The following is a 60,948-nucleotide window of genomic DNA, read 5'->3' on the forward strand; positions in this document are numbered from 1 at the left end:
GCTGACGCGATTCATCAGCCGGACCCCAATCACGTGACTCCTCCCATTGAGCAGCCTGATTAGAGCGCTTATCTGCCGTCCCACAATGTTGACGCTCGTGTGTACGGTTGGACGACCGATTGTTGCCAGTCGGACGCTGCGACGAGAGGACGTCCGTTAATTGGACAAGCCAACAAATTCCAATTTTCCACAGTAAAAATCGCTAACTCTCACTCAATCGAATAACTTCAACAAATTTGCCTCAATACAGCAAAGTGCAAGTGTGTGAAAAACGATTTGGTTCGCTCAGTGAGGACAAGAAGACATTTATGAGGAAAACACAAATTGAAAGTTCATTCAAGACTGAAGATTTTTGAATGCAAACGAATGCTGTCTGAATTGTAAGATTTGCTGCAGTTGGACTTCGGCACCGGCTCGACCTTCACACTCATTTCAACACTAATTGACAGCAAATGTCAACAAATTTGGACCTTGAGCCCATCCACTCCACAGGCGTATATTTTTGGATGTCCTTTTGCTTCCTTCACTTATCGTCAACATTTGAACATGTATGAACGTCTTATTACGCTTGCGAGTTCAAATGCAACTTTTCTTTCTATCAAGAAGAAAAGTCAAAAAGGGTCTCACCTTTCCAAAGCTTCCTTTTCCGATTGCTCGCAGGATCTGGAAATGGTCGAAATTGACTGCGTGAAAAGACAAGAAGGAGTAGAGTTCATTTCATGAATAGGATTTTTGCTTTGTTTTTTACACTGAATTGGCTTGTTTTTATGAAAGCGACCCTGCACACACACACACACACACACACACACACACCACTGTCGGCAGCTGCGAGCGAGCGCTGCCTGGGTGTTTGTTTCCGGTCACCATGGCAACAAAGGAAATGACATCCCCCCCCCCCTTTTAAGGACTGAGCTGCTGCCTGATGGACACTCGACGCGCTCGTCTGACCGTTGATGTTTTGTCGAGTTGCCGTTTGAAAGCGCTGCCTGGTCCCAAGTTGCGCTGGAGGCTGGACAGGAACGCTCGATGCTCATTTGCCGATTGTATTGAGATGACGACATCTCTCGAGCAGACCGTCTGCGAAAGTCAGTGTCACGTGTCATCATTCACACTCGACTCCACGATTTTGAGTCATCGTACATTTCATTCCATTTCATTGAGAGCGAATAGACTCCGTTTTGGAGTAGGCTAAGATTTACACTTGAAAGAGAGTCAAATAAAGAAAAAAAAGTCACTCAAGGGTTGAGGAACAAACTCAGGACCTTCAGCTTGGAAGACTGCCACTCTAGCACCTGAGCGATGCCACTCCTACTGTCTGCAAGTGGCCAAAGACATGGTTTTTGGTCTCTTGGAGTTCGGGAGATTCCAGTCGACTCCCAAACTGGAGGTTGTGAGTTCGTTCCTCAACCCTTGAAGGACTTTATTTCCCCCAATTCTTTATTTTCGTCTCTTCCAAGTGTAAACAGGACTCTAAAAGTACGTCTATTTTGTGCCACCCTTAATACACAATTGACGGTGTTGGGAGGAGGGGACGCTCGTGGACGGTTTGCCGGCTGGCCTTCCGCCTTGGAGGTATTGATTGGTACTGGAGGCCCAATCAGGAACTAGACATCAGAAAAGTGCCATTCAGTTCATGCAATGGGAAGGAAAAATTGTGCTCCGTCCAAAGAGCTGTTGGTATCGCATCACGCATCACGAGTTGAAGTCTGGTATCGAAAAAGTCACGTGGAACATTTGGAGCGTGACTTTGATCTCTTTTGAGCAAACATCTGCATGGAGAAAAACAAATGTGAATGACGGCAACATCTTCTATTCGGAGCAGCCGAAGCAGTCGGGAAGCAAACATAAGCCCGGTTCCTTCGACCTTGGCAACTTGGCAACAGAGCCCCGGGCTCGGGGGGGTTCGGGGGGGTCCAATGAAGTCCGATCAGCAGTCAACAAACCTTTTAAGCGCCGTCGTCGCCTGCTGACGCAAGCTGGAAAAAACAGGCGGTAGCGCAGAGGGAACGTCCTCAGGGGAGCCGGACGACGTGTCCTGGCACGTTGGCCGTCACGCACGCACGCGTCTCTCCGGATCAATTAATGGAGGCGAAGCGTTAGATTGGCCACGCCCCCATCTGATTCGCAACCAGACTTTTCCTCAACACAAACACTTGACGAGATGTGATTGCAAAAAGAAAAGCGGACTTGACTTTTGCCGGCTTCAGCGTAACATTGTTTGCTTTCACTAAACACAGAAATGTTTCAAATTTGAGCACATTTGTGCCTTTAGTGCACCCTTGCGGATAGAAGTCATCGTTTTAAAAAATAATCTTTTGAAACGCCGTCCAGGACACTCAAGGTCGCTGTAGAAAACGTTCGAAAAGCACAAAACCAAATAAAATCGATAAAACAAGGTAAAAAGGTGTACGTGAGAAAAGATGAGCGGAACCAAACAACTGAGTCCAGTTGGGTCTGAGTCCAGAGGAAGCGGACTTTGTCTTTCACCTTTAACCACCTTCACTTTTTTTCTGCCATGGAAAGCCTGTAAGACGACTTCTCCCCCCCCCCCCTTTGGAATTTTTAAGACGAAACGTTCTCCATCAAAGTCCACTTCAGTTCCGTCTGTGACGATCGCATCACAGCATTTTATTTTATTTTTTTTTATTTACAAGATTTGAGGCAGATAAATGCATGAAGATGCTTTTTAGGGGCTCTTGAACGTTACGACTCACCCTCGTCAGTGTCGCCGGTGACGGGAGACTTGCTGGACTGTCCGAGCCCCATGACGAGTCCTCGGTCAGCGTCCGTTCAGCCTCCGTTCAGCCTCCGTTCAGCCTCCGTTCAGCCTCCGGTCAGCCTCCGTTCAGCCTCCGTTCAGCCTCCGTTCAGCTCCCGCCGCTCAACTCAGCATCCGAAAGCGCCACGCGCGCTCAACCTTGACGCACACGCATGCAAGTCTGCATCTTTATGGGGAGCGTTGAGTCACCCCCCCTTGGAGAATTGCTGTCCTGCCTTGCGGGGGAGTGCGACGGAGGGACGGACGGACGGAGGGACGGACGGACGGACGGATGTCTCCGGCAGTCCTGGGAGGAGAGTTGCTGGTGCGGCGGTGGCGGCTGACTCTCTGCTGACTGTTGAACCTGTGCAAGGAGAACATGACACCGTCAGCGGTGGAGGAGGAGGAGCCAGTAGAGCCGGAGGCGGGGCCCAAATGAAGCAAACAGCCGTGGAGAATAAGGAAAGAAAAGTGTCTGACAAATTGAGCAGCTGTCCAATTGTCTCACTGCATTAGCAAACTTGTCTTACAACACGCAAGTGCTTTTGGGACGCTTCCAGGCGTGCAAAACCCGCCCCTAACCCCCCGCCCGCCCGACTGGTTGCTGAAATATGCAAAAAATGCCGTTCAGACACACTGAAGTAAGACGTCGTGCGCCAAGAAAGAAACAAAAACAACTTTGACGCCATCTTTTTCTGGCCTAAAAGAAGCAAGATGACCCGAGTGGCAAGCCAACGCTCGGTTTTGGTTTTGGATTTTAAAAAAAGAGTCAAGCATGAAGCAGGCCAACACGCTGACGAGTCATCTCATGTGAAAACGTGCACGTTGACAAGCGGCGACTTTGTTGGGTGCGAGTACAGCAGCTTGAAGGTGAAAAGTTTCCGTTTTGTGCTGAAGATGCGGCGCAAGCCCTCGTCACGCCGTTGGTTCAAAACACGAATCAAAACGGTTTGTCATCGACTGCTTGCTTGTTTTATCTCGTTTTCTTTGCGTCTTTCGCTCCCTCCTGCGGAATTGATCATGACAATTGCTTGTATTTGTTATTTCAAGTTTTGAAGTCCTAAAATAATCAAAGGTCAGATTGGAACCCAGATGGATTGTGTGAAAAGAGGAGCCTGTTCGTGTCAGAAGTACTGGAAGGCAAAAAACAAAACGCCTCCAGATGGCCCGGTCCGGTCCGGGACGGGCCCGCTACTTGCTGTCAATATATCGCAGGTGGAATCCTCGTTTGCCTCCATTTTTGGTCTCCTTCGGGACACATCAGCAATATGTTCGGTAACAACAAGTCTGCCATTGCTCAAGTGGTCGAGTGACTTCCATGCTCAACGTTGTGGGAGTGACTTCCATGCTCAACGTTGTGGGATCGTTCCTCAAGTTTTTTCTTGTGTGTGTGTTTTGTTTGAGTTCTGCATTTTACTGTCTTCCAGGTGTAAGAGTTCACTCAGTTTAGAGACTGAATTTAGTCTTTTTAGAGTCAAATTGACTGCGTAGCGTTGATCTTTTGTAGCCGCAACACTTTTTTGCATTAGACATATATATATATATATACATATATATATTTACATATCCTATATCCTCTAAGAGCAGTTTAAGAAAAGCGTGGTCGCGGGAAGCTTTTCTTTTCTCTTTTTTTCATGCAATGTCACTCACAGGCTGCGTGACAAGATTCTCCCCAAACTGCTGCGGGGAGCCGCAATGCCGAGCTCCCCGCAAAGGCACCCCTGCGCGGTTCACGACGATGAAGATGATGATGATGATGATGGGTGAAGATGCACCGTCACCCCCTCACCCCCTCAGCCCCACGCGTGACAAGTGCACAACACGTCACGTACCTTTTTTCCGCTGGTGGAGCTTTTGAGCTGCATCTCCGCTCGCTCGCCTTGCAAGACAGCAACAGTACTGCCCGGGAAAACACTCACTTATGTGTGCGCGTGCGCACGCACAGACGCACGCACGCGGACGCCACTCGAGACAAGACGTGTGTGGGGGGGATACAAAAATGAAGACAAAAAAGAATGTCCGGGGACAGAGTTGCTGTGTTTGTCACAGGAGGGAGCGATCGCGTGACCTCCATCCACATTGGCGCCTGCGTGTGCGCGCGCACGCGCATCCTCGTCCTCGTGGGGCTGTGACGAAGGCTTCACCTTCTCACCTTCTCACCTTCTCGTGGCTTGCCCCCTCAAGTGGACTGCATGCGTGGAGACCAACAATTTGCATCGTCGGTGTCACGAGAGATTGCGGAGGCAAATGGAAGGGAAGCACGTACGCGTCTAGACGGGTATGGAAGTAAACGTGACCAAGACAAGGAGGGGTGACTTGACTGCACTGGATGGGACTTGATGTGGCTCGGCTTGGCTTGGCCTGGCTGGCTGTGGTTTTGGCTTGGGCTTGGGTCAGGTCGAACCTGCCTCTTGCTTGCGCTGCTGGCCATGAAAACGGAGCGCGGCGTCTCAACAGCAAAAGTGACGACACGAGAATGCAAATTGGACACGACGAAATGCAATTCTGATCTTTGCTAACTGATGAATTCGACATCAACATCAAGTATTATGAATGGTGTCGCCTGTGAGCCAGTCCAAGGTCAACAATGGGATGCTGTCCCACACCGGCTCATAGTCGTCCGTCCAAAACAGCCAATGAGGGACAAGACGTCCATCTTTAGGTGGACGTCCAGCCATCAATACCAGGCCAGCCTCTCCGCGGACATTTAGAAATGAGAACACACGGACAAGGACGTTTTTTGTATGATCTCACCTGGAGAGAGACCGAGGCAGGCAACTGGGCTGGCCACGCCCACTTTCAATCGGTATTTGTACCCTGCAAGTGAAGGAAAGGGGAGGCTCGGTCACAGTTCAAATCTTGATTGGATTAGGAGGACTTTTTTTTTCCAGAGCATCAGCAAAGTGCTGACAAATGGACTCTGAGAAAATGGCTCCCCCTAGTGGCGGGATCGCGATACATTATGGGGGCGTTGAAAGTCATGAATCGAAATGTGCAATTTCCTCTTCTAACGAGCTCCTACTTTTCTAGTGGTTGCAAGTTGAGCACTGCTAAACTCTTGGGACATCAATAAACATGTGAGGAGGACAAACAACCAATCAGAGACAGAAGGCTTGACGAAAGAGGCGCATGTCCCTCAAACTTCGCTCTGACCTGGAGCATAATATCTGGAATGTACTCTTCTTTTTAATTTTTTTTTTAAAGCCCATCTCTTGTTTGACAAATGGGTGTGAGTCTGCCAAAGCGTCACAAGACCTCCAGCAAGCAGAATTCAGAAACGAGAAGGAATTAGCAAGACAGATACATTGAGCACCTTTTTTTTTTTAATGAGTTTTAAATGGACATTCAACAAAAAAAGACATTTTGTATGAACACTACAAAAGAGTAGCGCCGTCTTAGTAGCCACGACTAACATTGGTCTGGTTACAGCGCTTTTGCTGAAGTGGGAAAGCGTTCCTTTGTGACCACCAGCACATCTTGACCGATTTCCTTATTAGTCGTCATATTTGAGCAGGATGGACGTGGAAACAAAATGAAATCCAGTGATGCAGCTTCTTCAGTCTTGATATTTAATCAACATGTACAGTATCGTACTCAATGATACATTCCAAAAAAGGCAAGGCAGACAAGAAAAGACTATTTGAGATCCATTTGGATGGACGGGAAGGCGGCGTACATCTTCCCTTTGGGCGACACCATCAAGGCTTCTCCGTTCTTGCTCTCGTCCGTCACCAGCTCCAGAAGACACTCGGCCACCTCCGACGCACTGGGAAGGGGAAATGCATTGTGGGAAATGGTGCGCTTTTCCCCCCACAAACAACAACAGAGGCATTTGCTCCCAATTCAAAACAATTCCCAGCACACAACATTTTTCAGGTTTAAAAAAAAAAAAAAAAAAAAAAAAAAAAAAGGCAAAATTGAGAACATTTGCCTACAGACGCATTTTCAGAAATATCATAAAAGCTCTGCTGAACTTTTGTCAACAATACTCAAAAAAAAAAAAAAAAAAAAAAAGTTGACTTGCTCGTTTAATTTCACACGTGATGGCAGAACATCATGAACAAAAAAAAAAAACACTCCAGTCACTCACCTTAACACGCCGTGCTTGTCCATGAGTTGTCGGGTGGCCTCCTCCAGGATGGTGAATTGTCCCAATTTGGCGCTTAAACTGGCAAGCAGCTCCGTTTGGACCAACGCTGGGCAAAGAGCATTAAAGCGAATGCCGAAGCCCACCACGCTGGAGGCGCTCTGGTGTACGCACACGCACGCACGCACAAATGAAAAAAGGACACGTTTGCCGGACGGCGTTTTGTGCGGCTGAAAGGGGCTCACCGCCATGGCTCTGGAGAAGCCGATCACGGCACTTTTGGTGGCGCTGTAGACCGGGCAGCTCAGGAGCGGTTTGATGCCTACCGCAGACAAAAACACATAGTTTTGGCGAGGAAGCGCTTTTTTTTAGTAACAAAATAGTTGCAGTCTTAATATTGAGTCAGATGAGGGAGCAGAGGTCCTGGAGTCAGACAAAAGTAGTGCTTTGCCACCATGGTGTGGCCTTTTTGCTGCCAAGGAGCCACGTTGAGGTGATTTGGACAAAAGTAGTGCTTTGCCACCATGGTGTGGCATTGCATTTCTGGTCTCCACAAACTATTGTGAAGTGATTTCAAAAGCTGTCTTTAGCTCCAAGTAGTGCTTTGCCGCCCTCTTGTGGCAAAGGTGCCAAAGTAGTTTGACTCATGACGTCAGTAAAATGTCTAAATGATTGAATCATCAGCAATTATCCAAAATGGGGAAGAAAAAGGGAAAAACAAGTCAAATGGAGGCGTGGCTTCACCCGCCATGGACGCCGTGGTGACGACGACGCCTCCTTGACCGCCGTTCAACTTGCTCATGTGCTCCAGGGCAGCGTACGTCCCCTTGATCACGCCCACCTATGACAGCAAAGCCATGAAAGGGAAAAGCAGTTTTGATGACGACAAGGAATTTTTTTCTCGCATAAATTGGGACAGAAAAGCAAAAAGAGGAAGCCTGACGCGAGCTGTTGCTCATCTTGACGCACGTCACAAATGTGCTGGACATTCTTACGAGGTTGATGGCCACCGTCAGCTGCCAGTCGTCTTCGTTCAGGATGCCGGCGTTGTTGCACAGGATGTCGATTCCTCCAAACGTGTCGGCGGTGGTCTTGAAGGCAGCTTTGGACGCGCGTCGGAGACAAAAGACAACAACAACAACAAAATGGCTGCAGGAAGGAATTGACCTCAATGGAAAGTCTTCTCTGAAGAACAACAAAAAACCCATTTGAAAGTGAGGAGTTGCAGCAAAGATGCCAGGAAAGCTTGGAACCGTCGGGACGCTTCCTGATCAACTTTGATCAATCGCGTTCAATCTGCCTGGTTTATTGTGCTGGTCTTCTTGGAAGCTCTCGCCAACTTGAAGGCGTTTTTTGGTATTTTTCAGAAGCAGCTCAAGTTGATGAGAAAATGCTAACGGAGCAAAAAGTTGCTGATTTTCTCTCCGAATTCACACAGAGAAGAATCCCATTTCATCTTTTAAACGTCGTGTTCATTGATCTGACCAAAACAAGAATTGGGATTTTATTTCAAAAGTCCTGATTTGAACTTGAGGCCAGAAAACATCTGGTCTGCATTTTGTACTCGATTACGTGGACCGGAATGCACCCGCCAGTTGTTCACGCATAACAAAGCGCTCGGTTTTATTGCAAATGCTAAAAAGCTTCCTTCCTTCCTTCCCGTTTGTTATGTGCAAAGGTCGGCCGGCTCACTTTAGGGACGGAGGCTAAGTCACTAGCATCGACAAATGTAAACAGAATCTTGGGTATGTTAAGACAGTCGAGGGCAGGGTTGGACTGGCACGAAAAATTAAAAAAATTAAAGAAAAAAAAGAATCAGCCCTGGCATTTTGACGTACACCCGCCGGCCCAGGCTGATTCCTGACCATACCCGTCTAACGCTTTGTTCTGCCACCTTGCGGGTTCTTGTTGCCCATCGCTAATCGTCCACTCGCTTAAGATTGCGTGGTTGTCAAGTTTAGATTTCATTTGGCAAGCAGGTTTGAACAGGGCAAGAATGCAAACCAATGAAACCTTTCATTCCATTCCAACATCGACGTGTAAACTTGCGACTGCTGGTGGTTTTTCACGCCCGATGGCGCGTTTCTTGCCATTCAAAGCGAGCCCGCGTTACCTTTCAGCTGCTCTTCCGATTGAACGTCGCAGCTGAGGAAAAGCGCTCGCTCTTGTCCGTCCTCCTTGTTGAGCGCTTCCATCAAAGTCCTTCCCGCGTCTGCGTTCACATCCAGCAGGACCACCTGGAGGGTTTGCAAATGCGATTGGCTGGCGTGGCAACACTTTCCCATGACGTCGCGCGCCACGCTGGAGGTCAACGCATTGTTTATTGGCAGCAAGTATGGAATGATTTCAGTGAAGTGGCAGAACGTGGCTCGACTGAGTCAGCAAAGTCGCTTTCACTTCAGCCGGCAAGATGGCGACTATTCCGGGTCATTAAGGCAAACGGTCGGTTTGATTGCGCTCATGTGGAGTTAGCTGGTTGTTGGGATTGTGTTTATGACGGCCAATATTGCGTCTTTGGAACCACAGCCAAACCTTCCCCATGCGGTCTCATCAAAAGCGCTGGAAAATGGACAAGGTGGCAAATACAAACTGATCAAATCATCAAAAACGTAACCACGCCCTGAATTTCCACATACGCCAGCCCTTAAATCAAAACATTGTGCAAATCAAATCGAATGACGAAACCACATTTAATCCAAGTGTAACTATGAAATTTACTGCACTTGGCTTTAGCCACATTGATTTTTTACAGCTTTAATCCAAAATAAGCATAACAATCAGCCTTTGCTCAATACTTTGTTGACTCACTTTTGGCAGCCTCGAGTTTGTTATTTAAAAAAAACAAAGACCACAAGTTTGGCACATCTTTAGTCACTTTAGTCCATTAGTGCGTCTCGTGTGTAAACACGTGGCTGAGTAGAACATCCAATCGACTAAATTGACCATAGGTGCACTAATTATTATTATTATTATCTCAAGGCTGATTAGTGCAAACTGGAGGCAAGCGAGCCCAATTGCGCTTCAAAGTAAAAGCTGTGAATACTTTGGACATTTGGACTTTGAAATTGTCAGATATGGGGGGGGGGGTATGTTTAGTGTCTTCAGGAAGTTTTAAATGGTGTTGATCATTTAGTTGACCTTGTCTAAACGGTCATTTGGCTTATGACCGCGGGGAAGGGCTTGCATTTTTTGTTTTAATAAACTTCGACAAAGAAACGGCCCTTTTTCCCATCTTAGTTAAGAAGCTAAATAGAAGCGATCGTGTTGAAGCCGCCCAGTTGTAACACATGCTCGAGTGTCTCCATTCTTAAACAGTGCAGTTGAAAAAGTTGCTTTTTGAGTGCTTGCTTACCTTCGCTCCATTCCTGAAGAGAATCTCGCTGAAGGCTTTGCCGATTCCTGCTGCAGCTCCCGTCACCACCGCGACTTTTCCCTTCAGTGACATTCTGGCTGCTTCTGCTACAAACACTGGATGTCTTCTTGTCTGCCTCAAGAGGCGCGTGTGTGCGTGCGTGCGTGCGTGCGCGCGCGTAGTTATAGTAAGCACGCCAGGCACCACCCACAAGGCCAAACATGTTGGCAGGAAGATTGCTCAATCCGAAAATACTTTATTTTCCCCCCACTAATTACATGTTAAGCGGGTAGTAAATTTGACTGTTTTTAACAAAAGCGAATTTTGTGAGAATTTTGACAGCTGTGAAATATTTTTAAAATAATGTAATAATATAGATCCGTGTGGCGTACAGCATCAAAAAAGGCATATTTTTAAACGGAGTCTGGTTGGACCTGTGAGCTTCCACGAGCTGCCCCCTAGAGGGTGCTAGAGCGCCGCTAAACTGCTCCACATCATGCTGGACTGGACTAAACTGGACTGGACTGCGTTGCACTGCACTCAGTGGCGTGTAAACATGACCAGGGACCCTCTTAAAAAAAGAACAAAGATTCTCGTTCCTCAAGCCGGCACCTTTGCACAAAATGAATAAAACGACATCATAATGAATCTTTAATAACAAACACGCAGCATCTTCAAGATGAAATGAAAATGTATTGAATTCCAGAGATGGGAAATCAGGTCCAGGTCCAGAAAGTAAAACCTTGCCACAGTTTGGCTTTAGCTACCGGTGCTTGTACTCAACCAGCAGGTGAATGAGGTCATTAATGATGTCATTACGAGAAGCACCTGTGGTGTGACTAAAGCCAAACTCTGTTAGGGTCTCGACTTTCTGGACCTGGTTTTCCCATCTGCGTTGAATTCAAAGTGGGAAGTAACGGAGCTGTACTTGGGATGTGATTCTCTAGCATGCCACTAGAGGACCAGACTTTTCCGAAATGCCGGCCTATTATATTCATCCAGCAATTGTATGACCCTCACAAGGATCGCTCTTGTCTCCGACCAATCGATGTGAATGTGGTACATTTGGTACATTGATTGCAGTGAGGTCACGTCAGGGCTTGTGTGTGCTTATTTGCCTACATTTGTGAGTAGGGGGGTGTTGGACATGAACTCTTATCAGCTTCTATCAGGGAGGACACACCCAACAGCAAACTCCCTATGCAAGTGATGCGCGCACACACACAACATACTTTCCGTGTAGTCGAAGTCGCGTATGCTGCAGGTTCAAACAAGCCAGTCAAGTCGCTCGCCGCGCCAACCGCTTGGGAGCGCGGCCATCTTCTAGCACAGCTAACAGCGCCAATACGACAGGTCACGTTGGCTTGTGCTTTCATCAGAAGGCCAGCAACGCAACAAGCTCGCTAATCCCAATATTGATCGTCAGCAGGGTGTGACTTGTCATATATTGATGATTCGTTAGCGCAAGATTGTTTTATTGAAGACCACAAAAGATCCCAACAAGGCCTTCAAACCTTTACTGGGAATGCGTTGAAACGCTTGTAGAGGAATTTGTTTTCACTGTTTGAGTCATTTTCCAGGTCCAAATACGCTCAACAGCACATCGCCCTGAAAGCATTCATCGGAAAGAGACGTGAATGTTCAAACCGAGAAAAGAGTGGGCTAAAATCCTAATGCTATTTGTCTGGCCTTGGGGTTTTGTGGCTAAAAAGTACAGCGTGACGACCATCCATGCTTTGTGAACTGAATGGTGGGCCGGGGGCCGCATGTACATGACCCCCCCACTCCGAACTGGTCCTGCTTACGGGGCAAATGTGCCATTTAGCGGCTTTCAACTGTGACTTGCTGACCAGCTGCTGACTTGTTGTGTTTTCACTGGCGATTACGGCGCCAAAAAGGCGCGGCGGGGCGGACAATGGCACAGAGCTTTACGTGTCCCCCGAGCGCTCGCACACAAAGAGCGGAGAGCGCCGCCATTGAATCCCACGGCGACCTGTTTAGGCCTCGGCGGGAGAAGGAACACGCTGGAGCTGGAGCCTGCCTGCAACCGAAGAGTGATTATTGATTATTGGCGGGATGTCTTTGTTGTCCTCATGAGGTCATTTATTATGGGACACAACAATCATACGGGGTGTCAACAAAAACACTGCACATGTGCACGCATTGTGTTTGAAAAGAAAGGATCATTGACTTCTAAAATGCAATCGAACGTGCCAGCTAAGGAGAAAATGCTGCCGGTTCCTGGACTGTGGAGGACTGATATAGATGCTGTATGTGTGTTGGGGGGGGGGGTGTGTTGCCCCTCAGGTGCATGCCCGCCGACCCACCTTTGCTCACCCCTGGGTGAACTGAACTCTCGGACCACTGTAGTCCGCATAGCCCTGCTTGTATGGTGCTTAATGATCATTTGCAGTAATGACAAATCATGCTCTACATGAGGCATTTACGCACCCCACCCAGTTAGGGTGAACACCTCCCGAGCGGCATGCATTCAAGATTAAAGGTTAAAGTACCGCTGATGGTCACACCCACCTAAGTGGGGCGAAATTCATTCTCCGCATTTGAGCCATCCACTGAGGGAAGCGGTGAGGAGCAGCAGGGGCTTTTGCTCGGGAATCATTTGGTGATCTAGCCCCCCCCCCCATTTCCAACCCGTAATGCTGAGCGTCAAGCAGGGAGGCAAATGGGTTCCATTTTTAGAGTCTTTGGTATTCCCCGACCGGGGATTGAACCCACGACCTCCCAGTCTCAGAGTCAGGGCGGACACTCTACCTGAGCTGGTCTTGAATTTCATGATGCAAATGAGTGCACTTTTGCCTGCATGCATGTCAGACCGCTACCCTGTGTACATATTACATGACACATTCTATTACATAATCCCACTACATCTACTCACGAAATGATGCTTTTTGACACCGAGACTGTCTTCGACTGCATAGAACAGAGCATGACAGGAGTACTTTGTTGTCATCATATTACTGGTGATTACAAAGTAGAACATCAGAGCTAACATCGCGACAACAAAAATAAAATACAGTTACTTCGAGAGACGTGCGCACACGGCGTGGACACGTGCACGGGAGTGGACCAAAGAGGCGTTCAAGGACACACTACTTGAGACATGCCAGCTCGATCTGTACTTGTTTATTGAGTCAACAAAAGTTACGCATGTTCTCACTCTGTTGTGTCGGATGACTTTCTGCGGTTAAGTTTAAGTAGTTAAAGTGGTTTATGAAAAACGAAGGTTTGGTGCTGCGTTTAGGTCATAAGGGAACAAACAAATTCAAATAAACCACAATTGGTTTAACACGATTACGTATCAGTAGTTTCACGCTAATGGAAGTATGTACAATAATCAAAAACAAACTTTTTGTGAAAGCGTATTTGAAATTATAGACACGGCATTGATGCAAGTAGTTTCACATTGAAATCAAAACGCTTTGTAAAAATTAAAAGGCCGATATTCGAACTGGACAATACGTGTTCTTTTTAGGAACCTGAACGTAGCATTACTATGACGTACCTCGAAGCTTTGGTGGCGCGTTCAATATATCTGAAAAATCCCCGATCAAATAAACTTCGATTGGTTCAAGACGATTACGTGGCAGCAATTATAGGGTGCAAATTGCACTTTGAAACTAAAGATACGCTAGCTCTAAAACAGTTTCAAACTGGAATCACAATTCGGTATTAAAAGGGCTCTGATGTTCGAAATGAGAACTACGCGTTGGCTTTTTACCAGAAAACATGGAACGCAGCATTGTTATGACGTGTGACGGATGCGCGCTCCCGACTGTACGTGCCTACACCCCCTCGACGTCGTACGTGCGCGCCCCCTGGTATCGCGTGGTGGAGAGCGACCATATTGCTGCTAGTGGCGGAGATAGGGTTGTTCTCCCCCGTAAAGGCCCATCGGACGCGGTTCTCCCCCCACCCCATGTTTTAAATAATCGTGTACGTCTTCGCGTCTTGGACTGAAGCTCGGTTCGTCTGAGAGCGACAGAGGAGCGGCACACTCACGCCGAACAACTTTACTTTTCCCCTTCGAGCGAATTCGGACCTGGGGGGAGGAGGAGGGGGAGGAGGAGGACTGGTAATCCCGAAGGGGGTGGGAGAACGACGGCGGTTGCAAATGGCCACTCAGGTGGAGGCTCTCCTGCCGGGCAACCCTCTTATCAAAGCGGAGGAGCACGGCAAAGTGATTCGCGGCGAGTTGGAGCCGGAGCTGGAGCCGGAGCCGGAGCTGGAGCCGGAGGTCGACGGGGCCAAGCGGGGCCAGGCGGCGAGTGTCGCCGAGGAGGCGGAGCTGGAGCCCGGCAACGGCAACGGCAGCAGCCCCGGGCACGGGGAGAGCTCCGGGAACCCCACGCGGGACACGGGGTCGGAAGAGGGGGGCTGTGACAGTGAAGTCAAGGCCGACGAGGAGGGCGGTAAAAGCCGGAAGGAGTTTACCGAGGCTCCCCCGCCCAAGGTGAACCCGTGGACTAGGAAAATGAACGCGGTGACGGTGGTCAGCGTGAACGGACAAGCACATCACGGTGGGTACCTTCCTCCCCCTTCCCCTTCCCCTCATATCTGTCTCCCCGCCTGTCACTCGCGTGTCGGTGCGTCCCGTCCGGCAGCTGTCTGTCAGGTGGGCCAGGTAGCGTTGGTGTCGTCCAAATGTCAAGTCCTGCTGGATATATTTGGGGTCCGTGCATGCACCCGTGCACCCCTCCTCCACTCGGGGAGTCTATTCCTGGAATCCACGGTGGCAAAAGTGGAGCCACGGGGTATCTCGTTGCACAAGGGACGCCATCACGCACGCGCACCCTTTGAAATATGACTTTTTTTGTTTGTTTGCCTCAAAAGTTGCGATGCATGAAAATGCAACGTCACAACTGTGCACGGAAAATCGATAAAAGGCAGCCTCGAGTGGGCAAACTGGGCATTTTGGTTGTTAAACGCACGTGTCACGGGACTTTTTTTTTTTTTTAATCCCATTAAGTAGCTGACACACCTAGTGTACTAACAGAGGGCGTTAGTGCTGTTAGTCCTTTAAAAGAAGAAAAAAAAAGAGTGGAGACGCCCGCCCCGGCTAACAATAGCACGGGCCTAGCTCAGCCGCCCCGACCATTTGCTTTCGGTTCCACTCTCTATTTTAAAAAATAACAACAATGTGCCCCGCCTTAAACGAACTGAATTTGTTGGGTGTTTATCTTTTTGTGTATGTATGTTTAATCAGGTAAAAAATGCGAGCAGGTTTGTTTTGAGACGTCACGTGTTCACTCCACGTGTAGAAGGCATGGTAAGCTCAGCGAGCTAACCGGCTAATCATAACTCTGGTGCAACCACACTCGTTTTTATCGCTTGTGGCATTGATCGTTGCCCTTATTTATGAATTTGCCCGGTTGTCATGTCGCCCGTGCATCGCTAACTTCTCTTAAACTACCAGTTAGCCGTGGAAGCTAACGAGTCTGTGCAAGTCATCGTGAATTCGCTCATGAATGCGCCACATTGTGATTCGTAACGTGGTGCTTCTTTTGTCATTGGGAGTAACACGAAGAGCAAAATGTTGTGCTTATCCAGACAAGGCGTTTTTAAACCTCCCAACAGGGCCTGGTCAGCGAAAAGACAACGTGTCTCTCATCTATTTGTCCACCCCAACCCCCCCACGCACACACTGCCATGCTGCAGCTTGTATTGAAATTGCACAGCTGTTTGACGAAGCTTCTGGCAGGCCGGTGTACTTTAAAAAAAAAAAAAAAGTCAAATCGCAGCGGACTGGACTGCTGCAGCATCAGCAAGTAAATCAGACCTAGTCACTTAGTATATTCCACTGTAATAAACAGCTACAGTATTCGCTGACTGTATGGTTTGACACCTGCACCCCCTCTTTTCTTTGGCCACTGATTTTGTAACTGGTCACTCGGGACCCACAACTTTCCAAACACTTTGTCCTTAGGTCAAAATGTGTCCACAAACGCACTACGAAACATTTGATTAGATTGCCGCGTTAAAATGTAGTTGCTTTACAGAGACCCTATTGTAGTCATAAACTGAAGGTGGGAATCTTCCGGGGCATGGCAAAGACTCGGTTGAGACTACTGAAAAGCGGCCATCTTCCACCAAAAGTGATGACATAGAAATAATTCAAGATATGAACAGCGTTCTAGGAAATACCATGTTCATACGTCGGGTAGCATCTGTATATCTGCGTGTCTTCATATTGGGTTCAGTGTAGTAAATTAGTCACAACATATATGTGCACATTCTTTTAGCGCTCTTATTTGTGCGTGTGTAAGTTAGCTGTACTAACATGTTACAATTTAAAGGGCGTTTTTAAACTGTTCTAAAAGCAGCCGTAGCATACCTAGCATACCAGTGAGTCACGTCGAAGGAATACCAAGTCCATTTTTTGGCAAGTTTTAGTCACCAAGAAAGTCTTCAAATTGAACTTGAAGCAATAATGGCTAGCGCCAAATGCTTTTGGTGTCAAACTCGTTTGAAATGATGTCTTACAGCACCAACGAAAAGAAACGCGGTGCAGCGGCATATAAAGCGTCTCTCCTCGAGCCGGCCTCGTCAGATAGCGCCAAAGCAACAACAAATTGCTTTGATGCTTTTATAGCATAATCAATCAGGCTGATCAAACTTATTGTTGCACTCTTCATTATTCACGTCTTATTGATGTCCTGAAAAGAAAAGATCAGTGCAAAGACATTTGATTTCTTTGTACTGTATTTAATTTTACACATGCAGTTGTTTGTGGTCAGGTTTTTTGTGTTCTGAGTTGACTTTTTTTTTTTTTTTTTTTACAACATAATGTTTAAAATATACGCATTTTTAAAAGGTTATTGTTGAACGGTAAAACATTTTTACAGTAAGTTTACAAGAGTGGGGAAATGCGGGTCCTAGGCTATGGTGTGAATGCATTGATGTTAGAATGTTATTTTCCTCGTAATGGTAAGAATTAACCGCACATGAACGCACAATAACGTTCAGTCCTGATTGATTGTTGTTTTTCCCACCCCAGAGAGAAAAAAATCAAATGGGACATAAAAGCGATGACGTGGCAATATTGCATCAAAGCCTACGGCTGGCGTCCAATGGGTTGCTTCAGGTGTCACCGATTGACCCCTCTGAAAATGTTCATATTGATGATTGTGCAATAAGGAGACGCTGCCTTACATACTTCCTCAATTTAATCATCTGCTTCTTCTCTTTGTGGCTGTTCGCTTCTTCCCTGACAATCGTGAAAAAGCGTAAAAAAAACACACAAAAAACAATACAGTACTCGGAGAGTCTTTTCCCACCACAAATAGATGAAATGAGCAACCAAAGAGCCGACAAAACTTTTCTCGTCTACCACCTACTGCCAAAGCAAGTTTGAGGTTTTTGACGTTGCAAAAGGTTGAATTTATCTCTATCGGTTTAGTGTGTGTACTTAGTGTGTCCTTGGATGAGATACGAGCAGTCTAAAGAGTGGAAACGCATTTCAACATCCCAGCTGGCCTGTTTTTAACAATTGTGATGTCTGTGACCAACACTTACTTCAGCCGAGCGTTCTTATGTTGATGCGCCGCCGTCTGTTTTTACGCGACGGCCGTGCATCGTTAGCCGCCGTAGTTAGCATCGATTGAGGGAAGTGACTTTCTCTTGAGAAACGTGTAGCATTTGGAGTGGCTTGTGATTAAAATGTGACCCAGTTGAAGTGGCAGTACACTCGTGAGCCCTTGCGGGCCTTGACTCGACTTGTCAAAAGACTGTGAAATAAATGGCTCGAGTTGGAATGAAAAAAAAAACAAAAAACGTAACTATGAGACCAAGCAGCCCGGGGCAAAAAAATCTCTGTCGTGTTGTACGTGAGACCTCGAGTGACGTGTCGTCACAAAGGGCGGGTTTGTTTTTGCGTCGTCTGTGGTGCGGCGGCCATCGCTGGCAATGTTGACGAAGACTCACATGATGATGAAATGCCAATAAGGCCCTAATCAATAACGCAGTCATTTAATATTGTTTTTGCTGCCCTCGTGTCACAGATGTTGTACTGCAGTCCTAACATTGCTTTTATTTGCAAAGTACTCGCAATTTATTGAAGAATGTTATTGTGTGTGAATGACATCGTTCTGCATCCGCTCATGAACATGAAGACTTGTCGATATTTATACTGATAGATAATATTGATTTTCAAGCTTAGAGTGCATTATTAGTGTGTTGCTAACAAACTCTACATGTTTGCTAAGCCAAAAAAAAGGGTCGAAAATTAGCGCGGGCACACCCGACCGGTTCGTTCGTCGCCCCCATTTCTGTCTACTGTGCGAGTCTTCCCACCCGACCATCGTCTTCATCAGACACCCCAGGCCGTCTTGTTTTCTTTTTTGGGTGACGCGAGTGTCGTGAACCAGGAAGCTGTGTGGACGCACGACTGGGCAAAAAAGCAGCTGTAGCCAAATGGTTACGCACATGAGCTCAGCTGATTGGTCAGTTGTTGGGAATCAGACGTTGGACACCCCCCCCCCCCCCCCATCAGATCCACTTTCGACTGTTGTCGTTGTCATAGTTGAAGTGACACAATTGAGATTTTGTGGCTGCCACGTAGCACAAGGCAGACAGCCGTCAAGGCGGCAGATATCGAGAAGAAGATTTTGCTGTGTCGATTGGATTTACTCGACTTTACGCTGATCTCATCGAATGGAGCGGATGAGCAGATATTTTGCATTTCATGCAAAATTGGTCATTGGCTGTAATTTCATAATTTGCCAATTGATCAATGATGTCAATGATTGGATGCGCCAAATAAAATATGACTCCATTCACTCCAGTTTTGCAGCATATACAGTGAGATTTTTTTTTTCTATTCCTTTCCAATATATTTTTTGGGGGGGGGGGGGGTGTTATGGATTGTTATTCCTGTATTTCTTTCCCAGTGCATTTCAATGGGTGTCAGTTAAATGCAAATTGTGGCTATTTGTGGGCCAGGCCAGTCCAAATCCCCTGCAAATGGTGGGGGTCAACTGTGGAGTACATAAAGAAGCTGTTGTTTCCTGTTTGCGTAAATTCTGATTGGAGCGATGATTGGTTATGGTTTTTGAAACTCTGATCGGCTCCAAAATCCTGACGGTGTGTAAAGCCTAGTAAATGTACCGAGCCGAAACTGGAATTGGCCCGCGTTTGCTAATGTGTTAACTCCAAAGCCAAAGACGTAAATTCCATTTTGAAAATGCCATCCGGCTCCACACCCTCTCGCACCCTCTCCACGCACGCACACACACACGTTCTGACTATCAGCTTGAGCCGAGCTCTTGTCTGAAACCATCTCTGAAGCCGCTTTATCTGCCGCAGGCCGAGTCTGCGCTCGGTGATAGAGCTGGGCAGGGTGTGGACCGTTCGCACCGACGGCGTGTCCACTCGCCGCTGCGACGCACTTCCAAGAGCGTTTTTATTTTGCTTGTGATTGTGACGGCTCAGAAGTAGCACAAGTTTGCAACAGCAGGAGTTTGTCCTTTTTGGTCGACCTGCAAGCTGATTGGATTCGATTATGAGTCGATGTCAAGACGGTGAAATACTTGCTCGATGGCTTGCAGATTTTTGGGTGCTTCACTACAGCACACGTTTTGAAGTCAATGCGTTTATTGTATATGGAAATGTGACAGTGACATTTACTCAAATGCGTAATTAGCACTTCAAATGTATCTAAAATCGTTCATAACCGATAACATTTAGGAGAAACCAATGATTGAAGTACATGACCTATTTGTTCTACTAGCCCCGTTGCTCTTCTGACAAATAATGTGCCGTCTCATTTGAGTTTTGTAGGGCAAATGATGCCGTTTGAAATATCACGGCCATTTTGACAGCTCCAGTCACAGAAGCCTTGGAATTTTTTGAAAAGTTATTCCAAATGTATATGGGCTCTGGATAGTGGATTTTAACCTGGGTGCGTTTGTAAGGTTTTGTTTTGGATGCTCCACGTGCTGACCACGGCCTCCGTTTGGGTCCACGCGTCTTTGTGGCGTCCTCCATTTGGAAATGGCTAGCGTTGCCGTGGTGTCGCGGTGGACGCCCTGCAGCTCAAGCCATCGGCGACAGAGCCAGTTGGGATTTGTCTTGCGCCACCCCCGCAACCCCGCCTCCTACAAGGGATGGTTGCGCCACATTTGCATACAAAAGGGAGGCCCGAAGCGATGAGGCGATGTTGTCGCGTGGTATCGGGGCTCTGGCCAAGCGGTCTTTGGTAGCTCATTGACGCTTTCCTCCATATTTGGGTCTTGAAAGCCGGCGAGCCCGCGAGGTCACTCAGCGCTGCCGCTAACTGTGGTGCCGCCCCCTGCTGGCTTAAATGCAGTCTGACACCATTGCAAGGTAACTGATAACGTAAGATCTTCGTAAACATGGCTGGTGTTTCCAGTCCAGTCATTTAGGGGCCTTTTTCTACTCCTCTGATATTTTGGCCCTGACAATCACCTGAGCAAAGAGGGTTGCTTTGGAGGTCACCTGGGCAAGGACAGCGTGTTCCCGCATGATACGAAGTAGATGATGAATGGAAGGAATATTGAGATAGAGAAGCTGAATTGAAGTGGCGGGGGTTGGTCTGAGCAAATGTTAATGTTGGCCTCTGGCTGATGACAACTGGCTCTTCATGTGCTGCAAAGGCGCTGGTCCGGGTCCAGTTCATTTAAAGGCAACGCGAGGAAGAGGAGGGAGGGGGGGGGGGGGGGCAGCACATTCGAAAAGTAGCTTGTTGCTTTGTAGTGGAATTGTTCAAAAATGGAACCATATCATCTGATGAGATCCAATAAGAGCTGCATTCAAAGCTTTGGTCAGACAAGAACATTTACGGCTTTGATTTACAGGTTTGATCGACAATCGACGTGTATATCAAATCCGTTTCCCCCATTGAAATGCTAAGGAATCCTGTTTTTCAGCATGTTGCAGCCGTTTGAGCATTTTGACTGCGCCTTCAAGACCCTCAGAACACGTGCCAGGAAAAAATGTATTTTCTTTTCTTTAGTACAGCAATTTCTGGACTATAAGGCACACCAGGCGGCTATAAGCCGCGCTAGCTAAAGTTTGTTCCACATATAAGCCGCGCTAGCGAAAGTTTGTTCCACATATAAGCCGCGCTAGCTAAAGTTTGTTCCACATATAAGCCGCAGCCGACACTAAGCCGCCGTTTTTTTAAATGTTTTTCCATAATGAGGGTGCAAATTGTCTGGCTCTGGTTCTGTCTCTCCTCCTGTATTTGGGCTCCCTTGTTTTGTTTTGCGCTTCCTTCAAAGTGCCCACCCTTGTGATCGGATGGATTAGCTGCACTTTGGCAAGCCGTCGGGTCCAATGCAAGTGAAAAACGTGGCGTTTTATAGTCCAGAAATGGCTGTCATCGGCAGTAGAACACGGGTTGGTTAGTCAGAAGCACAAGTTTCGGACTAAAAAGTGGAGGAAACCAAGTTTTGGTCTAAAGATACAAAGCCGGGATTTTGATGCGACTATTTTTGATTTTGTTGACCCCTCAAACTGCGATTACGGCCCCCAAAAAATGATATCCCAATTTTCTCCCCAGTCATTCAGGACAATTGCAATTGTAATCAATTTTAATCCAATAAAAAGTTTCCTTTATTCCAAAACAATTCCTGTGTGAAATGTCCAGACAACAATAATGTATAATGATTCTAAATCACTTTGAACAGATTTATCATTCCTTAAATGCAACAAGTCTTACATTTTTTCCTCCCAATTAAAGTCAAATTGATTGTGATTGCTTTTCATTCTGGCAACTTTGTCACCGCTTTTTGTTTTGTCAATGTTCAGCCTCGCACGACTGAAAGATGTGCTGCAGGTGCAAGTGTCACCTGCGCTTGTTTTAAATAGTCGACGTTTACAACGGGGTTGGGTCGGATGAATCGACCCGGGCTTCGCAGCTCATTAACAGCCCGTCATCATGTTGCTCGTTTAAAAATAAATAAATAAATAAATCAAATAAAACGGGACTCGCAGGGTTGTGAGGAAACAAATAGCGCAGCCCAAGAGTGTGACTAAAAACAAGCATTTCATTAGTGAAGCATTTTTAAACCCAGTGGCCCGTTTCAATTTGAAATTGTGGCAAAAGTCCAAGAGAGTTAGTTGTGCGCAGCCGGAGCCAGTTTATTTGTTGGGGTTATGAAAAAGATCATTCCGGTGTTTGTAAGCCGAGACATGCAGGGATTTGGTGGGACAAAGCTCGGGTTTGTTAGCCGCCGTGTTGTGGAATGCGCGTTTGCTGCCAGCATAGCCGGCGTTTAGCGCTCAGCGCTGACGTCACCTTTTCCAGCATCGCCCTCTGCTTTTCTCATCTCACCTGTTGAACCAGCGACAAGAGCGCGCTCGCGGCACATACGCCGATGGCGTCGCTCAATAATTTGAGCCGCCTCCTGTGTGTGTGCGTTTTCCACTGAATGCGCAAGGAATCCCCCATCACGCGCCGCCGGGTTCTCGTTTGTCCGACGTCTTGGCCCGTCTGACCTTCTGAGCCTGCTGTCATCTGATCCGAGGGGCTGACGTCAGCGGAGTCTCGTCGCCGTCAGCGGAGTCTCGTCGCCGTCAGCGGAGTCTCGTCGCCGTCAGCGCAGTCTCGTCGCCGTCAGCGCAGTCTCGTCGCCGTCAGCGCAGTCTCGTCGCCGTCAGCGGAGTCTCGTCGCCGTCAGCGGAGTCTCGTCGCCGTCAGCGGAGTCTCGTCGCCGTCAGCGGAGTCTCGTCGCCGTCAGCGGAGTCTCGTCGCCGTCAGCGCAGTCTCGTCGCCGTCAGCGGAGTCTCGTCGCCGTCAGCGCAGTCTCGTCGCCGTCAGCGCAGTCTCGTCGCCGTCAGCGGAGTCTCGTCGCCGTCAGCGGAGTCTCGTCGCCGTCAGCGGAGTCTCGTCGCCGTCAGCGCAGTCTCGTCGCCGTCAGCGGAGTCTCGTCGCCGTCAGCGGAGTCTCGTCGCCGTCAGCGGAGTCTCGTCGCCGTCAGCGGAGTCTCGTCGCCGTCAGCGCAGTCTCGTCGCCGTCAGCGCAGTCTCGTCGCCGTCAGCGGAGTCTCGTCGCCCTCCAGCTCGTCAGATTAGTTTAACGATGCAGACGCTCAACGGGGCTGTGCACATCATTCATAATTAACGCTGTTCAGGTGCAGTCGGGTTCGAACCTATTTGCTTGAAACGACAACGGATTCATCATTTCACTGACTGTCTTTGAAAGGATGAGTGAATGGTACTTAAAAAAAAAAAAGTTCTGAGTCATGATGAAGGCGCATTCAGCCTCATTTTGAAAATCATTTGTTTTGGATTCTCCAAAGTGAATTTGTTAACTTCCGACTGGTTGCTTGAGTTCTCCTAGCAAAAGGATCCGTCCCGCCAGAGCTCGTAGTGCATACCGTCGTACAGTACAAGCATCTAAATTCGAGTCCTTGAGAGCTGCTATGCAGCCTGTTTTCCACGTCTCCCTCCTTCAGCACAGCTGAATCTAATGATCAGCTCATCAGCAAGCTTTGCAGAAGCCCGATGACGATCCTGATCATCAATCAAGTATGTTAGTGGAGAGAAAGAGGGAAAGCAGGCTGGCTTTCTGGATGGTGGCTCTTGGGGACCAGACTTGGCCACCCCTGGTTGATAGTGTTCTTTTGTTGTCTGGGCTGTTGTGTTGGTGGCATCCGTGACAGTAACGCAGCAACAACAGTTGGCCCACCTTTTTTTAAGATCTCCACGAGTGACTACTTTTCATCGTGTCAATTAAGTGTCATGAGTGCAGCGTTGTCCCGCCAAAAGATCTCATTAGCGAACGCTGTACTCACTTTAGTCACATACTGTTTATCATCATCGGGATACGAAATGACGTCTTGATTTATGCGGGTACAAAATTGTGTCCACACGGCACAGCGACATCCTGCTAATGTCCGTATGCAGTTGATGACTAGACTTCAAACTACCGGTAATCTGTCCTGGCGGTTTAAAAAGCGGGAGTTGCATGGAGTCGGTGAAGCGCAAATTGTCGTCGTTTGTTTTTCGACGAGTGAGAAAGCAACTTGATTCCATCTGTCGGGGCGGGACTCCACGAGAAACTGCTTTTCAGTTCCATTGACATTTGTGATGTCATGAGTGGCTTAGAGTCGCGACACCTTTCAGGAATCCACCGAGATAAGCGCGTGACCTTTGACCCAGTGCCTGCTAGATGCGTGATCACCTTCGATTTCAAGCAGAGTCGACGTTGAGCGATGCTCACGTGACCCGCGTTACTCGCGGCGTGCATAACAAAGCAGCTTTTCGCACCGCGTTTGCTTTTAGCCGCACGTCGCACCCTCCAACTCGGTTCCGGGTTTCTTGCGACCAAACTTTCCATGCACATTTGTCTCGTTGCTCTTTATGGAAATCCCAAAATGAGACTCGTGTGGTCTGAGAAGCTGCAAATGTTTGAAGTTGTTAAAAACACACTCGATGTCAAGCCGCTCTGCCCGTGACGCATTCTCCGTGTCAGGAAAAAGAGTTTCCTGTTCTTCTTCTTCTGCGGATTATTCAAACGGCAGCCGCAGCATCTTTAACCGGCCTTATTTCGGGTTTTGTCCTGGAATGTGAGGAATGATTGAGCCCGATAAGCTGATGAATTTACAACTCGGCTCCAAGATTACGCTTAAGACGGCAACGGTGCCGACGCGTGAGGAGGACGTTGAGGCAGTTGAAGGTGTTTGTGTACGTCAGCCTCCCAAAGACGAGCGCCTTTCTTGGCAAAAGTGGGTTTTTGAGAGCTGTTGGTCTTCTGCCAGTCAGTCACCGTCGTCGGAGCAGAAACCCACTTTGTCATTTTTTCTGCATTTTGGTTAGAGGGCGCCGTAGCGGGCGGATGTGTGGATGTCAGTGAGTAGAGGAAGAACGTAGGACGGAGAGAAAGAATCATTGGCCGTTTCTCAATATCCAGAACACAGAGGTCTTGGGTTCGATTCAAAGCATCCTGTCCCGGCATCCGTCTTCTACTGTTATCAACTGCTTTGTGGTCTTGACGCATGTCTCTTGTCCCCTCAGAGTCTTCTGGTCCCGCCAAGGTGGTGAGAGCAGGCAACCCTCCCAAGACCAGACGTGGAGGAAAGGTACACGTTCCCTTTGTTTTTCTTTTTCTTTTCCCCGGCGTGTTCACCACGCCGTACTCTGCAAGTAGGTGGTGCTGTAACTCTTAAATACACAATAAGAAGTAATAATAATACAGAAAACTTTTAATAGAGATTTTTTTTTTACTGAAAATGAAAAAAATAATAAAAATGGGGGGAAATCTGCCAATATGTGAATCTGCAGGTGCCAAACCACGAGTATGACGGGATCGACTGTCATTTGAATGCGTGCATTGTGGATGCTTCCGACTCGACATTAGGGATGCAGCAATAACGCCGTTTTACGAAGAACCGTGGTTTTTCAACGTCAGGATCAAATAGCCGTTCCACGGCACCGATTATTTCCAATGCGCCATGCGGCGGCATCCACTCGGCCCGTTTAGCGGGCGCGCAACAACGCAGGCTTAACGTTGAACGCCGCACGGGGAGAGTTGCGTACCCGACAGCTGTGTCGGGTTCCAAGGTGACCGGCGGGGAAGCGTCCCCGCACCAGCCGCTGCCCGGCCTGGACCAGGTTGGCAGGTTGAGCGGACGTGTGGAAAGGAGAGGCTGAACCGAGGCGGCTCGAGACGGTCATTGTTGTCCGGCCGCCGGTCCAATGTTTGCACTGGGTTATTTGATGGCTATTTATTTAGTGGGATTTTGCGCTTGACCAACTCTGCTTTACGGTTTCTGCTTTTCTGCTCCAAACGGACCTTCAATGTTCCCTTGTGACAATGACCAGAAATATTCAGAATCTCGTCGAACACGGGGCTTCGGGCCGCGGCTGGGCGGGGAACTCCAGCAGGCCCCCCCACATCCACAGCCGCGCACTGGATAGGCTGAAGGCGTTTGAAGCCACGGGGCCGCCATCTTGGGACTCGCGTTTGGCTGCAAAATGCCTTCATGCGTCGCCGTAAAATGCACAATTCATCAGTTTAAAGGCTGTGGACGAACGTTTCACCTGCAAGAAAGTTTTTTTTTTTTTATAAGATAAAAGAAAAAGAGGCTACATACTTGTTAAACATAGTACTCAGGCCCATACTTTATATTTTATTATTCTGTTATTTATTCTCACTTTGTTAAAATAAACCTAAAGTTAAAGCTAATTTGTGCTTTTCAAGTTCTGAAACTATATTTCTTTTTTGTACTTATTTTTGTGGTGTATTTGTTGCAAAAGGCAGCAACTTAAAAAAAAAAATATTTTCACGTTATTTATTGTTAAAAATAAACATTTTCAAGGAATGCTGATGTGATTTTTTTTTTTAATGGCTATAAGAATAAACGTAAAACTGCGTTGTTTTTTCCCAGACTATAATCGTACACCAAAATCTGAAACCGTCTCACCCCGACTAGACATAACTGACATATGCAAACATATAAAGGAGTGTGATGAACATAAAACTGTTGCTAATCATCTCCGATTCTGCTAGTTGTTAGCCCTTAGCATGGGACGGGCCCCCAAATATCAAATGAAGGTTCCTACTGGTTTTCTTAGTTCAGATTTGGGCTGCTTAACGGCGACGTAAGAATCGAAGGCTGAAAGTCAAATCATGGTTGTGGTTTGTACCGCATTTCAGCTTTCAATAAAAGTTGTGTTTGTGTTGATCAGTAAACATAAAAGTTCACCTGTTCTAAACTACACTTAACAGGCTGTGGACCAAATTGAAAAAGGTGCGATCTTTGGCACTTCTCCGCCTTGTTGTGCTTCATGAATGACTTATTCAGAGCTTGCTCGTCTGTGTTTGCTCAGGTTGGGGACTTCGGTGACACCAATAGCTGGCCCACCCCCGGGGAAATTGCAACCAAAGACATGCAGGTAGGTGCTTTCTTTCTTTCTTTCTTTCTTTCTTTGAAGGTGGCGTTGCGGAAAGGCGACCATTGGACTGACTTGTGCTTGATGGGTTTGATTGCCCCTCCCAAAACGTTGGTGGAACAACGGATTCAGATCTGTTCCAAGGATTCAGCCTTCGACCGCTCTTTACAACTCTGCATCAACATTTCATGCGCTTGAAGTTCGTTAATCACGTGTTTGGAATCTCGTCTTCCAAACAGTCGATTGCCAAAGATGTGGCGTTACAAAATTGTTGCCGCGGCGGCCGTGGCTGACGGTTTAGAGACGGTCGTCCAGTAACCGGAAGGTCGGCTGTTGGCTCCCCGGGTCCTGTGTCGTTGTGTCCTTGGGCAAGGCACTTGACACACCAACGTGTTGCTACTCACACTGGTGTAAGGAAGGTGCAAATGTTTGGCGGTGGTGGGCGAGGCCGTAGGTGCACACTGGCAGCCACGCTTCCGCCAGCCCAGGGAAGCTGTGGCTACTTAAGTAGCTCACCGCCACCAAATGTGCACCAATAATGTGTCCATTGCATTGGAAAGCGTCTTTGAGAAAAGTGCTCTATAAGTCGGATGCATTCTTCTTCTTATTATTATTATTATTACTATTATGGAGGAGTCTGGCAAGGCTGTACTTTGCTGAAAATGACATCATCGATTCATCGACTTTGACTGGACTTTGATCACATGATACGTAGTCTACTATGAAAATGTTGACTTGTGCTCCCAAAAGAGCTTGAGGCGGCTGAAGGCAGCAGCGCCCTTGAGCAAGTGCTTGCGTTGCATAACGACAGCGTAAAAGGGACAGCCAACAGCTGCCACCTCAAGCTGCTGGCCGACTTCAACCTGGCGTCCCCACACAGTGACTCCTCCCTTCGCCCAAGCGGCGGCGGCGGCGGCCCTCAGAGCTGTGGGCTATTTCTGATCCCTGGATCGAGTCGGCGCGTCGCCCGCCGGCCGTCCGGCAGCGCGGCCCCCTAATTCAGGCAACCGGATCCCAGCGAGCGCCGCGCAGCGCACGCGTTGCTCAGCAGGAAAATGTGGGTCAACGCCATCTGAGCCCGGAATAAACGGCAGTGCTTGGGAGGGCTGGACTTGAGTGCGCCGTAGCCCACGCCTGGGAAGGGATGTCCTTTTAGGGATTCCCTTTTGCTAACGGGCCCCGGATCCGCCGCGGCGCTGCTATTTTGGGGCATCATGTAATCGGAGTGTGCGCTCGCTGACACTTTGTGTCATTCGAAGGTTGATCTTAAGAGCACATCCTGACGCATGTTTAGCGCTTTGGGACCGGTGTGTTGTCTTTGTCGGGATTGTCCCAAGTTTGGTGATTGGCTCGTTTTCACCAAGTTCATATTGTTTCGCAACGACCAAAGAGTTCAGGGTCCCACTCCTTTTTTTGTTTTTCTGTTGACATCTGTTTCTCCGCCTTCCCACCGCATATGGACACACGTGCTCTACTTGCATCTTTACCCGTACATTCCTCATGTCATTTTTCTACCGGCCCAATTCAAAGGATGTCCCCTAACAGGCAGGCTTGGGTTTATTCCTCCCCATCTCATTTGTCTGTGAACAGCTTTGTTTTTTTTTTTTGTTTTTTTTGGGGGGGGGTGTCATCTGTGTCCACGTCATTGTCTCCTCTAAACTGCTCTTCCCTCCCTCCCTTTGTTCAGATGGAGGCAGTGACACGGACCGTGTCCTGCCCGCCGACTGTCAGGCAGGTCAAAGACTCGTGGAGATCCACTGTAAGTTTCAACCGGCAGCCTCGTAATACGCCGCGAGCTGCCACTCGCGCTAGACCATTAGAACGCCAATTAATAGGCTCAACCATTCCAAACGGCGTGCGGCAGTTGTGCACGATCAGAAGAGAAGCCGATGCTCGTATTCCAATTGAAGTGTCAAACTGTGGCCAAAATGCCTTTGCTAATTCACCTTTCTCTTTTCTGCATGTTGACGCTAATCTGTGAGCTAGCGACAAACGATGATCAAGATCCCATGAAAAGTCTCGTTCATTTTCGTAAGGCGTCCACACAACTTAAGCAGAAAAAGTTTGTTTAAAATAAATATTTTAGAGGTAAGCAAAGCTCCGGTCCTACATTACAATCAAATATTACCTGAAAAGTTAAAAGTTTAAAACGGTGCGTGCAAGCAGAGCTATTTGATTTAAAAGTTCAGATCCATTTTTGTAAAGATGGCGTCCAATAGCTAACGTTGGCAATTAGCAGGATGTTGCAAATGCCAACTCCGTCGCAGGCTAAAAGTTCAAAACGAAACTCAATACGTCGTTTGTTATGAAGTCCTTCCTAGCTAGCAAACCCCACATGACGCCAACACCTTTTTGCTTTTTGAACATGAAAGTCAGTTAGCATAGCTAGCTTGTTAGCAGTGCTGAATCGTTGAATAGACATCCGTCTTTGAGCAGCGTCGAACCCATTCACTGTTTCCACTCACCACCATTGCTTGCATTGACTGTAGCACATTCAAAGTCTGGACACTTGCAGCGACCTTAAGTGGATTACGTATCGTGGACACGTGCTGCACTTAATCTGTGTTTTGTTGGCAAATGAGAGCGCTAATCCTGCGGCGCCGTTTCCCCTGGAGGCCCCTCCCTTTTAGTGTCAATGTTGTTTGACGTGACGAAAATCAACTTTTTGTTTGTATGCTTGCGGATGCGGAAAGGGAAGTGCTTTCAAATTGTGCTTGAATTCAACTTGCCACAAGATATGATCTCATTTTTGGAGGTGTCTTAGAGTTGAGTTCTCGAATGCAGTGACTTGTGTGGGTGTTGATTGGCGTGAAATCCACTTGCTTTTTTTTTTTCTCTTTTCTTTTTTTCTGGAATCCACTTGCTAAGAACTCCTTGCATGGTTTTCCTATGCCAACAAGTCGGTGTCGTGTTTGTGGCGACACCGACTGTCGCTTTACTTGCGTCAATCTGCTTTCTTATATAAATGTCTGTTTTTGATCACTTAACCCTCCCGTTTCAAAATGTTCATGTTGCAGGACATTTTTACATGATAAAACAATTTGAAAAATGAGAGCAGAAATGCCTTTTGTGTGTGAAATAAGCCGTGTATGGCAAATATGGCGCGATACGGCTGCCACAATTTGTTGAATAATTCCACGACAAACTGGATCATTTTTTCCATACGTTCTAACCCACACACGCACACAACTTTGTGTAGAAATAATTTGGTGAGAGAGATGGCGGCGAGGCGAGCCAGCTCGGAAGAAAGATATTATTTCACATTTAAAGAATGTGAAGTTCGGTCTGTCAGCTGCAAAGCAGAATTGCCTTACACGATAGCATGTCTATAATCGCTGGCATAAGGTAACGTAAACATCGTTGCATTCATTTGCTGGCACCCACGTCACTCACCAGGGCCCCGCACACACAAAGCCACAGCTACTGCAGTGATGAATGTGCAGTTGGTGACCCCGAGTGGAAAGCGCACGTTTTCTTGTTAAATAATGCAAAGTCACTTTTCACCTAATGAGCCGATAGGATCATCGGTAGAATAATCAATTCTCTAAATATTTGATAGCTGCGGCCCAAGTGAGATGTTTTTCTCCTCCTCTTTTTTTTTTTTTTTTTTTAAAGCTCAACAAAACAGGAGGGTTCAACTGTTTTGGGGATTCTGTCAACTTACTAATGCAGCAGAACATGCAAACGTTTGATGACTAGCGCGCTAGGAGGCTAAAACGCATCTCTGCTAATACGAACGAATCGCCACATTAGGCCCACAGGAGGACGTCCGCCAAGAAGGAAACGAAGGAGAAGCGCGAGAGCAACGAGGAGAGCAAAGAGAACCTGAAGACCAACAAGTCGGACGACTCTGGAGAGGAGAAGAATGGAGACGACGACTCCCAGAAAAACGGGCAGAAGAAAAAAGGTAAGACCGCCTCGGTCACAGTTTTTGTGCTGGATGTGGAAGATGATTCCATAAGCAATCGTGAAGTTCTGATCAAATACATCATTCGCTCAGGCTGGCTTTCGCTTTTCTGTCCTTCCGTGGTTAGCCGCAGACATCCAGGCCAACTTCCTGCTCCGTTATGTCGTCCATCTTCCACTTGCTTCGCTTGCCCGCTCAATTTGTAGAAAATAAGAGATGGCCACGTCACTTGAAAGTGGCTGTGTGACTTCCCCTGGCGCCCTCTTCGGCTTGCTTGTCCTCCTGCTCTCCGCGCATCACAGCATCATCAGCACAGATCGCTTGCGCCGCCTGCTGGCCAGCACAGGGAATGCAGCGGCCTCAATGCTGTTTTCAATTATTTGCCTTCAATTTGGTCCCCCCCACCCTCAAATAAATGCTTTCATTATCCTTAAAAATGTCACGCAAGCCTTAAAACTGCTGCTCAAAGAACTTCAACTTCTTTGTTCAGCGGCATTGTGACATTTTGTAACTCACAGCCTTCCCCCTTTTTTTGCTTTGTCTTGCCAGCCAAAAATGCACTTGCAAGCGGGCTTCACATACGCCACCGTTTAAGTGAAATGTCAGGAAAAAAAAACGATGGCGACGCCCACCAATGCGCTTTCAGCCATTTATTGAACGGAACAAACCGACAAATGCAAAATGAAAACACTGAAAAGGGAGCGTGGGGGGAAATGCTCGTTCAAGAGCTTGAAATACGGTCTGAAAGACGTTGAGGTCGTTTTTTCTTTGTGCTGTCTTTTATGGTTTTAGATTTCAATTAAATTGAAAGATTTTTTTTGGGGGGGGGGCACTAGAACAGATGAATGGCTTGATTTGTTATGGAAAGAATTTAAGCTTGAAGCCAGTAATTGTGAATTTGTTCTTGGCCTCAGGAAACAAACAGAAGTGGGTTCCCCTGATGATCGAGGGCCCCCGGGAACGCTCGGCCTCCCGGAATAACAGCAGGCAGAACGAAAATCCTCGCCTGCTGCCCAACGCCAGGAACGACCTGCGAGGTAAGAAAGTTGAGCGCTCGATGTTTTTTTTTTGTTTTTTTTTTCATTTCCTCCCCTCTCATTGCTTTGATGCAGACTGGCACAGTCAGAAGTACGAGCGGGAGTGGCGCGACGACCACGACGAAGTGTCGAGCGTCAAGAGCGAGGGGGCGCCGTTCCGCGGCGGCTTCAGGGGGCGCGGGCGTGGCCGGGGACGAGGCCGGGGGCGAGGACGAGGTCGAGGTACGACTAACACAGATCCAAAGATAGAAATGGATTTCACAACAGCCACTTTGCTGACCTCCAACATTTTTTCTTTTCTTTGAATGTCGTCTAAAACAAATCGCTTTTTGTTCTCTTCATACCTCATTTTTATGTGCCGGAAACAAAAGGTTCGGTGCTGGAATGGTCTCTTGAAAAAGCAACTTTAACAATATAATGTTATCATGAATTTGGATGCAACAGAGGCCACGCAATGGACAAAAAATGTGCTGTAGACATGATGAGATGTTCATGTCTCTTCTCTGACAAAAAATAATGAAGACGACTTTCACAACTCTGATCTCAGCATTGAAGCTTCAACATCAAATGGAGGCAAACGTTGATAGCAAAAAGAGTTCCAATTGAAATCGATGTTGGAATGTAGTAAAGTGCAAATTTCATTGCAAAGGCTGCAATTATTTTTTTTTTTTGGCGGGCGGGGGGTCACGGTGGGAACAATGAGGCGCTCTAAACCGGCCACATGCTGGCTGTCAAGTAGGACATTCATTCATTGGATGTTTTTCTCCACTTAATTTGTCTGTTTTTGTGAAGTGACCTTTTGTAACGGCCCTTTTGTCCGCCCTCAGGCCACTACGACTACCACCAGGGCTACAAGTCGTACGACTTGAAGGACGGCCCGCACGGAGCCAAGTTCGGCAACGCCGTGACGTACTACTACGACAACATGAGCAGCAGCGACGTGTACTCGGTGGACCAGGACCTGCTCAAGGACTACATCAAGAGGCAGATGTGAGTTTGGAGCGAGCAAACGTCGACGCTTGCTCGCCGCAGAAGTGATGATGAGCTTTTCATGTCTCTTCTCTGAAGGAAACAAAATGGAGACGACGTGTTTATCTCTGATCTCAGCTTGACACTTTGAAAGGATGCGTTTCATGACGCGTTTCAACGTTGATGTTTGGCTGTGTGTGGTTTTGCAAATTTGTGTCTGATTGATTTGCGGCAGCGAGTACTACTTCAGCCTGGACAACTTGGAGCGCGACTTCTTCCTGCGCCGAAAGATGGACGAGGACGGCTTCCTGCCCATCGGACTGGTCGCCAGCTTCCACCGGGTTCAAGCCCTCACCACCGATGTCAACGTCATTCTGGAGGTACGGACGCGTTGCCGCCTCTCCTTTCCCTTTTTCTTTAAGACTTGTGGATTTTTTGCCTTCTGCTGCAGACGTGATGAGACGTTCATGTCTCTTCTCTGACCTCACTGGAGAGAACGTTCACAACTCTGATCTCAGCAACGGACAAAATTGATCATTGATCATTCTTCGCCATTTTATTTGCGCTTTGCAGACTTGTGACCTTCTGCTGGAAATCGTTCAAAAGGCCCGCTTGAAACCAAAAGGACTGACGTCCTGTGTGTCTTTTCACAACTTGATATTTATTAACAAATATTTATATGGATCATAATTCATGGTTAGTTTCATAAGCCAAAGATGTCGTTTCAGTTACTTTTTTTTTTAAAGCATTTTTGTTTGCATTTTATTCTGACATGGGTTCTTGACACTTTTTAATAATAATAATTATTATTATTATTAATAATAAAGTAATAAGTTGTCAAGTGGTTATTTGGCTTAAGAATAATGACGACGAAGTAAAGTAAACGATGTAACGGAATGTTGCGTGCGGCAAGCGCCGTCATTCCGCGTAACGCCTTCCGTGTCTCGCCGCCGGCAGGCTCTGAAGGACAGCAAGGAAGTGGAAGTGATGGACATGAAGATCCGTCGCAAGGTGGAGCCCGAGAAGTGGCCCCTGCCGGGCCTGACGGTGCCCAACCACACCGACTTCTCCCAACTCATCAACTGCCCCGAGTTCGTCCCCCGGCAGCCCACCGAGGAGCCCGCCGGTGAGGAGGCCTGCGTGTATTTCTTGATTGATGAGCGCTCTTGTTGTCAGGTCGTCACGGAGCTTGTTCTGGTAGACGGTCGCGTTCCAAACCCAATCCAGTCAAAAGGAATAAATCCTGCCGTCTTTCAGGGTCTCTCAGGGCCTCGAACCCGACGCAACGTCCTCCCAAGGCCCAATTGGACACGCCTTCCAACCTTAAGACGATGCCCAAGGGCCTCTCCGCCAGCCTCCCCGACCTGGACTCCGAGTCCTGGATCGAGGTCAAGAAGAGGCCCAGGCCGTCGCCGGCGAGACCCAAGGTTAGCCCGGAGAAGGTGACGTCATCATCATCATCATCATCATCATTCTTTCATTCCTATTTTGCGTTTGGCTTTTTGGACATGAATCTGTCTGGCATCCTCACCGACGCTGGTGTGCAACCGGCACCGACTTACCGCCCGCTGACAGCGTCTTCTGACACGAGGTCCGGTCCGGTGTTGGTCGAGACCAAAGTAGTCCGGCTAATGGAGTCGGTCTTTTTTCTAATGTGCAGTTTTGTGATGCAAAAGTATCCGTCTTATGAACACAAATAGTTTTTAGAAGAGAAAGGCTTTATTTGCGTGACCCCAGCCAACTTGCCGAAACCGGACCGGATCTCAAGTCACAGGACGCCGTCAGCGCTAAGTCGGTGCCGGTTGCACAAGTGTAGGTGAAGATGCCAGGCAGATTCAGGTCCAAAACCCCAAAGCATCCCTTTAACATGACCCATGATGCCATCGGTTTTATTTTGAACATTGCTCAACATTCCGTCACGGCGCCGTCACGGCGCCGTCACGGCGCCACCTCACCGTCATCCTCATCTTCCTCATCTTCCTCCTCCTGCTCCATTGCGGCGGCGCTCTAACGCAGACGCCCTCCTCGCAGCAGCAGAGGGAAAAAGACGACGCCGGCCGTTCGCCGCTGCCGCAGTCCGGCTCCTCGCCCACTCCCGGCGTTGCCGGAAACAAGGTGAAGATGCCGAACCCTCACCTAGCTTTGCGCTGTGCGGCGCTGCCAAAAAATGCGACCCGACTTTGTGCCGGTGTGCCCCACGTAGGAGGGCGGCGAGCAGGACGAGCCCGAGGAGCTGGACTTCATGTTCGACGAGGAGATGGCGCAGATGGACGGGCGGCGCAACACCTTCACCGACTGGTCGGACGAGGACACGGACGGCGAGATCGACGACCGGGACGTCAACAAGATCCTGATCGTGACGCAGACGCCGCCCTACCTGCGCAAGCACCCGGGCGGCGACCGCACGGGCCACCACACGTCGCGCGCCAAACTCTCGGGCGAGCTGGTCAAGGTGATCAACGACGGCCTCTTCTACTACGAGCAGGACCTGTGGGACGACACCTACGAGCCCGAGTACGCCACCATCAAGGTCAGATGGCATTTATGATACGGGGGGGGGGGTCCCTCAAGTGACGGCCCGCTTTCGTTCCTACGCTGGCGACGTCATTTTGACTGAAGTTTACAATGAAAATACTTTGTTTATTTTCAAAAAACACATTTGTGCGACTCGGAAGACACCGGAACCAATATTTAGTGTTTCCGCGCCGACAGACGGCCGAGCTTCAACACGGAAATGTGACGCGCCGAGCGGCTGATGGACGTCCGTAACAACGGCGCAACTTGGCAAAATGGCCCGATTACTTCGGGAAATGAACGGAAAAGAAGGTTGCCACCATCGAGCCGGGATCAGCGCAGCCTCCGCCCCCAAAGCCGCAAAGCAGGCACGAACCCTTTCAAGATTGGGTGCTCGCTTGTCGGCTTTGGCGCACAGACCCCCAAAAAGGTGGCAAGAGGGTCTTTCTTTGTCTAGTTGTTGGATCTCGGTCTAGAAGAAGTTGAAATGTATTTGCGAGCGCTTCCATGTTGCCGCCGCATTGGAGATGTTTCTGCCAAAGTCCAACAGCAGCGCAGAAAGATCCATTTCTGGATGCGACTTTTGTTTTGGGCCGCTCCCTTTTGTTGTGGGCCTCTTTTGTCACATGCTCGTCCAGCGGCGTGTGGAACCGTGAGTTGGAGTCAATAAAGCGCACGTCCGAGTCCCGTGCGGCACCGACGGGGGTTCAGCCAAAGATGGCCGCTCAACAAGCCCGAACGGCTTGCGGCCGAGCAACGGGCGTGAGTTTTTCCTGGCGTTTGTTTTTGTTGTGGTGGTTCTGGAAGGTTGACGTTTGTGTTGTGGATGCGCCGGCCGGCCAGTTTGCGGCAGTTTGCGGCAGTTTGCGGCAGTTTGCGGCAGGATCGCAAAGACGACAAGATGAAGGTGAAGCCAGCCTTTCTGGCAGCCATCTTATTTTGCTGCGTCTCCGTCTCCAAACTGCAGCAGATCAGGTCGGTTTGTGTTTTGGCGCGTTGCTCGATTGTCGTCATCGTCTTTCTTTTCTTTTTGCTCGTCTGAGACCGAAATTGGGAACGAAATGGCGCGTCATAAGCATTTGATTCACCAATCTGGAATTTGGTAGTTGTGATGGCAAAAGTAGGAAAAGGGATGATTGGGACATTTTCATTTCGGGGCGCGCTCACCTTTGTTGCAAATTGCCATCAATGCCTGCGTTTGAAGAGAGAAGTGCATTTTTTTTTCTGTTTGTTTTGTCCTATGAAAAGAGACCAAATATTTACAGGAGAAAAGCAAAGAAGAAAAAAAGAAAAAGCGGCACAGTCGAATTATTCACATCAATTTGTCAGCAAACTTGGAATGAAAGCTGGACTTGTTCTTTTTCAGCAAGAGGTGGAGAACTTCAAGAAGGTTCACCTGATCAGCCGCGAACAATTTGACTGCCTGACCCCAGAACCCCCCGTCGACCCCAACCAGGAAGTACCCCCGGGGCCTCCGCAACCTCAGCAAAGTAAGGACTCCTTTCTCTATCACTAATGCCATCTTTTTACAAATGGATTATTCCATCGATGGACACCTTGTGATCATCTTTTCACTTTTCCTGACTTTGATCAGGAAGGAAGAGAAATGATCGTCCTGTGGTTTTTCTTTTTTGAAGAGAAAAAAAAAAAGGTTGTGCTATAACTTGCCTCGTTTTGTCAACGACTTCCACCAAAGTCGCGACGTGTCTTATCAGCTGCCGTTCCTGAGCGCAGCCGGCGCTGCCACGTGCCGCTCCACAGCGTAGCCGGCGCTGTCACGTGACGCTCCACAGCGTAGCCGGCGCTGTCACGTGCCGCTCCACAGCGTAGCCGGCGCTGTCACGTGCCGCTCCACAGCGTAGCCGGCGCTGTCACGTGCCGCTCCACAGCGTAGCCGGCGCTGTCACGTGCCGCTCCACAGCGTAGCCGGCGCTGTCACGAGCCGCTCCACAGCGTACCTAACCCTCCATGACGATCTCCAGAGAAGTGGAATCGATCCCATGTGTGGCAAAGTTGAAAAGTTCCTTGGTCTGCGTTTTTAGTGTGTCCGGTCCCCGTTTCCTGATCGTTGGTGTTTTTGTTCCAATGATGCTTGCTTTTGTCCCAGTCCAAGATGTGCTTTTCTCCTTTGCTGTGATGTGAAATGGCAGATTTGAGGTTTTCTCGTGTGGGCCGCCCGCCCTTTTCTGCTCTCATAAAACCGACGTTGGGGAAACAGGAAGACAAAAGGAATGTGACAAACAAAGAGCAACACCAGAGCAGAAAAGGGCGGGCAAGAAAACACAAGAAAACCTCAAATCCACCAAATCCGATCCTCATCATTTGATGGATTGTCGGAGGTTCACACATTGCGCAAGACCTTTAGTTTTTCTTGTCGATCCTATTTATTTCCTGATGGACAACGGAATGTCCCCCTGCGGGGATGAATAAAGTATTGATCGATCTATCTGTAATTGATTACTTGTTTGTCCTCCCGCTCAACTGGACTGGCGTCCATTTTGTGGTTAGTCCCGACAGACGCCTTGGCCAACAAACTGTTCGGCGCCCCCGAGCCCTCGTCCATCGCGCGCTCGCTGCCGACGACCGTGCCCGAGTCGCCCAACTACCGCAGTACCCGCACGCCCCGCACGCCGCGCACCCCTCACCGGAAGGACGCCACCATGACGCCGCGCTTCTACCCGGTGGTCAAGGAAAGTCGGCCCGTTGACGCCAAGGTGAGAATGGCACCTGCTCCGTTGATTGATTGTGATGGATGGACGGATTGATTTCAACGGTGCCGGTCTGATGGCGTGGATTCCAGACCCCGAGGAAGCGCAAGACCCGGCACAGCTCCAACCCGCCCATGGAGTGCCACGTGGGCTGGGTGATGGATTCCCGGGAGCATCGTTCCAGAACGGCCTCCGTCAGGTGAGCCGCGCGCACTCGACGGACGGCGCCGCGCGCACGGGTCCCCGCTTGCCGCTAACTCTGGCCACTGGCCCCGCCTCCTCAGCTCCAACGCCAGCCCGTCGGAGGGCACCCCCGCCCTGGGCAACATGGGCTGCACGCCGCAGTCCCTCCCCAAGTTCCAGCATCCGTCCCACGAGCTGCTCAAGGAGAACGGCTTCACGCAACACGTCTACCACAAGTACCGCCGGCGATGCCTCAACGGTAAGCGCCACTGGCTTGGCGGGCTTGGCGGGCTTGGCGGGCGTGGCGGCGCGGCGGCGGGGGGCTCAGACTAACCGCCGGCATTCAATGGCAGAGCGGAAGCGGCTGGGGATCGGCCAGTCCCAGGAGATGAACACGCTCTTCCGCTTCTGGTCCTTCTTCCTGCGCGATCACTTCAACCGGAAGATGTACGAGGAATTCCGCCAGCTGGTGGTGGAAGACGGCAAAGAAGGATACAGGTGAGAGTCGGCGCGGGGGCGGCCCGGGACCGGCCCGGGACCGTTGCAGGACTTTGACTTTGGACTGCGTGTGCTCCAGGTACGGTTTGGAGTGCCTGTTCAGGTACTACAGCTACGGTTTGGAGAAGAAGTTCCGACCCGATATCTTCAAGGACTTCCAGGAGGAGACCATGAAAGACTACGAGGCCGGTGAGACAATTGGGCCGCAAAAGCGCTGCCGAGTCATTCCAGACCGCCGGTCCGAGTCCAAAAATGGAGTATGAATTCACGATCAAAGATTTGTAGAATCTTGATTTCCTGTTTATTAACCAGTGTTTATTTGGTACTTTGTATTTGTATAGTGATTCAAACAAATCAAATAATTATATGGGGGGCGGGGGGGGGGGGGGTTGATGTACTTTGTTAATGGTTTGGTCTCAATGTTGATATGCTGAAATCTGAGGATTTGGACCACTTTCAATTCAAAAATGGCTCCGAAAGATGACTCCATTATTAAAATAATTGTTGATTCATTTGATAATCAATGACTTGTTGACGAATCAATGAATTTTGACAGCTCGAGAGGATTTGTTAGCAAACAAGCAGCTGCTTTTTCAACGCCGGCGGCCGAAATGATGCGACGCAGACGACAGTCGCAAAGTCTGCTCGCTTTGAATGGTGGCGTTGAAGGTGACCTTTTTGGATTGGCAGGTCAACTGTACGGACTGGAGAAGTTCTGGGCCTTCCTGAAATATTCCAAAGCCAAAGCCTTGGAGATCGAACCCAAGCTGCAGGAGTGTCTGGGCAAGTTCAAGCGTCTGGAGGACTTTCGAATTGACGTGAGTCCGATATTACGCGACAGGTCTTCGATTCCGATTTCTGTTCTGTTCTTGTTTGAACTTGGATGAGGAAAAATATACGATTCCGATGTTTGGAAATTTGGGAAAATGACTAGACGACAAAAGTGAGCTATTTGGTTTTTAAAATTTCAAACTGGTCTGTTGATGAAGATTGGAAGGGAAACTATATTTTTAAAATCCTTAAAAGTTGCTTAAAAGTTTCAAAACGTTAAGATTTGGGGTTTTTTGTTTAGTTTTTATTTTTATTTTGATGACAAGATTTCCCTTTTGAGTGAAAATGAATATCAGTTATGATCGGTATCGGATCCTCAGCCTAGCGTCGTATTCCTCATTCCTGATGGTGGTCACGGAATGAAATTCCCTTTGAGGAAACGATTCCCAGTGCAGGAAGCGCCTTCATCGGATCCTCATTCTCGACCGCCGACACTATTTTGCGTTTGTTGTCATTTTTCCACCCACGGTTTGATGGCGTGAAGTTTGTCAAATGTCGGCGCTGTCGTCCGCAGCCGCCGATGGAGGAAGGAGGCCGCCGGAGACACTCGTCCAGCGGGGACGGCCGGCGCCGCCACCCCTCCCATCCCTCCAGTCGGCCCCCCAGCCAGAACAGCTCCGGCTCCAGCCCGGTGGGCGGGGCCGCCGCCAGGGACGAGGCCAAGACGCTCAAGTAAAAACGCAAGCGGGGCCCACACACGATATCCAGTCACAAAAGCGCCGGTTCTGCTGAGCCATAAGCTCTCCTTTCAACCATCACTATCCTTTTTTTTTTGGGGGGGGGGGGGGGCTTGAGGAAGGAGGAAGAAAATTGGCGTGCTTGACGCAAGTTAAGTTACGTTAAAGTTTTGACGACTTTTTTTTTTTTCATAACAAGGCAAGCAAGAAACGAGGTGTCAAACACGTTTTTCCTTTGCAGATTGTTGCCAGCCCACCAGGTGGATATTTTAATTAAATTTTTATTTTTTACGGTTATTTAAGCATCCGCTATGTTCCTTCCCTTTGGAGACTTTTTTGTTTTGGGTGTGGTGCCATCCGGACGCAATTTACCGATGAGCACGTGCGACGACGACATCCGAGCGGACCAAAGCGCCTTCAAAAAAATTCGATTTTTTGTTAGTTTTTGGACGAGGAGGAAAAAGCAGCAAACGCTTGAAAAGAACGCGAGAACGAGAACGAGACTTGATTGCGAGTTGCCTTATTGTCGCTGCTTTTGCCGTTTTTGTTTCTCGGCGCACGTCTTGCCACAAACTGCTTGAAGCGTCTTCCAAGTGTCATTCGGGTCCCGTTCCGAGTCCCACCTCGGCTTTTATCGTGTAGCTTTGTTGGTGTTTAAGCGCACTGGAAGAAATGGCCGAAACTTTGAGGGAGGGGGCGTGGCTTCCTGACCTTTGTTTTGTGCGTCCCATCCATCCGTCAAGGACTGGAAGAATCATCAGAATAATCCGGATTACTTGAAGAAGCAGGAAGTGGCGCAGGTGCTCTGGGTGGATGTTTTTGGGGGGGGTCGTGCCCCCTCCTACCCCCCTCCCACACACACACACACACACACACACACACACACACACACACACACACACACACACACACACACACACACACACACGCAGCTCCATGTCTGTGGTCAAGTTGTCTGGTCATGGACGTCCAAATGTGAACTTGACCGATGAAGAAGAGAACTTTTTGGCGGTCGGATTTTTGCCTTAGACGTGAACATCCTCGTTAACATGTCAACGCTTATTTCTTTTCTTCTTTTTTTTTTGCGCTATTGTTTGAGTGGCTTTGGCGGGATTTTTGTTTTTTCTGTTCGTTCTCCCTTTTTGACGTTTGGAACATCGAATGTGTATTTAAAGTGACAAAAGGGATCGATAAAAAAGCTCAAGCGAATCTTGTTTCATGTTGAAATTTGTTAAAGCTCCTCCCCCTTCCTTTTTTTCTCACTTTCATCGATAGCCACCGCCTCCGCAGTTGGATTATAAAAAAAAAAAATGGGGGGTGGGGGGGGATACACAGAGTCTTAAAACAAATTAGCCCACTTTTCTTTTCTTTTTGAAGTCTTCCTGTCACACGTTCAAAAAAAACCAACCTTTTTGCCTTCTGTTTTTTGTGGTCTTGTGTGGATGTCGCCCTAATTTGATCTCGTAATGCAAGCGGAGCTGGACTTTTTTTTTCTTTTTCTTTTTTCTTCTTCTTCTTGAGAGACACTTGGATCCATTTGGAGGTTGACGATGGATGCATCAATGTTTTGTGGAGGCTTGACTGCAAATGAGAGCCGCAAGAGCGACAAAAGAAAAAAAAACGGATATATCGATGGGAGGAAAGTGTGTACAAATTTGCTGACTCCTCCTCCACCTGTTGGAACATTTGGACGAGTTTCGGGGCCTTGTGGGAGTTGTCCCCCCCCCAACAAACTCTAGGGGGCGCCGCACCCTCCACACAAACTGTCCGCAAATGGCGGAGGGGTTTCGAAGATGCAAATCGGGGGAGAAAAAAAAAAGGAGCGCAGCAGCAGCGTGTGAGGATTATGATGTCTGCAGACTGAAAAGTACAAAAAAAAGTCATAAAGCCATATGAAATATAACAAAAAAACACACAAACTGTATATGAAGCGATGACGCGTTCACTGCATCACTCAAAAATATCTTTAGGCTTGTCATGAGGAAAAAATGTGAAAATGCCTGAAAAAAAAAGTACAAAATGGAAAAAAATGTAAACTACTTGAATGAGATCTTGTATTATAACATTTAATATTCACTATCCGCTTTGTAGGCTGATGTGATTGGCTATTATTAGTGTTATTTGTAATTTGTAGTAATTATGCTTTTTCCTTTAATAAAGAAAAAAAAAAGACAAAATGGACAAAAAAACCCTACAAAAAGCTTGTCTGCTGAGTCGTCATTTCCAAACATGGTGTCAAAATATACAGATTTATTTTGAGATTTCGTCACTACAAACAACTGGAGCAGCATGAGGACATAAATACACAAACGGTTCATTATTACAATTTCTAGTCTTTTTCCACCTCTTCCGAACAAAGTCGACAAAAGTTACGATTATCAGATGTCTCTAAAACATGATTGTTTTCGTTGGAACAGTTTTGTTCGTTTGCAGTCCGAGTCAACAAAGGCCTGAATATTCTCTGGAAGATGATCTTGAGCGATTATCTTGCGGTGCGGAGTATTTTGCCTCCCCAATCTCTTGTGAAAATGGTCAGGGTCAGCAATTGCAATTGTCACTTTTCCTTACCTTGGAATCAAAATTGGTTGTTTGATCGTCAAAAGCGATGATCTTGCGGTGTGTGATTATTCCTCTCTGAAATGCTTGGAAAACAATCGAGAAGTCAATTGACAACATTTTCCTTCTGATCAAATTCTACAGCTTATCGGATGTGTTTGGAAGATTATCCACTGGTGTGCAGTATGTAGAGATGTTTTCCTCCCGTGATCAGCTAAGAAAAGGGTTAGGCCCGATAATCATGAATGTTGGGCAAAGCCAAACATCCGCCTGACTATCGGCCGCCTCTGAAAGATGATCACAATTGTGTTAGGGGAGCCATTTCCTCAAAAAAGCGTTGAGCCTGACGATCGTAAAAGTTCTACTTGTTCAATAGCTACGATAAGCGTTTTCTGCTCTGTGGTTTTCCTGGGTCCCCTCACAGGTTAGTCTTGGTACTACAACATACTTTTAGTTTGGAGGGCAGACTTGGATTTGTGGTGTGCTGTGTAGATTCCCGTAAGTGCCATTTTTTTCCCCTTCGTGTTCTCACGGGTACGAGAGAGTACACTTGAAGGTTTAGTAAGCAGATTTGACGAGGAGTTACCAGAACCAAACTGTGAATGGACATCAGTCAGTAAAAGTAATCATAGTGCAAAAACAATGAAGTTCGAAAAAAACAACCGATCAACAGGTTTTACAAAAACAAAAAGTGACTCCAGATGTCTTGAAGGCACGCTGGGCGACCGCTCGCTGGGCGACCGCTCGCTGGGCGACCGCTCGCTGGGCGACCGCTCACTGGCCCTTCTTGGGGATGTCGGGGATGCTGAGGGTGAGCGGGGTGAGTCCGGTGAGCAAGGTGTGCCGTTCGTACTGCTTGGTCTGCCTGAATTTGGTGTCGGTGCCGTGCAGGCGGTCCAGCACGCCGAACACGCCAAAACACTGGTTGAACCTGGAAGAAAAACCGAATTGGAACCCGTTCGTTTGCGGCGTTCGACCGTTTGGACGACATCGAGACTGACCTGAGGTGGTGAAAGTCGTGGAACTCTGGCGAGGGCAGGAAGGGCAGGTGGTACCCGCAGTGGGAGATGGTGGTGCTGACCAGCGCCAGGCAGTACCACACGCACGTGCTGGACACGTGCGAGGCCAGCAGCACCGGCCCCATCACCACCGGCAGCAGGTTCGACACCTAACGGCACAAGAACAACAAGGAGCTGCAATGGATGCCACATTTGTAGCTGATGCCCGCCACTTGTTAAGACGCAAGAGGGGAGGAGTCACAGGAAGCGGCGGACGTGCGCATTTACCGCATGTTCCAGCGGGTGAGCGTAGGTGGCGACCACGCCGATGGGGGCGGTCCACTCGTGGTGCTGCTTGTGGAAGCGCTTGTAGAGGTTGGGATGATGGAACAATCTGAGGGAAGAAAAAAAAGAAGCCATTTTCCACATGGAGCGCCGACCGCGTCAGTGGAGCCAGCGGAACCGGGCTGCCGCTTCATCGGAACCGGGCTGCCGCTTCATCGGAACCGGGCTGCCGCTTCATCGGAACCGGGCTGGCGTTGGCAAACCTGTGCGAGTAGTAGAAGACAACTTCCTCCAAGATGGAGAAGAGGGTCAGCTCGGCGAGGGCCCAGTGGAAGGTGGGCAGCTCGGGTCCGCAGGGGTCTCTCCTCCAGCCGGTCAGGTGGTAGGCCAGCACCACCGCCGGCCCAGAGATCAAAAGCTGGTTGAGCAGCACCGTCCTCAAAGCGTGACGCAGCTTCTCCGGCTCCACCTGCCAACAGACAGTCGGCGTTCACTACGCAAAGAACGGACGGAATACCCGATCTTCGTCTTACTTCCTGGTTCTCACGCGTTGCTGTAACTGCGTACCACCTGACTAGATGCTATATAGTTATTAAAGAAGTATCATTTGAAATTATACATGGCATTTATCCAATTTAGGATTATATTGGGGGGGATTCTGGTAAGAAAACGATGTGAGTTGTAGGTTTTTATCTGATTCTCCTGAAATTGTGGTACATCTATAAAAAAAAACGTATTTTTGAATATGTATCATAATAATATAATATGTTGCATAACTGTAACGCTCAATTATGCTGGCTAAAAATAAAGTAGCCATGCAACTTTTGCATACTTTGCAGAGTGACTCATCAGTGACGGAGTGCGCTAATCAGGGGTGCGAGTTACAGAATCTCAACGCTTGCCAAATCTTTTCTCCATCTGATTCAAAGTGAAAAGCGCCAATAACGCTTGCAAGGGGTTTGACCATAAATAGTTTGAGACGAGACTTTGAAAGCCTCCGACTTGTGTCTGTCTGCCTGCGTCTCAATTATCGAGCAACCATTTTTCAAAAAATGACAGCAGGCGTCCTCATGTTAGCAACATTCGCATTTCCTGCACAGTGGAAGGAAGACGGCCAAGAAGATTTGTAAAATTGATCATGCAAAAGCAAATGGGCAGTTTCATATGCTTATGCGACTTTTGTTTCGCGTCATCGCTGTGTCGTTGTTCAGCAAACCGTTCATACGAGCTGGCAGTTGCTGCACTATTTTCAGTTCATGGCCGCTTGTTATTGTCTTTTCAAATGTGTATCTAATTATGAAATAATAATAATAATAATATCAAGAAAGTTGAGGTTGCAGTTTGTCATGTGGCCCTTTTGCCAAATGAACCCCCCCCCCCACCTACCGGGTTGTTCTTGTCGGCTTGGATGCGGTAGCGGGTGATGAAGGACGGCCTCCCGGTGGTGTCCACCAATAGCAGCAGACCGTTGAACGACCAGAACACCACCATGGGAACGAGCATCGTGCCTGTGGACATGATGCAAAAAAAAAAAAAAAAATCACCTCAATGAAAGTCTCAGTGCTCTCAAAACGAGATATCTTTGATGCAGATACATAAATATATATAATCCGCACTGTCCTGTTATTTATTGGGGTGATTTCTACTGGATTGAGGCAGAATCCTGGTGAATTGCGCCTAGCAACAAGCGCTCCAAGACATTCTATTGGTCAACGTAGCTGCACTGCTCTCAATCCATTTGCAAAGTGTTTGTTGAATTCAGAGCTACGTTTGATGAATAGAATAATCCTCATTGCGCTCTTATTGCTGTGAATGTGATTAGCGCCGGATTTAAGGTTGAATTTTCTCAATTCTGCTTAGCAACAAGTAGTCCGAGGCATTTCATTGGTCGACGTTGCTGCGTCGAGCTGGATAGTTCCAATGAGTTTCCACTGGTGATGTTTTATGATGAATCCCGAGAGTCTTTTTTAAAAAACCCGTCATAAAGTTAGAGATCCGATTGCATTGAAAACGTGCGCGTATTCGATGCCTCACCAGGTTCCTTTTCAACATAAAAAGGCACGTGGTTCATTTCAGCTGATTCCAACCCGTCGCTATCAAATTGTAATCTATTATGCAATGCAATCCAGAGCAATTCAATTTACGATCAGCACAAACACGACATCGTTACTTTTATGATGCCGATAATTTCTCCTCCATAGATAACATGTTGTTGTTTTTTTGCTTACCCACGTAGAATAAAGCCTCGTTGTGGCCCTCAAACATCACGTAGACTTTGGTCCACAAGTTCTGCCAAAAGTCTCCCGAAGCGCCCCAGAATTTCTGAAGATGCCTGAAACGCAACAAAAGAAAAGGCGGCTCACTCTTTATCGCTTGCTAACGACTCAACCAGTGATGGCAGAGACCCCCTTGGGAAAAAGGGTCCGACCCTGTTCTCAGTGTGTGGACGTACGAGCCCGCTCGGTTTGTGGAATCTGTTGGGTTTTGGATGTTTCCCTTCTCCAACACACCTGAAGCTCGTCAGCAAGCTCTGCATACACTGTGTCAATTGGAGCAGGGAATCATCCAAAACCTGCAGGACTCCGGGACCAACTTTGGACACCACTTTGACATGAAGTAGGAAGGTGGTCGCACCATGTCAGCGAATTACTGAACGCCGCCAAGAAGAGGATTCCGGATCCGATGACAACGGCGGCTTTCTTCACGGAATCCCACAGTCCTCCCGAGGCCTCCTGCGGGGACCAAAAACCAAAACCGCATTGCAAACATTGCTTCAATGAAGACGTATTTCTACGTTGTGGTGACGCGTCGTCGTCGTCATCCAAGTGCGCTGCCGACTGCATTTTGGCCTGTTTTTTTTTTTTAATGTTATTTTTATTGAGTAGCGTCTGCAAATGTTTCCCCTTCCACAAAGAGAATCAAATGCGGCGGAGAAACCCGACAAACCTGACAGTCCGCCACGTGATTGTGTGCGCGCGCGCACGTGCGCCAGTTTGTGTGCGACACGTTGTCAGAGCGTGTGAACAAGCGCTTACCTGCTTGCTGCTTGTTTGTGATCCCCTCATGTCTGTAAATCGGGGAAAAAAATCAATCATTAACAATGATCGATTATGGTGGCTAAAGGCTCGATATCACCAGTTGCTTTTCGTGCTTGACTGCACATTAAAAATGCTCCTTAAAAATATCAACCATTTATGACAGTATCCGCTAATGGAACAAACGACATACGTACATACTCGGAGAGATTCTAATAATCAATATGCTCGTTAATTGGGCGGAAGTTTCTCCCTTGCATCGCACCACGAGGTGTTTGCGATACTTTTCATCCAATCAATCGCACGCACATTTAAAGAGAAAACGATCACATTTCCACACACGCCGCTCAATATACTGTTCAGTTCTAGTCATTTCCCCAAAAGGTCTCTCTTGCAATTTGCTGACATCACACATCTAACTCATGAACACTTAATTATACTTTATTAAACCATTTTGGTGGGTGAAATTTATATTAATATGACATTTCGTTGAAATGACACTCGTAAGTCAAGGTTTCGTACGTTTATATACTGTATAAATATATATCCATAATATACATTTAAAACAATTAGTATTGTATGTAGCACAAACATTCCCATTACTGTAAATATATCGACTACGTTTAGATTACAGATGAACTTGATATGAAATTACAGTCACTTTTTTTTCTTTTTTATAGTCTGAGGATTTGACACGATCAACAATTGTATATTTCGCCAATTTAAATACAAAAAGTGCATCTGACATTCTCACACACGCACACAAAAAAGCGACATGGCACGCTTTGAAATCGTCGCTCACCTGAATCTCGTGCGTGCGTGCGTGCGTGCGTGCTTCTGTTGTGAGTTCTTGTGGGTCGAGCAAGCAGGCTTTTAACGCGTGTTGTTGACAGACAGATGATCGACACTGATTGGCTCGTTGCCAGTCAGCTGACCAGTGTGGTACCCGGAAGTAAAGGCCGCCTGTCTTGTAATCTTTCGATCAGGTTGTTTTCCTTCCTTGCCGCGATGTGTTTGTGAAGAAACGAAGTCACCAACAAACAATACATTACGCGTTTATCACTGCACGTGTAGTTGACTTTGCTTTAACGATCTCATTTAGGTAAATAAAGTAACGAAGTACAAATACTTTGTCCTGTTGGTACAGACATTATGCAGAGGGAAACTACTTTGGCATTCCTTTATCTACTGTGACGTTATCAAAATTGCTAAGTTCATATCTGACACTGAGAGATTATTATTATTATTATTATAAGATACCAGTCATGAACAACCAAAGAAGTCTCATGAGAAAGTTAGCTAACTCAATTTAAATGAGTTTGAATGTGATTGTAGTTGTTTACACACCATGTTCATCATTTATCAGGTGTGCACACTTTTGAAAACACATTATCTGTGTTTACTTTGATCTCCCCCCCCAAAAAAATTCCCCCAATCGAGTGGTATAGGTTAAATGTAAAAAAACAACAACAGCCAACAACTCTGAAACAATTAATGTTGGTCTTGTTTTTTTATGTCACAAAAACGGAATATTTAAACTGGTGTGTAGATTTTTTATATTCACAGTATCAATACTTGGATTGTGTGTACTTTTGTACTTTTGCCACCTGTGCTAATTAGAAGACATGGGCGGAGTACAATCTGTCATATATTATATCATGCATTATCATTATGTAAAAAAAAGAAGTCATGACTCATTTTGTGACAACATGCAAAGGAATGCTTTTGTATGGTTGGTGTCAAAGCTTCATGTTTGTTGTACGCCATTGAAAAAAGAAAGATGTGTCACAGCGAGCCACAGGAAAGACGAGTTAGCAACAATACGCTTCTTAACACATGAAGACATTCCAGTCATATGAGTCGATGACATTTTCTGCTTGCATGTGTGCTGTCATGTGATAACATACACGGAATAGACTGAACATCGTGTACTTTCAATGTTGACGCTGCGTTTAAATTAAAAAAAATATGTACCTATACTGTACAATAATTAAATTACAATGTATTGCACATAAAAGTAAAAAAAAAAATCTCTTTTTTTTTTAAATCAAATGTCATATTTTCTCTTTATTTTTTATTTTTTAATCTATGGCTTTCAATTGTGCATGTACAATATTTGGAACTCTTATTTACAACACAACATCCCCAATAACTAATTTCCATATCATGAGACCTGTTTTATCAAGAGTTAAAATCGACAATAATTTTATTTTAAGTCCATTCATTTTGTACATGCGGGTTTATGATAAAAATCAATGATATTTTTATTTTCAATGTTAGAACTCCTGATAAATGGTGGAAGGCTGCATTGTGCAGTCCCACCTCCTTCAAATGCTGTTATTTGACTTGACTTTGCACAGCAATGAAGTGTTATTTGCTTCCCAGTCTTCTCGTTTGACTTTTACTTGCCACAATTTGCTCTTTTGTGGCTCTCCGGTGAAGCGATGCATCATATATGATAGCGCTACCTGGTGGTTGTGAGCAACAAGGCATGATTGGACCATGAAAATGGAAACACCGATTGCAAAACACTGTAAAATCCCAGCGACGGGGTAGCAACATGGCGTCCGTGTGTCATGTGACCCGCAGTTGACCAATTACAGCGTAGTAGCTCTGAAACCGAGTTGGCCAATCTCTATTTACGGCTCTGTCGTCAACTGCTCAGGTCTGACCCACAGTGGTTGGTCATATGCTGACACTGCAGCCATGATTGGACTCCCCCCCCCCACCCCCGCCCCTCTTTCGAAATTTTAAACAGTTCGCAGGTGTTGTAATAAAACCCCTTTGACGTTATTCCATTAGAGTACAGTACACAAAGGATAAGCACGCTGTTCTTGATATCGATTTGTCACTTGGCTTTGTTGCCATGACAACCAAGAGAACTGCGACCAAGTGAGCCACTGCTCAGTGTTGACGAATCAGCCACTTTTGTCACTTACCTGGCTAACCGGATAGCGGATATAGCGCGTATGCTGCAATGGCTATTGTGTAGGTTGATGACATGATGCTTTGAATAAAAAAAAAAGGGAAAACCTTCACGTGAACAATGCTTAAAATGTCCGCTAAAATATTTGATGGTCACGTGAAGATTCCAATGCGAGCCCGAGCCGAGGGCACTTGTGACATTAATTTCAGTCAACAGCAGAGGGCAGTGTTGGCCGAAATGGCGGCTCCCTGAGATGGATGAAAAGTGACGAATTTATCTCTTGAATTCGTATTCCACCAACACAATAAATGGACCCATGCATACCCACCTTTCGACACCCACAGATGTGTGCTATATATTTATATTTAATATTTCTTTTGGTACTAAAAAATGTAGGTTATTATTTTATTTTTATTTTTATTTTTTTTTGGGGGGGGGGGTCTCTGCTTTGCTGTGTTGTTATTTTTTTGTGGAAAACGTCCCTGCAATTCAATATTTATTTATTAACACGAACAAAATGTGACTTTATTTAAAGGGGAATTGTAATCTTAACTAGCGATAACTAGAAAAAAATGCCATTATGCATCATATTATTTTTTCCCCAGTACTGTATGTACATTCTGATAATTGCCTTACAATTCATGTATTTGTGCTGTCCTATTCTTGTTTCGTGTGTTTTTGTTTTATGCACGTTGGTTGAAGAAGTAAACGGAAGCCATGAGGGCAGGTTGAGCCGGCTGCTCCCCCGCTGAGTGGCGTCGTTGGGCGGCCGGCAGCTCTCAGCTCGTCTCGCTGTGGATTGTGGGAGTCGACGAAGCCAGCGACAGCGAATCAGCCGAACCTTCCTTCACACACCGGGAGACGTTTGACGCCCTTGTCGTCGCCGCTGCTTTTTATTTCACGTAAGTAAGCCGCGGTTGTTACGAGTCGTCGTCAATGTCGTCGCGGTTGCTTGTATTGAACCCTCCCGCCCGTTTTTATTCATTATTTTATTTTTTTAAACCGATTGGAAGCCGAGAGAAGGCCGAGGTGTCGAGCTCTCGCGCGGGCAACGACGGCCAGCAAGACGCCGCCGCCACAACAACAACAGTCGCGGCCGCTTCGGCTGACATGTTGCGGAAATGTTTGGACGGGACCGCGCGTGTGTCACAATGTCAGAACCCGGTTCGGAAGCGGCCTATAGCCGAGCTCCGGAGGCGGAGGGCGGCCGGGCCGTAATCAGGCCACCGTCACCTCCACCTGGCGCCGAACGACGGCTGGCTGGAAAACATGCAAGCGAGCGAGCGAGCGAGCGTCTTGCTGAGCTTCCACTTTGCTTTCCCCGCTTCAAAATGGAGCCTTCATTAGCGTTCACACACGATTACATGTGCCAGAAAAGAACACCTTGTTATTATTATTATTATTATCATCCTTATTTAAGAGTCATACGCCAAAGCCATTTATGAGGAAACTTGTGACATTCAGACCTAATTTGAATATGAACTAATTACCGCATCAACGCGCTGAATATGAATATGAATGAATGGTGGCAGAAAACGACATGTTACAAGTCCGAGCATGCGTGGCTTTCTGGAAAAAGGACATCCAGTCTGGCCATTGAAATGAGAGTGAATACTAAGACACGTGTGCAATATTCATGAAGGTGCCATCGAATGACATCAACTGAACGAGCCTTCATACGGTTTGCTGAGAAAGTCACCTATTTATTGTTTGCGTTCAGAAATGGCGCCATCTGGAGGCATCTTCATGTCAAGGAAATGAGTTGAGGAGTTTCAATTGGATGGAAGCAGCGCTTTGCCCCTCTGAATTGTGGCAGCAGTTACAAACCTTTGAGGGGGAGTCGGTTAGCCATGGGTTTTCGTCGATAGTCATTAACCGTACATTCTGAAATACTTACATTGTCACAAATGTACTCTTTTAGTTTTATTTACACCAAGACATTCTGTGACTTTTTTTGCCTTTCATTCTGCGTTGCTGGTATTAGTCAGTAGTAAATAAAGGCTCATTTATGCACCAATTGAGAAACATTGAAACATTTCCTTTGGCAAGCCTGATGATTTCTGCCTGGTAAATAGCTGTGTGTGTGTGTGTGTGTGTGTGTGTGGGGGGGGGGGCATCTACCTCCACCACATATTTTGGTGTCATATTGCCCTTTAAAAGTTAAATGTTGTCTGACAAGGAGCTGAAGGGATTTTTGTTGTTGAAAACGTTCAAGTCCACACTGCAAAAATTGGAGTGTTCAAATGTTGGTGTTAAATGTTTCAGAGTTGATTTCAATCCCCAAAGTCGATTTTTAACACTGTCCGATTTAAATGGAGGTCAGTGTTGGCGTCATTTGACAGTTAATTTATTTAGTATTAAACCAACACTGCAGAGAGTTAATTAAAGTAAACCAAAACTATAATAAAGGTCATGAAAGCTCATTTATCTAGTGGGTGTTGTTGCAATGATTGCATTATTTAAAACACTTGTGGGAGTGAAACTAAGGAGGTTGTTAAAAGTATCTTCGCTATTCCCATATTTTTTTGTTCAGTAACTCTGGCAGTGTCAAACGTTCAACTATTTAGAAAGTGTTCATTCAACTCTGTCGAGTGCGGAGCTACGTGGAAAGTGTGTCGAAATGGACTCGTCATTTTAACACTCGGCCTTTTTCCGGTCACGTCTTTGCCTTTCTGTGACTCTTCCAGTCTTTCTGTGCACTTTTTTTTAACCCTGAAAAGTAAGTCAGACTTTCGCTGCAGATGAGTCATTTGGACTGCATTGCTTTAACTGTGCGTCCCCCCCCCCTTGCCCCGCAGGAGCCCCCCGTGGCGTCACTGGACCCCCTGTGAAACATGTCGAGCCGAGGAGGCAAGAAGAAGCTGACCAAGACGTCGCGCTCCACCAAGGCGGGCGTCATCTTCCCGGTGGGCCGCATGCTGCGTTACATCAAGCGCGGCCTGCCCAAGTACCGCATCGGGGTGGGCGCGCCCGTCTACCTGGCGGCCGTGCTGGAGTACCTGACCGGTGAGTCCGCACTCCCGATAATGCATGAGAAGGCGCGGCAGCATCGGCTCGCCGCCCGCCGATCTTGACGATCAAGCGCTTTTTTCCTTTTCTCTCATCACACAGCTTGAAGTTTGAAGCTTTATTGAGCGTACAAGTGACTGCTTTTCTTTTTTTTCCAACTCGATGTTTTTCTTGACGTGACGGCAGATGTCACTTTGTTTATTGATTACTTTCCTGTGATGCAGCCGAGATCCTGGAATTGGCGGGCAACGCGGCCCGAGACAACAAGAAGGGTCGCGTCACGCCGCGACACATTCTGCTCGCCATCGCCAACGACGAGGAACTCAACCAGGTATTGCGTTTCCATCGCAACAAACGGCCTTCATTAATGCATTGCAGTCCTCGTTTGTTCTAGAATTAACAACGCAAACGTAGGACCGACTACGTATTTGCTTTACTTTTCTGCGTCCCAAGACTTTTGTCCATATCTCAACTCCCAATTCGTCAAATTTAATATCAAATTGTAGGGGCGTAATGCGATGCCAGACATTTTTTAAGTGAAGAAAACATCTTATTGAGCTAAATATAAAGCAGAGATTTGCATCTTGTGTACTTGAAATGGCCACATAGCTTTGCCTTAGAATTCCATATAGCCCCCCCCCACCCCAATTTTTTTTTTTTACAATAGCATACATGGGCTAACGAATAGCAACTGTGTTTTTTTGTCTTGTTTTTACCAATGGGATACTTAAGCTCAAACAGTGGAGCAACACTTAGACAATATCATAAGACTCACAGGCATATATTCTTTATCTTCTGCCAAGAAAGGCTGAAATTGCTGCAACGTCTCCACCCCCCCAAAAAAAAAGAATATCATGAATATTTTATCTCAATGATTTCCAAAAGTGAAACTCTGAACCATTACATGCAAATTGAAATCTGTCAAGCTTTTGTTTCTCGTGATTTGAATCATCGTGCCAAGAAACAAATGAAACTCCGGGCACCGCCGTCCGGTCCCACCCGGACCCTTGAAACAGTCCTAGCGTTTTTCCCGTCTCTGCTACCAGCTCCTGAAGGGCGTGACCATCGCGGCGGGCGGCGTCCTGCCCAACATCCACCCCGAGCTCCTGGCCAAGAAGCGGGGGGCCAAGGGCAAGCTGGAGACGCCCCTTTCGCCCGCCCCCGAGAAGAAAGCCAAGCCGCCGGCCAAGAAGACGCCCGGCAAGAAAATGGCCGGCAAGAAGGGCGCCGGCAAGGCCAAGGTACGACCGCGAACGCCGCCATCGAGCCACGCCGCCGGCTGACAATCGCCCGTTTCCAGAAGCAGGGCGAGGCCAGCAAGACGGCGTCGGCGGACAGCACCACAGAGGGATCGCCGGCGGACAGCTTCACCGTTCTGTCCACCAAGAGCCTCTTCCTGGGTCAAAAGGTCAGTCGGCCTGCGGCCATCTTGCCGTCCGTGCCGTTCCTCTTTGCATGATCATCCGTTTGCTATTGATTTCATTTCATTAGGAAGGACACGACGGACGGGGAAAGCGCGTCCCACTTTTAATCATCGGCTTCGCCGCTCACTTTGAAGTCCTCGCAAACGTTCTTTTCACGACTGCCGATGCGCTTTCCCGCGCAAAAGATTGATCCACTGAATTTTGAAGCACATTTTCTCTTTGATATCAGCAATAACCTGTACAATTCCTATCAAAATAACCGGACACACGCTTGATCATTTTTTGGCATCAATTTTGTAAGCGCAAACTGATGCGCATTTTAATTTAGGACTATTATTTTTTTTACAGATTTGTCTTTCATTTTAATTGCGCGGATACAAGATCAATTTATTTCAATATTTTCCATTTCATTTTTATGCGTCACAAAAAAGCACATGTTCTCTCTGTGCATCCACTCGAGTTCGATTTGAAAAGTATTGATGAGATCAAATAAATTTCGTCGTCCCTGACGGTGCATCTGCGGTGGTGTTAATTTGTTTTTAACGGCTTTGCTTCCTTCCTCCTTCCTTGTTGCTGTTCCTCGGCATGTCCCGCCCCTCTCGCCCCTCCTCCTCGCCCCCGCAGCTCAACCTCATCCACAGCGAGGTCAGTAACTTGGCTGGCTTTGACGTGGAGGGGGTCATCAACCCCACCAACGCCGAACTTGAGCTAAAAGACGACCTAGGTGAGACCCCCCCCCCCGCAGCCCCACCTTCCATCCAACCCGACCCGACCCCGCCCACGTTTCTGTGGCCACAGCAGGGCTTTGAAAGTCGAAGCCCGGTGGCCAGCCATGTTTGCACCTCCACCTTTTCGGGTGACTTCCTGTCAGGCAGCCGTCTTCTCGCTTGACATTCTGCCTGACGGGAAGTTGACTGCCCGCCGCCGACGAGAAACTCGGAGGCCTCACTTAGTCAGAAGCCGCGCTGGCAAATTGATCTCCGTAAATATTCACTCCACAATTGAAATGGAATCGAATGTATTCGTATTTTTTGGGGGGCCTTCTGACTAAACGAGCTCCGGCCATTATCCACCTTGTGGTCCCCTGTGATGTCATCAGCCAGGTTGCGTGGCGTGCTGTCCGTGTGGTTTGACGGCCGTGTTGTCTGTGGTTCGTCCGTAGTTGCAAGTTGTCCAAGCCGACATTTCCGTAGTGGAGAGCGACGCTGTCGTTCACCCGACCAACTCGGCCCTCTATACGGGCGGTGAAGTAGGTAAAGGAAACCGGGCCGCCCAGTGCTCTTGCGGAAGCTGCCGCTAATGCCGCTAATGCCGCTAAAGCCGCTAAAGCTGCTAATGCTGCTAATGCTGCTAAACGCTCCTTTTGACACTCACTTCCTGGTTGGGATTCAGACCATGCGGCCTGCTCGGCTCCAGCTCGTACGCAAATTAAAATCTGAGGCTGAATTGACACTGCTTGACCAATCAGGGAAGGCCTTCAACCATGCAAGACACTTTCCACAATTGGTGAACATTATTCCACATTGTTTATATCGTGTATAAAAACCAAAATCATACCAATATGATTGCATCATACAAACGTTGACGATAGCTTAATGCTAACCTATAATGTGTTACATCGTAGACAGGCTAACGGAAAATAGCATCATTGTTAGAAACCGTTTGCCACTTTATCAAATCAAACGGCTTCTTAGATTATTATTTTGCTTATTTCCTAACTGACACATTTGTATTTTAGCCGTTGTAGACCATAATTGTCTTTGCTAATAGTTCTAAAAATGTTGAAACAAAACAAGAAACTTATATGACAATTCATGTGAAATGACGACAGATAAAAGTTTGAAGTCTTTGATGCTATTTTACTGTCGAAAGTAAAATACGACAGCGCTGTACTTGGCTCGTGATTCTTTTACATACCACAAGAGGGAGCCTGCGTACGCCTTGAGACTCATTGGGCTAATCTTTGGCTCTTTATTATGATGTTTTTTTTCCCCAGTATTGTCATTTGAACCGCAAAGTTTGAATCCAGCCTTAAAGCGTGCAGGCTTCTGTTTGAAATTTTCATGCCAATCCTGCGCCTGCTTCTTTTAGCGCTCACTCCTCCAATCGTCTCATTGTGGCGTCTCTCTCCGATGTTTCACATTAGCTCCAAATTTGCTGTCGCACGTCAACGTGTCGTGAGTCTCTCAAACGAAATAAGAGGCCTTCTTGTCCCTCCCTGCAAGAGACAAAGAGGAGCTCTCAGATGGAGAGAGAGAGACCGCGTCAGATGATTGACGGCATCCTGTTTCGGAATCCGAATGCCGGCCTGCTCGCCGCCGCCGCCGCCGCCGCCGCCGCCTCTTCCTTGTTCCGGCACTCCCGCGTGTGTGATCATGACATCATGGTTCCTTGGCAGGTTCTGCCCTGGAAAAGAAGGGCGGCAAGGAGTTAGCTGAAGCGGTGCTGGAGATGAAGAAAAAAAACGGGCCCCTGGATGTGGCGGGAGGTAAGTGGCCCTCTCAAGTCTGGATTTGAGCCTTTTACATGTTTGAAGATAGAATTTTATTTTATTTTTTTTTTAAATGAAGATGCCCTTAAATGGCGCCCTGAGGAACACCCGTGTTGGACCCAGATTGTTCCTAGAATCATGCATGCAAGATTGTAAATTGTCGGTGGGTGAATGGTTGTCTGTCCATCTGGCGACCAGTCCAGGCTAGGAAAGGCTCACGCTCTTCTCCGTCCTAAACAAGGACAAGCGTCTCTGCTTTGATTGGGAGACGAGTGGGCTTGTCAAACCAACCTTGGCGAAGGTCTTATTATTATTTGTCCCCACTCGTCAGCGGTGTTGACCGCCGGCTTCGGCCTTCCCGCCAAATACGTCATCCACTGCAACAGTCCGGCGTGGGGCTCCGACAAGTGCGAGGAGATGCTGGACAAGACGGTGAAGAACTGCTTGGCGCTGGCCGACGACAAGAAACTCAAGTCGGTGGCGTTCCCGTCCATCGGCAGCGGAAGGTAAGACGTTTGGGGGGGGGGATTCTTCTTTACGGGACCAATCTGCATTTTCAAAGCTCCCCTCGATTTGCCACTTTGGCTCCACATGAATTTGGCGGTCACGAGCGGACCCGCCAGCAAGCAAGTCTTGCCATTTGGTGACGCTCGCTCACGGCTCGTTCCAGGAACGGCTTCCCCAAGCAGACGGCGGCGCAGGTCATCCTCAAGGCCATCTCCAGCTACTTCGTGGCCAGCATGTCGTCCAGCATCAAGACGGTTTACTTTGTGCTCTTCGACAGCGAGAGCATCGGCATCTACGTGCAGGAAATGGCCAAGCTGGAGGCCACTTAGACGCGTTGCCCATCCTTTGGTTTGCGAGCAGGACCGGAGCGGTCTTGCTCAGCGGCCGGGAACTTGTTTTTGCATTACGTCCTTTGTATTCTTTCCTATCGGGTTCTTTGTTTTCCTAAAAAAATGCTTTTGCAGACCTCGCGCCGCACTGAGCTGACCTTTGAACGCGAGCGGCGTCCAGTCGATGGGAAACCAGAGTTTAATTTTCTGAAACGGGTAAATTGCATGTTAACGGCAGTATTCAAAAAAACGAAACAAAAAAAAAAACAACTTTTCACCTTAGATCTCATCACTCGTAATTGTGTTTTTACGTGTCGCCATTTTTTCTGTCATGGAAATGTTTTAACTTTGCTTTTTTTGTGTGCTGTGTGTCGTGTTTGTTTATTTTGTGGCCTGTGGAGCTTTTAAAAGAAAAACAAATATTGAAGTGTTTTTTGTTTTAGAGTCAAATTTACTATCCACTCTGACTGGCCCTAATAATCAGCGTTATCGCCATTTAAAGAGAAAAGTGAGGTGTTTTTTTGTTGTTTTTGTTTTTTGTTGGTACACTGCTGCTTTCTCGAGGCGTGTTTCTCTCCATTTTATTAGATGGAGTATTTGTGGAAAAGTTGTATTTGCGAGTAACATAGCTGACTACGTTGTCTTTTGAATTTGCACATCTTAAAAAGGCACTGTTTGATTTGGAAGCCAACCGCGGCGCACGTTGTTCTTTGTGTGTGTCTTTTGTCCTCATTTAGTCGTACAAAAACCAACGAATGAATCCGAAGGTCGAGGTGTTGTAACTGCTGTGGCCGCTAGGTGGCAGACTGCGATCAGGAACGGTCAGGCCCTTCTCGCTTGGAATTCGGTTTTGTTGGATGGAAACAGAAACATTTGCAACTTTCTTATGATTATCGAGGGGAAATTTCTAAAGAATTATTATGTACATTTGCTGACTATACGCAGAAAAACAACTGTACGCACTCGGTTAATAAATTATCTTTGAAAACACACCAAGAAAATTGTGTTTATTATTTATAAACAAAAAGAAAGGTCTTAAAACAAGATTTCATGAAATGGACTTGAAAATCTGGATTTCATTATTTTTAGTTTATAATTAATTTGTTTAATTGTAAAGTTAGGGTGTAATGAAGTCTAGCAATCTTTTTTTTTTGTATAAAATATAAATTGATGCAAATGTACTTTCTTATTCTGAGCTCCTGTAAAATCTTTGATTGTATGTTTCATTTTCAAGTATTTTTTTCAAATTGTAATTTATTGTTTTTATGTAATCTTGGCATATTGAAAGAGAAAAAGAGCTCAACTTATTTTACCAAATTTTTGTTCTTAGCCTTTGTATTGCAAACGTTTTTATTTTAATCCTAATTCCCATTCAGTTGTTTTTGTTGTTGTAAATTTAGTTTGTAAAAGATCAAAATCAAATAATCTCTGTACTTAAAAACAACAAAAACAACAACCTTTAGCTCATTTCTGCAAAAACTTGGCTTTTCTTTTATTATACTGTATTATTGACATATTCAGCAAAAATAACACATTTTGAGAAACTTTTTGCACTTGAGGCTTGCGAAACCTGGTTTGCATCAAGCCTGAATTTGATTTCTTTTATTAAATGCAAATACACAATGGATACACATTTAAATGAATAGAAATTTACCTAATTTATTCATTTCCTTAACTGTAATTTTCTAGCCGCCTCAAATGAGGCCTGCTGGCAAATCTCTCACGCCCCAAAAAGATTCGTCATTTCGAAGGCTCTTGCCAAAGTTATGTTTGCGTGCGCGTATGCGAGGCCTGTCAATCAATGACAGCAGACTTCACCCCTGGTGAACTTTCGGCGGCCGGGAATCTGCTCTTATCTGCCAGGTTATTGATTAAAGATGTCCGTTGAAGTTAGTGAGTAGCTGGCATAATTCTCCAACAATATCATCACTTTTTCTCTTTAAAATGTCCTAAGGATGCAAAATCCGTCAATTTTCTAACTGAGAAACTTTCCGTGGGAAGAAACCAGCATGAGTGCGTGTCATGCCTAAACATTATCAGTTGCGTTTGGCATTAGCAAATTCAAGTCCACATTTTGGAAGGAGGGCGGCTAAACAATCAACTGTCAATCAAATACACGCTGAAGGCACAAAAATCGATCCGCTTCAGGCCTCCGGTGGCTGCAATATATCCCACGAGAGGCGCCAGCCCAAGCGCCAGCCCAAGCGCCAGCCCAAGCGCCAGCCCAAGCGCCAGCCCAAGCGCCAGCCCAAGCGCCAGCAGGCGTCCATGACTGCAAGCTCATTGGCGGCGTCGCCTCCCACTTGAGAATTCAAATAACACTTGAGCTGTTCTGTTGTTGCGTCCGGGGAAGATCTATTTTCGGATCAGGTCGCTCGCTATAACGTCAAAAGTCTTTTTTAATGAAGAAGATGGCATTCTATGAAATTGAAAAACAAAGCGGGATACGAATAAATTCAAATAGAAGGCAAAGAACGAAGCGGTTTGTGCCAGCCTTGGCCACTGGGGGCAGTCAAACGTAAAATGACCATTTTTTTCAAAGAAGGTAAACAATATTGTTACTCCAACATTTGATGCCAACCCTTAGCAAATCAATAGCAATTTGGCATTGTTTGTTAGCATTAAGCTAAACGGACGTCCCTAAGTCAAAGCAATGTGGTTGTTTTAAGTGCTCAGTGTTTAATTGCTTTAGATTTAGAGTAAACTCGAAATAGTTGCCAAACATGAGTCAACAGTAAAAATTGGTCAATCGGCGGCTGGTATCGCAAAAAAAGACACGCAAAGGAAGGGCTGGCGTTGCGGCGGAGTCAAATGGGGGTCATTTTCCCAGCCATCCAGGGAGGCCGGGACCTGAGACCCCCTCTGAGGGCAGCCCATCTCAGGCCTAATCCTCAGGAAATTCAGCCAGGTTTCAGCCGCTAGTCCCCCGTTCCCGCCCAGCCCACATCCATCCCACCATCAGGACAAAAAAAAAAAAGCTGTGTAAACTCAA

The 60,948-nt window shown here is 47.3% G+C and overlaps 5 protein-coding genes across 23 annotated transcripts in view; 2 read left to right on the forward strand and 3 right to left on the reverse strand.

Moving 5' to 3' along the window:
• The window catches only part of stk32a (serine/threonine kinase 32A), an 18,855-nt gene extending 13,909 nt beyond the window's left edge, over positions 1–4,946 (reverse strand). Inside the window, exons 1-3 of one of the 3 annotated variants that reach the window (XM_077546034.1) lie at positions 4,591–4,946; positions 2,715–3,122; positions 628–683 (exon numbers count right to left, since the gene is read on the reverse strand). In XM_077546034.1, coding sequence (XP_077402160.1) covers positions 628–683; positions 2,715–2,766 — 108 coding nt within the window. In that variant the 5' untranslated portion in view covers positions 2,767–3,122; positions 4,591–4,946. Of the gene's footprint in view, positions 1–627; positions 684–2,714; positions 3,192–4,590 lie in introns of those variants that run through there. The other 2 variants (XM_077546032.1, XM_077546033.1) reach the window with 2 other exon arrangements.
• A 1,358-nt stretch (positions 4,947–6,304) lies between these two features.
• LOC144035930 (15-hydroxyprostaglandin dehydrogenase [NAD(+)]-like) lies at positions 6,305–10,394 on the reverse strand. The gene is made up of 7 exons (XM_077546040.1): positions 10,198–10,394; positions 8,959–9,082; positions 7,841–7,947; positions 7,590–7,686; positions 7,091–7,167; positions 6,849–7,006; positions 6,305–6,524 (listed from the first exon to the last, which is right to left on the reverse strand). Exons 1-7 carry the CDS (start codon positions 10,288–10,290, stop codon positions 6,395–6,397), a joined length of 786 nt encoding a protein of 261 aa, XP_077402166.1. The 5' UTR covers positions 10,291–10,394; the 3' UTR covers positions 6,305–6,394.
• Positions 10,395–14,008: 3,614 nt separating this feature from the next.
• On the forward strand, positions 14,009–42,596 carry larp1 (La ribonucleoprotein 1, translational regulator). Of its 9 annotated transcripts, none has more exons than XM_077546026.1 (21): positions 14,009–14,735; positions 25,195–25,259; positions 27,010–27,075; positions 28,760–28,831; positions 30,826–30,979; positions 31,894–32,016; positions 32,092–32,238; positions 32,844–33,006; positions 33,221–33,365; positions 33,943–34,111; positions 34,243–34,427; positions 35,002–35,100; positions 35,189–35,515; positions 36,866–36,989; positions 38,008–38,213; positions 38,300–38,406; positions 38,492–38,649; positions 38,744–38,888; positions 38,968–39,077; positions 39,579–39,706; positions 40,234–42,596. In XM_077546026.1, exons 1-21 carry the CDS (start codon positions 14,330–14,332, stop codon positions 40,393–40,395), a joined length of 3,261 nt encoding a protein of 1,086 aa, XP_077402152.1. In that variant the 5' UTR covers positions 14,009–14,329; the 3' UTR covers positions 40,396–42,596. The 9 variants fall into 9 exon arrangements, with proteins under 9 accessions (XP_077402152.1, XP_077402145.1, XP_077402147.1 ...); XM_077546027.1 differs by having other exon boundaries at positions 14,010–14,735; positions 34,243–34,412; XM_077546019.1 differs by having other exon boundaries at positions 31,894–32,238.
• A 35-nt stretch (positions 42,597–42,631) lies between these two features.
• Positions 42,632–50,308, reverse strand: faxdc2 (fatty acid hydroxylase domain containing 2). Of its 4 annotated transcripts, none has more exons than XM_077546038.1 (9): positions 50,210–50,308; positions 47,271–47,302; positions 46,870–46,967; positions 46,464–46,567; positions 45,622–45,743; positions 44,499–44,704; positions 44,239–44,344; positions 43,954–44,120; positions 42,632–43,883 (listed from the first exon to the last, which is right to left on the reverse strand). In XM_077546038.1, the coding sequence occupies exons 2-9, from the start codon at positions 47,298–47,300 to the stop codon at positions 43,727–43,729; spliced, it is 990 nt and encodes a 329-aa protein (XP_077402164.1). In that variant the 5' UTR covers positions 47,301–47,302; positions 50,210–50,308; the 3' UTR covers positions 42,632–43,726. The 4 variants fall into 4 exon arrangements, with proteins under 4 accessions (XP_077402164.1, XP_077402163.1, XP_077402162.1 ...); XM_077546037.1 differs by lacking the exon at positions 50,210–50,308 and adding an exon at positions 48,073–48,181; XM_077546036.1 differs by lacking the exon at positions 50,210–50,308 and having other exon boundaries at positions 47,271–48,057.
• Positions 50,309–50,890: 582 nt separating this feature from the next.
• On the forward strand, positions 50,891–58,946 carry macroh2a1 (macroH2A.1 histone). 6 transcript variants are annotated; one of them, XM_077546664.1, is made up of 9 exons: positions 50,892–51,098; positions 52,995–53,202; positions 53,430–53,536; positions 54,252–54,446; positions 54,509–54,613; positions 55,792–55,882; positions 57,028–57,117; positions 57,452–57,626; positions 57,791–58,946. In XM_077546664.1, the coding sequence occupies exons 2-9, from the start codon at positions 53,031–53,033 to the stop codon at positions 57,954–57,956; spliced, it is 1,101 nt and encodes a 366-aa protein (XP_077402790.1). In that variant the 5' UTR covers positions 50,892–51,098; positions 52,995–53,030; the 3' UTR covers positions 57,957–58,946. The 6 variants fall into 6 exon arrangements, 4 of the variants coding, with proteins under 4 accessions (XP_077402790.1, XP_077402789.1, XP_077402788.1 ...); XM_077546663.1 differs by having other exon boundaries at positions 50,895–51,098; positions 54,506–54,613; XM_077546662.1 differs by lacking the exon at positions 55,792–55,882 and adding an exon at positions 55,254–55,353 and having other exon boundaries at positions 50,895–51,098.
• Positions 58,947–60,948: the final 2,002 nt, after the last annotated feature.

Source organism: Vanacampus margaritifer, chromosome 16 (assembly GCF_051991255.1).
Source record: "Vanacampus margaritifer isolate UIUO_Vmar chromosome 16, RoL_Vmar_1.0, whole genome shotgun sequence".
Lineage (NCBI taxonomy): Eukaryota > Metazoa > Chordata > Actinopteri > Syngnathiformes > Syngnathidae > Vanacampus > Vanacampus margaritifer.

What these genes read in the sequence shown, in the direction of transcription:
- faxdc2 (XM_077546035.1), bottom strand. Translation starts at nt 47,078, where the DNA reads ATGCAGTCGGCAGCGCACTTGGATGACGACGACGACGCGTCACCACAA. An exon ending in GTCTTCTACTACTCGCACAG is followed by an intron (nt 44,345 to 44,498) that starts GTTTGCCAACGC and finishes TTCTTCCCTCAG; the next exon opens with ATTGTTCCATCATCCCAACC. An exon ending in CACGACTTTCACCACCTCAG is followed by an intron (nt 43,884 to 43,953) that starts GTCAGTCTCGAT and finishes TTTTTCTTCCAG; the next exon opens with GTTCAACCAGTGTTTTGGCG.
- larp1 (XM_077546019.1), top strand. Translation starts at nt 14,330, where the DNA reads ATGGCCACTCAGGTGGAGGCTCTCCTGCCGGGCAACCCTCTTATCAAA. An exon ending in TTGCAACCAAAGACATGCAG is followed by an intron (nt 27,076 to 28,759) that starts GTAGGTGCTTTC and finishes CCCTTTGTTCAG; the next exon opens with ATGGAGGCAGTGACACGGAC. An exon ending in TGGAGGACTTTCGAATTGAC is followed by an intron (nt 39,707 to 40,233) that starts GTGAGTCCGATA and finishes TGTCGTCCGCAG; the next exon opens with CCGCCGATGGAGGAAGGAGG.
- macroh2a1 (XM_077546660.1), top strand. Translation starts at nt 53,031, where the DNA reads ATGTCGAGCCGAGGAGGCAAGAAGAAGCTGACCAAGACGTCGCGCTCC. An exon ending in ACGACGAGGAACTCAACCAG is followed by an intron (nt 53,537 to 54,251) that starts GTATTGCGTTTC and finishes CTCTGCTACCAG; the next exon opens with CTCCTGAAGGGCGTGACCAT. An exon ending in GCCTCTTCCTGGGTCAAAAG is followed by an intron (nt 54,614 to 55,253) that starts GTCAGTCGGCCT and finishes TCGCCCCCGCAG; the next exon opens with CTCAACCTCATCCACAGCGA.
- LOC144035930 (XM_077546040.1), bottom strand. Translation starts at nt 10,290, where the DNA reads ATGTCACTGAAGGGAAAAGTCGCGGTGGTGACGGGAGCTGCAGCAGGA. An exon ending in TCTTCAGGAATGGAGCGAAG is followed by an intron (nt 9,083 to 10,197) that starts GTAAGCAAGCAC and finishes CAAACCCTCCAG; the next exon opens with GTGGTCCTGCTGGATGTGAA. An exon ending in GACAAGCACGGCGTGTTAAG is followed by an intron (nt 6,525 to 6,848) that starts GTGAGTGACTGG and finishes TCCCCTTCCCAG; the next exon opens with TGCGTCGGAGGTGGCCGAGT.